We start from the raw sequence: 52,600 nt of genomic DNA on the forward strand, positions 1-52,600 counted from the left end.
GTATTCTGTTTCTCTCTCTCTCTCTCTCTCTCTCTCTCTCTCTCTCTCTCTCTCTCCCTTTCCCCTCCCTCTCTTTCTTTCCCTCTCCCTCTCCCTCTTCCTCTCTCTCTCTTTCTTTCAACATGGTCATCACCAAATATACCTGTATGACTAATCAGAGATCCTCAGAGAGCCTATATGTCTCCCCGCCTCCCACCTCCGGGGTTACAATCATAAACCAATAGAATGCTTTTTTTCTTTAAGACAAGGTCTCATATAGCCCAGGGCATCGTGGACGATGACCCTTACTCCAGATCCTCCTGCTTCTGCCTACCTGGTGCTGGGATTACACTGAGCACAGTACCTCGGAACAGGTTTCATGCAGTGCTAAGGATGATGCCCAGGGTTTCCTGCGTGATAGACATTCTACCAGCTGAGCTAGATCTCTGTCCGGTACCCCTCTTCCATGTGATTAGGATCCAATGTTTAAAACTTATCACCTCGGGCTGGAGAGACAGCTCAGTGGTAAAGAGCACTGACTGCTTTTACAGAGATCCTGAGTCCAATTCCCAGCAACCACATGGTGGCTCACAACCATCTGTAATGGGATCTGATGTCCTCTTCTGGTGTGTCTGAAGACAGCAACACTGTACTCATTCGTAAAATAAATTACAAAGTGAATTAGCAAAGGTAATTCTAATGTCGAGTACTTTGTTGTGTGTTCCTTTATAAAGATATTGTTCAATATAATTCAGTTTAAAATAAGTGTAATATTCCTTTAAAATTGTTTTATTTTTTGTTTTTTGTTTTTTGTTTTTTTTTTTTAAATTTTATTAGTTTTCATGTATATAAGTAACTGTAGCTATCTTCAGGCACACCAGAAGAGGGCACCAGATCTCATTACAGATGGTTGTGAGCCACCATGTGGTTGCTGGGAATTGAACTCAGGACCTCTGGAAGAGCAATCAGTGCTGTTAACCGCTGAGCCACCTCTCCAGCCCTAAAATTGTTTTATTTTATGAGATAGAGGCTCACGCTCCAGTCCCGGCTAGCCTGGAACTCGCTGTGTAGACCTGACTTAGAACTTGTGGCAATCCTCTTGTTTCTCAGAATGCTGTGATTAAAATGTACGTGTATCAAACTCAGCTGATTCCATAAATTTCTAATTGCCAACCCACATTCAAATTTCTCAAACTGTTCCCAGTGTCTTTGACAACTGTTTTTTCAGTCGGGATTTGATGAAGGACCACGTGTTGTAGTGGGCTGCAGAGCTGAAGTGTGGCCTACAAATTTAGTCTGGTGGCATTGGGACAGAGCACCTTCCCACCAGTGGTGAAGGGTTAAAGTTAGCAACGTCATCTCCTCGAGGCGAGGAGATTTATGGGAAGTGTAGTCTGGAATGAGCCAAACTTAACCCCACCCCCAAACCCCCAAAGCTGCACTCCTGGACTGGGTTTCCTGGGCTCCATCTACACTGTCCAAAGCTGTGGTAGAGTGTTAGCGACCTGGAGGATGCGTAGCCGGGGTGGTATGGAGTCCGGGGACAGTTTCTTTGAAACTTGGCAGAATCCATAGTGACCTACAGGGCGGAAGAAGGAAGCCTGGGGGTCCAGCTCCAGCCCCCTAGTGTGGGAGCGCTGGAGTGGTGGGTGGGAATGAGTGCTCAGGCAGTGGGTGCAGCTAGGTATGCGGGACCCAAAACCTACCCAAGGTCCGTGCTAGGGCTCGCGGGCGTGGGTCGGCCGGGAGACCTTGAGCTCCAGAGCCATAAACTCCCCCCAAATTCTATCTCTGCACTAGGTAAGAATCCACTGGCCAGCTGAACACGAGGATTTTAATCATTATTGACCGCGCGGCCTTGTTTTAAAACTTGTGATCACAAACAACCTTGTTCAGATTCCTAAATCCTGATTGACAGCTGCTCCTCCGTTTAGAAAAACACGCTGTTGTTTGCACTAGCCGTCTTACATAAACTGCATAGCACTGTGAGGTCAGCGTAGCCTTCCTCATTAAGAATAACAAGCTCCGCTCCAGTGGGTGGAGGGATGTGCTCAGCCTACAAGCTGGTGTGGAGGAAGTGCTGATTCAAGGGTAGGTATGATTCGTTTCCTGTCTCTGGCCCTAATTCTGCACCTGCCTAAAGCATCCTTGTCTTCACAGTGACCTGTCAGGTTGTAGGTACTTATATTAGACGCTTTCTAAGAATTATGGTATGTCCTGTCAGATCTAGCCAGTACCTTGCAAGCCTGCATTTGTGATTCTCAAATCAGTTTCCAGGTTTTAGCTTCTGATAACCACTGTCGTTTGAGAATAGTGAGCTGTGAATTAGGAAGCAGGGAGCCACCGGGATCAGACTTTTCTCCAGAAGTCCTGGGATTAAAGGTGTATGCCACCAAGCCTTTTCAAGTCTTAATAATATCTTCTTCAGAATAAGAGATGTTATATGAATCACGTTTTCATCATTTTTTATATCTTTTATGAGTATGTTAGTCTGCTCAGGTTGCCATAACAGAATACCACAGACAGATGACCTAAACAACAAACACTTCCATTCTTAGTTTTGGAAGCTGGAAATTCAGAATTGAAGTTTTACAGAATTGGTTTCCAGTGGCCTCTCCTGGCTGACGTTCAGACTGCTGCCTCTCCCTGTGCCCTCCCATGACTCTCTATTCACAGGGAGTGGAGGAGGAGAACAGAGAAAAGGGGAGAAGTCTATGGTGTCTTTCTCTTATAAAGACACTGGTCCATTCAGCCTTATGGCCTCATTAGCCTCATTAGCCTTAATTACTCACACTCAGAAGCCTATCTGCAAACAGAGCCACCCAAGGGATAAGGGCTTCAAATTTTAAGTCTTATGAACACCTGGAATAACAACCCATTCAAAAATAGGCAAGAGTTTTACATTGTCATTTCTGTAAAGAAGAAACACAAATGACGAATCAGCTCATTTAAAAATGCTCAGAACTGCTAACCTTAAAGAAATAGAACCCACACCACACTGAGATGCCACCTTGTGTCCATTCGGATTGCTTGTATGAGAAGCAAATTTAAAACGACAGCTGCTGTGGGCACCCTGAGGCAGCGCCTATGTTAAAGGAAGCCTTCTACACAGCAGCCCCACTCCTAAGTACAGATGGTCTCCACCTTAGCAGTTCTAATTACATGTTGAAAACTTTTGTAGAGCTTCAAAAGTGGTGCACATTCAAAAGGAGCTATAACTTGTATGTAGTGGCGTGTATGTGTGTGTGTGTGTGTTTGTGTGTGTGCATGTGCACATGTTTGTGTGAGTGCATGCATGCAGTAACCAGAGATTGATGTCAGCATTGGGACACCTATCTTTATTATTTTTTTTAAAGATTTATTTATTTACTATATATATGAGTGCACTGCTGCTGTCTTCAGACACACCAGAAGAAGGCATCGGACCCCATTACAGGTGGTTGTGAGCCACCATGTGGTTGCTGAGAATTGGATTCAGGACCACTGGGAGAACAGTCAGTGCTCTTAACCACTGAGCCATCTCTCCAGCCTCTGTTTATATACTTTTTAGTAGGTCTTAATACGTACGTGTTATGCACTTTATTTACTGAGCCATCTTTCCTGCCACAGAAGCTATACTTTGAATTTAATTTGGTTCTTGTCCTGGGCTAAACGTCCATATGTGAACTGTGCTAAATAATACTCTCTTGTGATGCCGGGAGAAGGCAGAAAGCTGTATCCCTAGGAAGCCAGAGAATCATGAAGATAAGCAACAATCACTATCCTCTACAGTGGAATGCCTCTAATAAATTATCCGAGACATTTGTCACCTTGCTATACTTTGTTTGCATTTGATTATTTTACTTGTCTGTCAGCATATCCACTTATTCTGGAGGATATTTCACATAGGCTAGACCCAGGAGATGGCTCAGCCAATAAGAGCACTTGCTGCTGAGACTGATTGACTGAGTTCTAGACCCATATGATAGAAAGAGAAAACTGGTTCCTGCAAATTGGCCTCTAACCTCCATATTCATGCTGCGGTATGCACATGTGCACACAAATATACAGATACACACAATAATAAGTGTAGCTTGTTTAAAGGTAATATTAATGTGGGCTAGACTAAGCTATGTATGATGTTTGCTGGGTCGCAAGTATTACGTCGGATTTTGACATACACTATTTCAACTTATGCTGGGGTTTTTAGGATGTAACCATAAGTCAGTGAGCATCTGTATGTACCAAAGGAACTGAAAGCAAGGGTTAAAATAGTTACTTCTGCCCCATGCCCACAACCGAAATGTCTTGTTTCTGATTGTGATATGGTTCGGCCCATACTTAGTACATATCTTTAATCCCAAACAATGAAGGTAAGGTTAGTTTGTAGAAGAAAGCACCCATGTTTGAAAGTGCTGTTTTTGAAAGTCCATGAATGACTATAAAGGTTTCTTGAGTCAGGTAAAATTTATAAACCTTAAGCTTCTCACATAGGTAATAAAAAAATTACTTTGATATTTGAAATTGAGTGGCAGACAGTGACAAATCAGAGATAGATTTGACAGGATAGAATTTGCCCAACTCTCAGGGGAAGAGAGACGAGAGGGAAGCTACTTAAGAGAGAGGAGAAGGAAGCAGATTATATCGGGAGAGTTTTACATAATCTTGTAGCAGAGAAAGAACAAACCAGACACAGGTAAAGACAAAAATAAGCCAGAGAATGAGAAGGAACCAGAAAATTAGAACATACTGTTAGAGTTAGTTTGAGGTCACACAAAACAATTCAGGATGGGCTGGAGAGATGGCTCAGCGGTTAAGGGCACTGACTGCTCTTCCAGAGATCCTGAGTTCAAATCCCAGCAACCACATGGTGGCTCACAACCATCTGTAATGAGACCTGATGCCCTTTTCTGGTGTGTCTGAAGACAGCTATAATAAATAAATAAATAAATAAATAAATAAATAAATAAATAAATAAATAAATAAATCTGTCTTAAAAATTTTTTTTCAGAAGAGGCCCAGAGAGAGAGAAGCCATATTAATCAGTCAGTTTAGAGAGAAGTTTGAGCAGGAAAATCTCAGTTGAACCAGCCAGCCAGCCGGAGATAAAAACAAAAACTAGGAAGTGGTAAGCCTATTCAGCAGCAAATCTCAGAGACTGAAAACATTCTAAGTCTAGATAAGATTGTACAGAAGCTAGAAACTTCCTGGAGTAAGCCTGGGTTAGCAGACAGAGGCAGTAAGCCTCTGAGACGATAATTACTACAGGAGAATAAAAGCTACTTTTACAGACACATTCTACAACTCTGAAAGCATTGTAAGTGAAATAAGCCAGATGTAAACAAACAAGCATTGTATGATTCATTGATATGAAGTGTCTGAGTCATGCAAATATACAGTCAAAAGGAATAGAGAGGTCATAAAGGCCACAGGAAGAGGTCATGGGGAATTATTGTTTATATATAACTAGAGAGACATCTCAGTAATTAAGAACACTGGCTGCTCTTCCAGAGGACCTAGGTTCAATTTCCAGCACCCACATGGTAACTCACAACTACCCCTAACTCCAGTTCCAGGAGGTTCCTATACCTTCTCCTGGCCTCCATACACACCAGGTACTCAGATGGTGCATATACATTCGTGCTATCAAACACACACATCAAAATAATAAACAAACCTTTAAAAAAAATTAGAATCTGACCTAGAACCTGGATCTATGCACAGGAGAATTAAAGCAGACTCACAAAGAGAGCACTGTGTGCCCATATTCACAGCAGTGTTGTGGCTGGAAGGTGGAAACAATGTCTTTGGGTGAACAGATAAACACAATGTGTGTAGATGGACACTAGAATGTGACTCAACTTCTAAAAGGAAAGAGATTCTGAGGAGCTTTGAGAACCTCCCTGCAGATGAGATGAGCCAGTCACAGAAGAATCCTGTGTGGTTACGCTAACATGATCTTGCCACATTCAGAGTCAAGAAAGCTGAAGAGTGGTTGGCAGGACCTTGGGAGAAAAGATCAAGAGATAATAATTGTAGATGGTAATCTTGTGCCATTTCAGAGAATTACCACCGTATTTACTCTTTGCGTGTTGGCAAATCTGCTTCAAGTTGAGGACCAGCTTAAATTTTTAGCACAGGCCTGACATTCTTCATGGACTGCAAGAAAAGTTGTAATCACACAATTTTTTTTTTCTTTTGAGACAAGGTCTTAGGTGTCCTAGGCTGTTCTTGAACTTGTTGCATAGCCAAGGAGAAGTTTCAACTTCTGAGCCTTACAGTTCCACACCAACAGATAATGCATTTAATACCTGGTTCTTGTGGTTTAGGACATGGAACCCAGGCTTTCATACAAGCCAGACAAGTACTGAGCTGCCTCCACAGCCCTGGATATAAGATTTTTATGATGAATGCCTATAAAGGGTTTCTTGAGCAGGATAAAATTTATAAACCTTAAGCTTCTCACATAGATAATAAGAAATTATATGCAATGAAATATAGGAATGACTGTGGATTAGACGGAAGCCAGGTGGCTTTGGGAAAATGAATAAGCACACTAAAAATACGGAAACAAGCTAGGCATGGTGACACGCATCTTTTGTCCCAGCACTCAAGAGGCAGAGGCAGGTGGATCTCTGAGTTTGAGGTTAGCCTGGTCTACACAGAGAAAGTTTGTCTTTTTTTGTTTGTTTGTTTGTTTGTTTGTTTTGGTTTTTTTTGTTTTGTTTTTTTTTTTTTTTCGGAGCTGGGGACCGAACCCAGGACCTTGCACTGAGCTAAATCCCCAACCCCCACACCCCGTTGGTTTCTTAAGACAAACTTTCAGGGTTGGGGATTTAGCTCAGTGGTAGAGCACTTGCCTAGCAAGTGCAAGGTCCTGGGTTTGGTCCCCAGCTCCAAAAAAAAGAAAAGAAAAGAAAAGAAACCAAGGGGGAAGAAAAAGAAAACCAAACTAACCAACCAAACAACAACAACAACAACAAAACCCAAAACCTGAGGCAAGAGAATTGACATGAACTTAAAAGGCCAGCATGGAATACATAGAGAAACCCTGTCACAAAAGAAACAAACAGGGGATTAAAAAGATAGCTCAAAGATTAAGAGCCCATACTATTCTTACAAAGGACCCAATTTCGGTTTCTAGAACTCACAGCATGCGGCTCACAACTAGTAATTCCAGCTGTACCAGATCTGACTCTGATGCCTCTGGCATTTGCAGGTACCTTCACGCAGACACAGACACACAGACACACAGATAGACAGACGTACACACAAATACACACACACACACACACACACACAAATTTTAATAAAAAGTAAAAATCCAAAAAATAGCAAGAGAATAAAAAAAGGTTGAGACTATAGCTCTGTAATACAGCACTTCCTAGCACACAATAGGTTATAAATTTAATTCCCAATATTAAAAAAAAAAAAAAGCCAGGCACACGGTGATAGCACGAACCTTTAATTCCAGTACTCAAGAGACAAAGGCAGGCAGATCTCTGAGTTCGTGGCTGTCTACAGGACAACCAGGGAGACACAGAGAAACATTGTCTTGAAGATCATTTGTCTGCAATGCACAGGAACATCACCTCACTTGAACTTTGCATCAACAGAGCACTTGAGACAAGATTAATTATGGAGCTGTTGAGATGACTTGGCAGATGAAGGCTCCTGCCATTTTCTAGCCTGATGCTGTAAATTCCATCCCAGCTACTCACGTGGCAGAACCAGGTCCCACAAGCTGTCCTCTGACCTCCACGTTAATTCTATGGTACACACATTCATGACAAATAATAAATAAAATAAAATAAAATAGAAATTAAAACCTAAGTAAAATGTAATAAAATATTTTTTAGAGGCAGTCAAATATAATCTTCAATTTCTACAAGACATTCCTGAGTTTAACCCAGGACTCAGTAACACATTATTTCGCACGTGCAGAAATTTTACTAGCACTTTCTCATGACTATAATGACTTCTAGTTGAACTTCAAGTACATAGAATCATCATGGCCCCAAATGTGATGTGCCTCGATGATGGAATCTGACAAACGGTGCAGTTTCTTTCCTCTTTTTTCCTGGACGGTATTAGATGGAGTCCGTTGTCCTCCCTGCTTGTGAGTTTGTATAACTTTTGTACAAGCTTGTGGTTCTGGAAAAGGAAAATTTTAAAATGAGCCATCATTTCGAAAGTGCCTAAATGTCTGTACTGTAGCAGTTCTGAGGATGAAAATAGGAACTGTTAAGCAGCCTGACCCAGACCCAGTGGCTCTCACATTCTTAGCTGTTCATGACCCAAATGCAGGGGACAGGCATGAGGGGAGTAGAGGGGCGTACATATATTGTAGTAAAAAATGCGGCACGACCAGTTCCTGCCCTTCTCTCCCGGGCTCTCTGACCTGGGCAGTTGCTCTCTCACTAGTTCCAGCTCCAGCTCAGGCCATAGGAACCAGCGCTAATTTACCTCAGCGGCTCCACGCTGCCCCCAAGTATTCTCTGACCCAGGCGGTCCTCAGGCCATTCCAGCGTGGCATCTTGCAACGCTGGTCTCTAGAGTTAGTTCTGGCACCCGTGGGGACAAATGGAGCTAGCCATAATTTATCTCCGATTAGTATCTCTCCTGGCGGCTCTCTGCTAGCCACAAACTCTCTGGTTTCAGCTACCAGGTAAAATCAGGGCTCTAGAAGTCCAGCAGGGGCTGGCCTATCACAGCTCCCTGCCACTGATCGCACTCCCAATAGCCCAGTGAAATCATGACTCAATAAACTGTAACTTATCAATCAGATTTATATGTTAAATTCCCAATCCACAATACATCCTCACAGTGAACTCACAACCAATTGATAAGGATATAAACCGTCCACTTAGATAAGATAAATTTACCTACAGAGAAATCCATCCCCACTACCTGGGCAATTCAAGACCACCCGGATCTGGGTCATCCTTCTCCATCTCCATCTTGATTCTCCTCCCCCTTCTCTCCTGCTTCTACCTCTCCTTCTAAAACCTCTGTTCCTGCCTCCCTTCCTTATCGTCCAATGATAGGCCTTGTTTTTTATCTTGTCTGCCTTCACCTGCATAATAACGTCAACCTACATACATATCGGAGTCTGACTTCATGCCCGACAGGCTCAGATCTTCGATTTGATAGGATCCTCTCTATCTTCCGTAGGAGAAGGAGGGATGATCCCAGGCTGCAGAGTTGAGACCCTGTACCAAGTAAATAGGGTTCGCGGGTGATTTGGCTGTGATATGTCTCTGCATTAATAGCTAGGCTGATTAGGCGGGTGTCCTCCTGTGCCTCCCTCTAGAAGCTGCACTCAGTGGAAGAGTTCCGCCTTCCCTGAATAGAGAAGGACTTATCTTCAGCCAAGGGCATGCAAGTAATTACTCTCCCCTGCTTCAAACATGCTATCAGGTAAATAAACAAATGATCAAACAAAACCAAACACCCCCACCTTTCTTATGTAACTTCAACTTTCATGTACTTCCCAATACAATGGTAATTTTTCCAGTTGTTTTCAAAGTCCTGTGTCAGAAAATGCTCAGGACCGGATCAAGAGATTCCTTTGTTTTTGGTGTCTGAGTTCAAGTTCAATTACTCAACCTTCTATACAGATTTTCAGGAACTTTATCCTGGAGCAATCCTAAAAGTGAAAACTGCTGGAGTGGGAGCAGAGGCTTAGGGGAAATGTAGTTTTGAATCATTGGAAGTTTTGTTGTTGTTGTTGTGTTTGTTGTGTTTATTATTGTTGTTGTTTTGCCTCCTCCCCACCATGTCGCTCCCCGGACCTCCATTCCCCCAGACTTCCTAAGCCTGGAGTCAGACCTCTTCTTGTGCATGTGCAGTCATAGCAAGAGCTACATACTGAGACCCTGTCTCAAAACAAAGCAAAATAATTAGTTAATTAATTAATAAAGAAATCATGGTCCTTTTCAGCTAACATATTTAACGTTTTCATTAGGGTCATCATTAAGATTATATTCAACTCAACTGCACTAGCTGGTAAGAATAATTGGTTCTTTTCTTGCTAATTGAAACTTACTCTCTCACTAACATATAAAACACCAGTCATTAAAATAACCAAAGTGCATGTCTGCTTGTGTGTGTGAATGATGAGGTTGTCATCAGATTTGCTCAGAGGTTTGCACTGCATTGCACTGAAGTTCCGTGGAAACTTCAGAAGGTGCATGTGGAAGAGGTCAACAGCTTCCAAAAAGACACAATGTGCAGTTAGTGTTCTTACTTGAGTTTGAGCATGCTTTCAGGAGTTTTGTTTTGTTTTATTTTGGTTTTGGTTTTGGTTTTTGTCTTAGTCTTTTTACTACTCCTACTACTACTCCTACTACTCCTACTACTACTCCTACTACTACTACTACTATTACTACAAATAGCTTTTTTTTCCCCCTTAGACAGGGTTTCTCTGTGAAGCCCTATCTGTTCTGGAATTCCCTCTGTAGACCAGGCTGGCCTTCAACTCACAGAGACCCACCTGTCTCTGCCTCCTAAACGGTGGGACTAAAGGTATGGGTCCTCACCGCCCAGCTTTAAAAAGCTTTTATTGGGGGCTGGAGAGATGGCTCAGTGGTTAAGAGCACTGACTGCTCTTCCAGAAGTCCTGAGTTCAAATCCCAGCAACCACATGGTGGCTCACAACCATCTGTAAAGAGATCTGATGCCCTCTTCTGGTGTGTCTGAAGACAGCTACAGTGTACTTATATATAATAAATGAATAAATCTTAAAAAAAAAAAAGCTTTTATTGTTTTTCCAGAGGCAGGATCACAGGCATTATTTTTTTTAAGATTTTATTTATTTCATGTATGTGAGTACACTGTCACTGTCTTCAGACACATCAGAAGAAGGCATCAGATCCCATTACAGATGGTTGTGAGCCACCATGTGATTGCTGGGAATTGAACTCAGGACCCCTGGAAGAGCAGTCAGTGCTCTTAACCGCTAAGCCATCTCTCCAGCCCTAAATTTTGTTTCAATGTACAATTTTGTTCACAATACTGTTCATCTGTGTCTTCTCTTGGCCACTCTGAATTCAAGAGCACTTAGGAAACTTGTTGCCTGACTTAGCAGAGAGAAGGGCTCCGGCCACAGTCCAAAAGAGGGATTTGGTTCAAGTCTAGTTTGACGAATCAATACATTTAGCACCTGACTTGTTGAAGAACCCCCTCACACCGGTATGGGTGGCAGCTCACGAAAGCTGGCATTCCTGGTGCAACATGCAAATAGAGACAGAATAGCCTTCCTTCCTCAAACAATTTTTACTCCTAAGTTTTGTCAGTCTCTTGAGTCTGAAAGAATCTGGAAGGATCAACTATGCAACAAAATGATAGTTCAGACTTGTCCCTGCACAAGCGTCATATGAAAATATTTTGGCGAGGGCCAGCAAGATGGGGCAAGATTGCCTCAGAAGGTAAAGTATTTGCTGTCAACCCTAGATGTCCTGAGTTTGATTGAAGGGCCCACATAGAAGAGGGAGAGAACCCATTACTAACCTCCACCAGCACACACACACACACACACACACACGCACGCACACAAGTAGATGCTTTACAGTTTTCTTCCTATAAAATGTGGAAAGCATGAAAAATACAGAGATTCAATAGGTAGATGTGTATAATGAAATATCCCTAGCCCTATTGGTCTACTTGAAATACTTTAATATACATCGCTAAAATGGTGACTCCAGTTACCTACAAAATCCCAGTACAGTTACAAGCAATAGGAGTCACTATAACGTTTTAAAATATAAATGTGATATCCAGTCCATAGACAAGCTTTGCTTGTTGATCCTGGATGCATTTTCAGCTTGGTCCCTGCAACCAAGATGCTATCCAGGACACACATTGCATTTGCTCTTGTGTTATAAGATCTAAACCATAGGGGTTGGGGATTTAGCTCAGTGGTAGAGCATTTGCCTAGCAAGCTCAAGGCCCTGGGTTCGGTCCCCAGCTCCGAAAAAAAGAAAAGATCTAAACCATATTCTCTGGTGCTAGCCAGAGCTTGGGTTTCAGGTATCAAGATAGACTTTCCATAGCACGGTATTGTTCCCTAAACCTTCCAAAAACAATCACCAGGATGAGCGGACTGAGGAGAGATGGAGCATTCTGGGAGATGTAGTCTGAGACGGCTAAGGTTGCTGCGTAGCCTTCTGGGAACTGCATCCTCACTTAGCTTTGCACAGGTGCAGGTGGCACCAGGCCTTCTGTCCTGCAGTGGAGCTGAGAGCGCTGGAGGCCGGGTCAGGCCAGCTTGGTCACTGGAGGACTGGTCCAGGTGGGAAGATGCTCCCCCGCGCCCGAGGGTGGGAGGCAGATACTGTGGACCCCGATCACACAGCTCTCACATGTTCTCTGTCAACAGTTCTGCATTTCTTCCAAACCAGAAGTGACAAGAAGCACCTTGGCTCTCGGAGGAGAAATTCTCAAACTACTGTTCCCCCAGGTGAGCTGCTAAGCACCAATAAACAGAACTTGCTTATAGAGGCAAATTTTTGTAAGGCTTGTGTGAAAACGCTAAAAACACCAAAAGTCCAAATAATGAAAATTTATTGCTGAACTTGACTCCATCGAAAATTTAAATTTTGTAATGCTGGCCGTGATAACACACACCTGAAGTCTCATCTACTTGGAAGACTGAGCTGGGAGAATTGCTTTTAAGTACAAGAGTTCAAAGCCATCCTGGGCAACATAGCAAGACCCTGGGTCAAACAAAACAAAAGAAAACAAACAAAACAAAAACAAAAAACAAAAGTTTTCAAATTAATTTGAAATAGGATCTCACTACATAGCTTTGCCTGGCACTGTATTACCCAGACTTTGAACTCACAAAGATCCACTGGCCTCTGCTTCCTCAGTGTTAGGATTAAAAGCATGCACTCTACCACATCTGACCAAAATAATTTTTATATAAGATAAGATTGAAGCTTTGCAGTGAAAAGGTATGGCTCCTATAGAGAATAGGCATGTGTCTGAATGCTTGACTCATAGGGAGTGGCACTCTTAGGAGGTGTGGCCTTGTTGGAATGGAGATAGCCTTGCTGGAGGAACTGTGTCACTGTGGGCTTTGAGATCTCGTATGCTCAAGCTAGGCTTAATATGACAGCCTCTCCCTGCAGCTTGTGTATATCAAGATGAGAACCCTCAGCTCCTTCTCCAGCACCACGTCTGCCTGCAGTCTGCTGTGCTGCTCGCCATGATCGAAATGGATTAAACCTCTGAACTGTAAGCCAGCCCCAGTTGAATATTTTCTTTTATAAAAGTGGCCATGGTCATGCTGTCTCATCACAGTAATAAAATCCTAACTAAGACGCGATTTTCTTGGGGGTTTCTATTGCTGTGATAAAATACCATGACCAAAAGCAAATTGGAGGGGAAAGGGTTTATCTGGTTTACACTTCCACATTAGTAGTCCATCCTTGAAGGAAGTCAAAACAGGCAGGAACCTAGAGGCAGCAGCTGATGCAGAGGTCACAGAGGTGTGCTACATACTGGCTTGCTCCCCATGGCTTACCCGGCCTGCCCTCCTATAGAACCCAGGACCACCAGCCAAGGGATAGCTCCACCTGTAATAAGCTGGCCCCTTCCCTGTTAATCACAAAACAACAAAATGCCCCACAGGTTTGCCTACAGCTTGATCTTATGGAAGTATTTCTACAATTGAGGTACCCTCCTTCCAGATGACCTCAGCTTGTGTCAAGTTGACATAAAAACAATCCAGCACAGGCTTGGGAAATGACTCATTGGTTAGAGCATTTGCCACACATGCACGAAGATCTGCATAAGAATCCCCAGCACCCAGCATTACATAGCTAGGCATGACCGCATGTGCCTGTAACCCTTACACTGGAGAAATGCAGATGCTAGGAGTTCCTGTTCAGCCAGCCTAGTCAAGATGATTAGTTTCAGGCTCAATTAAGAGATCCTGTCCCAAAGGAATAAACATTGATTAAGGAAGACACCTATATATAATATATACCCCTGACCTCTGCATGTATTTGTACATACCTGTGCACAAACCACACACAACAAATATAAAGTAAAAATAGTAATAAAAATAACATTAAAGGGACACAAAAAAAAAAAGCCAGAGTTACAGGACAGGTGTATAGAGCAAGTGGTGTAGAAGAGATCAGTTTACTACAGATACTGGGAAAGGCAGGCACGGTAACTGAAAAGTGAGTAAAAGACTGTGAACAGAAGCTTCCAAAATGGCAAGTAAGTCTAAAACTGCACTGAATTTCGTTCATTTTTGTGGAACACTAGATTAAAATATACAGTGATAGGTAAGTTGGACTAAGAGAAAAGATCAGGCAAGAGAAGCAAATGTGCCAGTTAAATCCTAGTAAGGATATGGAATACCAAGGACCGATCTCCACACACAGAAGTATAAACTCAAAACCACTGTGAAATCAGGACACTGTCCAGTAGAGTAGTGTGACATAACTGCGTGCTCCATTTGCTAGCCTTGCACACTACAAAGGTGTAGCCATGCTCTTTAGAATGTAAAGTAGACTAGAAATGGGAATGTTGATCTATAGCTGGGAAACATTTGGCTAATTAGTGGTAGACCAGAGAAATAGTTATATTCTTTATTTTTTAAATATTTATTTATTTTTATGTATATGAATACACTGTAGCTGTCTTCAGACACACCAGAAGAGGGCATCGGATCCCATTACAGATGGTTGTGAGCCACCATGTGGTTGCCGGGAATTGAACTCAGGACCTCTGAAAGAGCAGTCAGTGCTCTTAACCACTGAGCCATCTCTCCAGCCCCAGTTATATTCTTTGAAAAGGAGTTATAGAGCCACATAAAATTTGTACAATAATTACGAACATATTAAAACTGTAACCAAGGCTGAGAGTGGTGGCACACACTTTTCATCTCAGTGCTCGGAAGGCAGAAATAGGGAGATGTCTGAAAGTTAGAGGCCAGCCCCATTTATAGCTACTGAGTTCCACTTCACCCAACGCTACATAGAATGAGATCCTATCTCAAGAGAGATTTAAAAAGTAAGATAGAAAAGAATTAAGTAGAATCAAACTATAAAGAAACATGTGTGGTTACATTTATATAAAGTTTATAAACAGGCAAAACTCAACTATATTTTTAGAAACTTATATATTAGCATACTCATAAAGAATTTTTTTAAAAAAGCAAGCTGTAAGTATGTATGCCTTTAATCCCAGCATCTGAGAGGCAGAAGCAGGCAGATCTCTGAGTTCAAGGCCAACCTGGTCTACAGAGTGAGTTCCAAGACATCCAGGACTATACAGAGAAACCCTGTCTCCAAACAAAACAAAACAAAACCCAAAGCAAACAAGCAGGGTAAAAATTAGCATTTAGATTACATGGAGAATTCAGACCTTTCTTCTTCTTATTTTATTTATGTGTATGTGTGTGCACCTGCGTGGGTTTATGTGCACATGTGTGTTGAGCTGCCTACCGAGAACAAAGTGCATTGGATCTCCTGCAACTGGAATACAGGTAAACTGCCTAGATAGGTCCTGAGAACCAAGCATGGGCCTTCTGCAAGAACAGCAAGTTCTCTGGGGCACTGAGCTATCTCTCTAGCTCCTGATTCAGACCTTTCGTAAATGTGTCATATTGCACAAGGCCTTCCATGATGTGCCATTGATAACTACACCTCTCGCGTCATGTTGAAGGTAGCTACTAAGGATGATATGGTCAGATTCACCTTCTTTTTAGTTCTTTTAAAATAAATCAGAGATGACAGAGTGGAGTTACAGATCACATGGAGTTATAAAGATGGGTCTTTTTAAAAATGTATTTACCCTTTATTTTTTGTGCATGGCATTTTGCCTGCATGCATGTCTATGTGGGCATGTCAGATCTTGGAGTTACAGAACAATTGTGAGCTGCCATGTGGGTGCTGGGATTTGAACTCCATTCCTCTGGAAGAGCAGTCAGTGCCCTTAACTGCTGAGCCATCTCTCCAGTTCCCCAAAATATAATTTATTTATTTTTACTTTATGTGCATTGGTGTTTTGCCTGTGTGTATGTCTGTGTGAGGGTGTCAGACCCCCTAGAACTGGTGTTACAGTCAGTTGTGAGCTGCCATGTGGGTGCTGAGAATTGAACCTGAGTTCTCTGGAAGAGCGGCCAGTGCTCTTAACCACTGAGCCATCTCTCCAGCCCAAGGTGGGCTTTCTTTTCATCAGAATCTACTGTACATTTTTATTTCTGTGAATCACAGCTCAAAGATAAGGAAGAGGTTAAGCAGGAACTTCCTCCTATCAACAGAGGAAAGTTGTTGCTGTTAGATACTTGTTAATGAATAGTCCATGCAAATGAAATAGATCAAGGGCTGGAGAGATGGCTCAGCAGTTAAGAGCACTGACTGGTGGGGCTGGAGAGATGGCTCAGCGGTTAAGAGCACCTGACTGCTCTTCCAGAGGTCCTGAGTTCAATTCCCAGCAACCACAAGGTGGCTCACAACCATCTGTAAAGAGATCTGATTCCCTCTTCCGGTGTATCTGAAGACAGCTACCAGCTACAGTGTACTTATATATAATAAATGAATAAATAAATCTTTAAAACAAAAAGAAGGGGTTGGGGATTTAGCTCAGTGGTAGAGCGCTTGCATAGCAAATTCAAGGCCCTGGGGTCGGGCCCCCTCCCCAAAAAAAAAAAGAAAAAAAAAAAAAAGCACTGACTGCTCTTCCAGAGGTCATGAGTTCAAATCCCAGCAACCACATGGTGGCTCACAACCATCTGTAACAAGATCTGATGCCTTCTTCTGGTGTGCCTGAAGACAGTGACAATGTACTCATCATATATAAAATGAATAAATAAAATCTTTAAAAAAATTAATTTTGAAATAGATCAAATTGGAAGAATGTCAACAATTTAGTGTTTGAATGATATCATAAAGATAATACCTGGGCCTGTTCTATGATTTTTTTTCTTTTTTTTTTTTTTTTTTTTTTTCCGGAGCTGGGGATCGAACCCAGGGCCTTGCGCTTCCTAGGCAAGCGCTCTACCACTGAGCTAAATCCCCAACCCCATGATTTCTTTTTTCAAAACAAAAGTCTTTCTGTACTGGGCCTATTTATTTCTTATCTTTATCTTTATTTTTTTTTATCTTCATTTCTATCTATCTATCTAGCTATCTAGCTAGCTAGCTAGCTAGCTAGCTATTGAAACTGCTTCTCTCTATGTAATCCTGGCTATCCTGAAATTCACAGAGATCTTTCAAGAGCTTTCAAGTGCTGGGATTAAAGGTCTATTCCACCACACCCAAATGTACTGGGCCTATTTTGTTAATAATATAATCTCTAATCTTTTTCTTATCATTCTAAGGTTTATAGTTTGTGTAATTTTCATTCTTTTCTCTACTTCCCTTCTACCTAAAATAACCACCCCACATACAACTTCTATGTCCTTTTCTCTTGCCCACCCTCATGTCGTCTATGGTGCTTATTATATGCCATTGCTTACCTAAGGCGTTCTTCACTCGTTTCCTCTCTTTTATATTTATATTTATATTCAATTTATATCAACACTATTTGCTTCAATAAATTCTAGGTTCGCAGGGGGCTGGGGAGATGACTCAGAGGTTAAAAGTATTGGCTGCTCTTCTAGAGGTCCTGAGTTCAGTTCCTAGCAACTACATGGTGGCTCACAACCATCTATAATGAGATCTGGTGCCCTCTTCTGATGCGCTGGGACACATGTAGGCGGGACACTGTAAATAAATCTCTTTAAAAAAAAATCTAGGTTCACAGTACAACATAAACTATAAGACTTTAAGCCCCATCAATAAGAGTGATAAGTTCATAAAATATTTTTAACTTTTCTCAGTTTGGAGTTGTGGTGACCGAATTCAGAGGAAAAATAAAATCAAGAATACAGAGAATGGGTTATACTCATCTGTAATATAGCACTGAGTAGAGAAAATGAGAAAAAAAATATTTATTATCCATACCACTCCATTTTGTTCAACAGAGGTTTCCTGCAAATGTGACTCACAGGCAGTGAGCTTGCAAAGTTCTTCTGAATCTGCCATTAATAATAAAACTCTTCAATGCGGGGGGGGGGAGCGAGTTACCACAATGGATGTGAGAAATTGCCTCTTACAATTAGGTCTGATAGAACTCCTGCAGGAGAGAGCTATGAGGAATGTAACAAAAGCATGAAAACCCTCAGCTATAAGGAGAATCTTCCTGAGCTCCCAAAGTTTCAAATATCAGAACAAAATTTCAGTAGTAATGGAACTGGAAAAAAAATCTGTGTTCAGTCTGTGTCACACTTAAGTGTTCTCATGCAGAAGAGGAACCCTTCGAAGACAATGAGTATAGGAAAAACTGGCACGACAACTTTCTCTGACCACAGAAGAATTATCGCAGAGAAACACCCTTGTCTTTATCAGTGTGGAAAATCCTCTAAGCTGTCAGATCCGGAGGGAGACAATGAATTTATTAATCTGAAACACTCTGAATATAATGCGTGTAGGAATAGCTGCAGGCAGTCACTGTTCCTTTGACCTTAGAAAACTGCCGCAGGAGAGAATCTGTCAGAACTGAACGATGGGACTCAGAGGATAAGTCATCTAGATGTCATGAAAATAGGCCATAACACACAATATACAAAACACACCAAAGAACTCACATTGAGATAAAACCCTACAACTGTAATGAACATGGGAAATCCTCCTGTCAGAAAGGCAATCCTCAACATCACAGAACTCACACAGGCAAGAAACCATCTGCATCTAATGATTGTGGAAAGCCTTTCTCCCAGAAGTCAGTACACAGCAGAGAATGCACACAGCAGAGAAGCCGTGTAAATGAAACAGATGTGAGCAAACATTTGTCCAGAAGTCAGCTCTCAGAGGACATCACACAGGAGAGAAACCACATGAATGGAGTGGCTACCGGAAGCCGTTTGTCCAAAAGTCAAACTTCTGAGGACATTAGGGAATCCACACAGGAGCAAAAGCCTCTCAGTGTACTGTATGTAGAAAATTCTGGTCAGAAATCAAACTGAAGAATACATCAAAGAACTTAAGGTGGGAGAAAGAAAAAACTTACCCATGTAATGAATGGGAGAAATCCTTTTGGCAGAAGGATCATCTCCTTCAACATCAAAGAATTCACACAGGAGAGAAGCTGTTCAAATGTCATGACTGTGGAAAAAAGTTTGCCCCGACAGCAACACTCAGGGCACACCAAAGACTCCACAATGGAAAGAAATCGATTTAAGTGTAATCCCCCACATTGGTGGGGAAACATTTATAGGAAATCCTTAGTGACCCTAAGAGAATTCATACGGGGAGAAATCCTTCCAATGTAATGAATGTGGGGAAACTTTTAGCCAGTTAGCTGAAGACTTAAACTCTTAGTTAAACCTTAGAATTTGTCAGAGAATTCACTGTAGGAAGAAGTCTCATGAACTCAGTGAATATTAAGGTCAGCTTTAAATATAGACCAGAGAATTCAGGGAGAGAGGATGTCCTGAGGATAAATCTTTCTGACAAAAGAATCATCCATTTGACCTATGAAGATTTTGACAGGAAAAAGCTCTTCAAAGTCTGTGAGAAAACAGTTCTTGGTGTCAGTCCGTGTACAGAAAAACAAGATTCTGCAGGAGAAACCGTATTACTGATTATGAATATTTGAAAACTTTGTTCCAAGGCTACCTGCAGGATATATCAAAGAATTCACAGAGACTTCTGTCTCTTTCTATGAAAACTCCATCCCTATGAAACCGTATCTTGTTAGATAAGCCTCACAAATCACAGAGTCTGGTATTCTGTTCACAAGTCATCATTTCATTTCCCTCCAAGCAGTATCCCCTCTAGAATTTCCAGTCTCATGTACGCCTCACTTTGTGACTGACTGCTAGAACAGGGTGCCTATGATTTATGGCATAACAAATACAAGATTTCCTTGAGATAAGACAGGGCCCTTCGGAATAAAATGAGTGTGAGCACCCCAAGAAAGGCTTATAAGAAGGACTTAAAACACAAGCCTAATAGCCTGAGTTAGGTTTCTTGAAACCTCATTGAATGAAGAATATGTTGGTAAGTATCTGTAATCCCAGCAGCCCCCAATGTGAAATGGGAGCTGGATAAAGAGAAATCATCTAAAAGCTCCTGGGTCAGCTACCCTTGTGTACATGACCAGGGGGAAAAGCAATACTCTGTCTCAAACTACGTGGAAGAAGTGCCCTCTGACCTCCACGTGTAGCAAAGGGTACCTCCAACTCTACCCCTCCCTCATACTAAATAAACGAAAAATAATAAAATGAATCCGGCGTCTAGGTCAACCTAGGATGTCATGTTTCAATGCCATTTTTTAAAGACAGTAAGAAGGAAAAGTGCCTGAATAAATTCTGGAAGTAAAGGTCTCCACATTTTATGAACAAAGTAGTCAAACCTTCATATCTCATTGTTTTGATCTGTTTGTCCCTGTGGTTAGTTTAAATGTTTCTCTGCTAAGAGGCTGAAGACTGCTGTCAATATGTCAGCCAGATTGCACGAACTTAGTCGGGAGGTGAGTGGGTTAAGGAGTCGCTCAAAGGTCATCAGAAAATTCATACAGAGGATATCTGAAGTAGAAACCTCTGGTTTCTTTGGAGTCTTGGTTGTGTCATGTGATGTTTTTCTGGAAACTGTCTTACGAGAGGGTGTTTTGCTGAAGCAGGCACTTGTGGGGGAGGGGAGGATGTTTTGCTGAGAACGAGAACAGACACGTGGTGTTTTTCTGGAAGCTTCCTGGAAAACCGCACGTGATGTTTTGCTAGAGCGGAAGCTTGCAAGGACAGGTGATGTTTGGAAAGGATATAAATATGGCCCAGCAGACAGTGGATGATGCTGCACAGACATTGGTTCACCTGGCCTTCTTTGTTGATCATAGTTTGTTGTGACTTCGTAAAGAGAAATGCACCCAAGAATTTCTTGTGATATTCCAGTGACTTCTTGCCGGGTCTGTGTGGACTCAGGCTGATTGGCAGAGCCTCACGGTTTCTTCCACAGAGAGCTACTGCTGCGATTCGTGTGAACTGAGCTGCTGATATCCTGACAATGAAGATTGGAATCGTCCCAAAGAACTATTTCTAAACAGGTCTACATCTTCCTTTGCTCTATTAACCTTTCCTTTCCACGACCTCTGGTGGGAGATGGGCTAGGAGGGAGGTTAAAGCATTTAAGAACCCTTATTAAAGTAGGTTTCGAAAAATCTAAGCCTACAGATACCCTTTTGATGTAATGAAGTAGATGGTACCAACAGATGCAGGACTTTGGATGAACCTAAAATGTTGGAAATAGATTTAGCCCATTTATTTAGTTGAATGATGAACAGCCTGTTTGTACAGTGGTCCTATACTTTCAGTGAAGTAATTTTCCGGAACCACTCCTTTCTCAGGCTCCTAGCACTTTCTTATAACCAGCCACAGCTTCTTTAAAAATACAAATTTCAGCTGGGTGTGACGACACAAACCTTTAATCCCAGCACTTGGAAGGCAGAGGTAAGTGGATCTCTGAGTTTGAGGTCAGCCTATTCTACAAATTGAGTCTAGGACAGCCAGAGCTCGGAGAAACCCTGTCTCAAAAAACCAAAACCAAATAAAACAAACCCATGTCTAGAGAGAAAAAAGTGGCCCTTAGCGCTAACGTGAACATTCTGTGTTGGACAGGAACTGAAATGTTTATGATTATTTTGGACCCAAGCACCCAAATAACATTTCCACAGTTTTTGCAGAAGTAGTGAGCACCTAAATTTAGGTCTTTGGGCTGGGCAGGGTTTCCTGAGGATTAGGGAAACATGGAAACATTCCAATGGGGCGTTTTAGGCCAATACGTGATAGTGCGACTTTCATATGTGAATGTAGTGTGAAAATTTATATGAGAGCTGACAAGATAGCTTTGCAGGTGAAGGCCTACTGTGCAAACTCAATGACTGAGTTCAATTCCCAGTTCCAGGTGGTTAAAGGAGACCAAAGACTCCCACCGGTTGTCCTCTTGATCTCCATACATGCACTGGGATAGGGCATACATATCCATACATATGCAAATAAGTAAATAAATGTGTTTACCCATAAAGTTCTCCCTGACTGCTTTTTTTTTAAAAAAAAATATTATTTTATGGGCTGGAGAGATGGCTCAGTGGTTAAGAGCACTGACTGTTCTTCCAGAGGACCTGAGTTCAATTCCCAGCAACCACATGGTGGCTCACGACCATCTTTAATGAGATCTCACGCCCTCTTCTGGTGTGTCTGAAGACAGCTACAATGTACTTATATATAATAAATAAATCTTTAAAAAAATATTATTTTATGTATGTGAATACACCATAGCTGTCTTCAGACACATCAGAAAAGGGCATCAGATCCCATTACAGATGGTTGTGAGCCACCATGTGGTGGCTGAGATCTGAACTCAGGACCTCTGGAAGAGCAGTCAGTGCTCCTAGCCGCTGAGCTATCTCTCCAGCCCCTCCCTGGCTTGTTAACATTCATCTATTAGATTGGTCTCAGTGGGTCAGAGACTGAGACCGTACAGAGAAGTGGTTTATCTCTGCTCTTCTGTTCCCCTGGCTCCAAGAGGGTTTAAAGCAGTGGTTCTCAACCACCCTAATGTCACCACCCTTTAATACAGTTCCTCATCTGTAGTGACCCCCAACCATAAAATTTCTTTCATTGCTACTTCATAACTGTAATTTTGCTACTGTTTTGAATCGTAATATCTGTGTTTCCCAGTGGTCTTAGGTGACCCCCATGAAAGGGTCCTTTTACCCCCAAAGGGTTATGACCTACAAGTTGATAATTGCTGATCTAAACTTATCTGAAGACTAGAGCAGGGCAGAGGCTCGCCTTCCTGGAAGCTTGCTCAGTTATCTGGCAAGGTGCCTCCTCCACTTGGCTGCTCCCCACACCACAGGGTGTTAATGAACCCTCAACATGGAAGTAGATTTCTACTGAGAAGTGATCCAAGTGGAAACCACTCTTCTGACCTGTTGAAAGCCCAACCCAAAAAAAGCCCAGCTACACGGGGATTAGAGGAATGGCTCAGTGGGCTAAAGTGCTGGCCAGTAAGCCTGATGAGTGGAGCTCAGTCCTTGAGACTCTCCTGAAGAAGGGACAGCAACCTAAAGTTGTCTTCTAACCTCCACACGAGTACCACTGTACAAACGCTGTCCCCCTGCACAGAGTAATTAATCAATTACAAAAGTAAACTTGGGACTAGAATGATGATTCAGAGGTTAAGAGCACTTGACGAAGAACTAGAATTCAACGTCTAGCTCTCACATGGTGGCTCACAACTCCATAACTCCCTCCATAATTCCAGTTCCAGAGGATCTGAAACCCTTTTTTAACCTCCAAGGGCACCAGGCATGTGTGTGGTGCACAGACATACACACACAGGCAAAACACTTATACACAAATACATCTTGAAAAACATTATTAAAAAAATTTTTAGCCAGGCATGGTGGTGCATTTTTTTTTTATGGTGCGTGTTTTTAATCCCAGCACTAAGGCAGATGGATGTCTGAGTTCAAGGCCAGCCTGGTCTACATAGCAAGTTCCAAGACAGCCAGGATGTCTAGGACTACAAAGAGAGACCCTGTCCAAAAAAAAAAAAGTTCATTTTGGTGGCTGGAGGTGATAGCATTTTTGTGTATATCCCCAATCTGCCTTGAACTTTCTGGCCTATAATTCAAGAAGGATCCTCCTGCCACTGTCCTTCAAGGGCTGGGATTACAGATATGCACCACCACACCTGGTCTTATGTGGTACAAGAGATTGACCACTTCACCAATGGAGCTGTATCCCCAGCCCCTCCTCTTCCTCCTCCTCCTCTTCATTTATTTTATGTGTAGGAGTACATTGTAGCTGTCTTCAGATTCACCAGAAGAGGGCATCAGATCCCATTACAGATGGTTGTGAGCCACCATGTGGATACTGGGGATTGAACTCATGACCTCTGGAAGAGCAGTCAGTGCTCTTAACCGCTGAGCCATCTCTCCAGCCCCAAGAATATATTCTTTATAAAAATTTCTTTCAGGAGTTGGGGAGATAGTTCAGTTGATAGAGTTTGCCACACTAGCACGAAGACTTGAGTTTAACCTCTAGAACCTGTGTAAGAAGATAGATACATTCATATAATCAGAGTGTTAGGGGCTCACTGGCTGGCCAATGTAGCCTTCCTGGTGAGCTTCAGACCCCAGAAAGAGAGAGAGAGAGAGAGAGAGCGCGCAAATAAAATAAATCTTTGATAACAAGTCTGTTCTGTAGATCTCTTTGTTCCTTGTGGTTCATTGTCCCAGCACAGGTTCTAACCTTGCTTCCTAAGTGGAAAGGGTAGAATGTATTTGTTTGTCTTGATGTTTGTTTAACAAGAGCCCGCGATGCCCATTATGTGCCAACCTGTATTTTAGGTGCAGTGGGAGGCAGAGCAGTGACTGAAATAAGTCCCGCCAGAAAAGTGTCATATTTTACTGGAGACAGAAATGAATTGGTAAATTATACAGTGTGGTAGGTGGTGATGGGTGCTAAGAAGATAGCAGTGCCTAGGTAGTCCAGGGGATTCACTGAGAAATACCTGAACCAAATCTTAAGGAGGATGACATCAGCATCTGGCCAACGCCTTCCAGAAGGCTCTGAGGAGGAGCAAGCAGGAGAAATTAAACAAGTCAGAGGTCAGCTGGCAAGGAAAACAGGAGATGATGTCAGGGGTGACAAGACTAGAGACCATAAGTTCCAAGGAGTGACCTATCTGGATACCAGAAATGTAGAAAGGAATGCTCCCGACCAGAAGCAAAACAGTAGAGGAGCTGCCCTGGTCCCACCAAAATGTAAATGAACAAGTAAATGTGCATGCCTAGGTTTTCCACTTACAAATGTAAACAGTGCCATCTAGTGGTATTGTCTCTAGCAACGCCAATAAATTTCTTTGTAAAACACTCTATTAGTACCACCACCCCCCCACACACACACACACACACACACACACACACACACACACACACACACTAACACAGCACATGTGTAGAGGTCAGACGACGACTTCTGGGAGTTGGTTTTCCCCTCCCATTTGAGTCTTTATCAGCTCAGACATCTCGTCAGCCCCTTTGTAAAATATTGCATTTGGCAGTTGTATGTAGAAACTGGTTTTTCATACAAGGTTGACTTTTATCTTTTTATTAAGTGAACCACTCTTATGTATGTGAAATAGAATGAGAATTCTTGTAAAAGTACAGAGTTTTTCTATGCCCTCCTTTGTTTTGAATAATGACACAGAGACCTGGCATATTTATCAAAAGCTTCAGGCACTAAGCTGGGTATATTTTGAGCTATTCTAACCCAACTATGCTGGCCTGGCCTACTTCGGAGCCACGTAGCCCATCCTAGTCTAATTCTAGTACCTCCTTCTTCATTTGTGTTCTGATGGCAACTCCCCTCCTTCCACCTGAGACCCTGTCCCTATATCTGTCCAGGCACAGAAATCCCGCCTTATCTTATCCTACCCAGCTATAGGCTAGTCAGATCTTTATTTAACCAATCAGGAGGTGATAAAGTACAATGTTTTACAAAATACTGAGTTATTCCAATGTCTGGACTGCACCCAAATCTCTGGGTACAGAAATGAGCACATGAGCACACAGTGCACATAAATCACAGTGCACATGAGCACACAGTGCACATGAGTACACAGTGCACATGAATCACAGTGCACATGAATCACAGTGCACATGAATCACAGTGCACATGAATTGAATCACAGTGCACATGAATTGAATCACAGTGCACATGAATCACAGTGCACATGACCACACAGTGCACATGAGTACACAGTGCACATGAGTACACAGTGCACATGAGTACACAGTGCACATGAATCACAGTGCACATGAGCACACAGTGCACATGAATCACAGTGCACATGAATCACAGTGCATATGAGCACACAGTGCACATGAATCACAGTGCACACGAGCACACAGTGCACATGAGTACACAGTGCACGTGAATCACAGTGCACATGAGCACACAGTGCACAAAAGTACTCCCAACAAATTCTGATCCAGGACGTTTTTCTACCATGCTGGATTAATTCACATAAATTCATATACTATTATATTTTGTTTGACTTCTGAACAATGAGTTGTGATTTCATTTTGTCCTAACATGCCAGCTATCTTTGGGAAGACTTCACGATTTGGGGTTATAGCAAACATCATGCAGGTCAATGTCTCCTTCAGAGTTAGTGCCACAAAGACAGCACCCAGAGTCCAGACAGTTTCTATTATTACTGTGTTCTTTTCTACCTGAACCCCAGTTCCAGAATAACGACTCAGAGGCTTATTTATTTATTTAAAAAAAATGCTAGGCTTGTTCCCCAGCTATCTCATAACTCAGTTTTCCAGTTTAGACTATTCTATGGCTGTCACCTGGCTGGTTACCTCTCCTTGGTTTTATATGTGTGACTTTCTCCATGTCCAAGTAGTGAATCTCCTGCACCTGACTCTTTCCCAGAGTTCCTCTCTCTTTCCGCTAGATGTCCCACCTTCTAATCCTGCCTCAGCTTATCAGTCATCAGCTTTTTATTGGCAGGTGATTCTTCCACACAGTACATGAGATTATCCCTCCGTCCCACATTTAAAGTGCTTTGTTTATTGGGAAGAAACTGGGTCAGGATATAGCTCTGCTCATCTGCTGCCAAGCCTCATAACCTGGATGCAATTCCTTGTGCCCCACGCGATGGAAGGACAGAACAAGTTGTCTCCTGATCTCTACACATTCAGTGTCACGATGTGCCCAGTATGTGTGCACTTATTGTATGTGTGCAATACAAATTTTAAACAGAGGAATGCAGGACTGACTGAAGTAAAAATGCAAAGTGTGTTACCAAGATCAAAAGTCGACTCATAGAACCCGCCTGCGGGATAGAAGCCTTAACAGTGTTAGGAGTTCTTTCTTTTTTGCACTCTTCCTGTGTGCTTTCTTTCTGTGGTCTCCTTTGAAGCAACAGGCATAGAAGGGACTTACTGCTCTGCCTACGACGACTGGTCCCAATTTCGGAGGAAAACAGGGGTATAAAGAAGTGTCTGGAAAACAGGCTGTCCCATGGAGTGTTTAAGGTCAGTGGAAATTACTTTGGTCCCTCTGTCAGGTGAAGACCCACAACCAGCTGAAGTGGCTTCTGTGGGAAAAGGGAATTAGAATGGGAAATGGAAGGTGGTGATTACAAAACCAGGTGCTGGACCTGGGGGATGATGGCACTGTAGATAAATGCACTTGCCACCAAGCCTAATGACCTCAGTTCAATATTTGAGATCCACATGATGGAAACAGAGGTCAGCCAACTTCCAAAAGCCCTCTGACCTCCACACGCAAGAGGAGGTTTGTTTATACCCACACACGAACACCACACACACGAACACAAAGTAAAATATAATTTAAGTTTTATTTGTTATTTTTGTTTTTATCAAGATAGGGTTTCTCTGTGTAGTCCTGGCTGTCCTAGAACTCACTCGTAGACCAGGCTGACCTCAAACGCACTGATCTGCCTGCTTCTGTCTCCCAAGTGCTGGAATTAAAGCGTGCACCACCACCATCCAGCTATTACTCTAAAAATTTTAATGAACTGTTATTTTTAATTTCTTCCTTCCCACCCACTCTTCCCGTCTCACTTTCTCTCCCTCCCTCTGACACTCTCTCTGTGATGAGCGCGGATGATGTCAGAGTTACAAGCCGTTTACGAACACCTGATGTGGGAACTGAGAATCTAACTTGAGTCCTCTTTAAGAGCAGTAGGCACTCTGAACGGTGTCTGTGGAAACCGGAATAGGGTATCAGATACCCTGGGACTAGGGTTAAGAACTGTGAGCTGCTATGTGGATGCTGGAAACCGAACCCAGGTTCTCCATAAGATAAGCAAGTACTGTTAACCGCTGATCTCTTTCCAGCCCTTCTTCAACATTTCTTGTGTTACGTCTGTAAAGAATAGGTTTTTAGTTGGAAAGTTTTGTAGGCAGTAGAAAGGGGGCGTGGCCCTGCCTCACCTCCTCTAGCACTGTCCCCTCCCTTGGTACTCAAACTGGGAGAAAGAATGATTTGGAGTGCGTCGCTTGCCACGCCTCCCAAGGATCATCCCGCGTGGCCCCACCTTTCCAGCCTCAGCCCCGCCCTTTCCTTTTGGCCCCGCCTCCCGCGGATTTTGGCTGACCAGAGCGGTCGCCCTCCTCCGCGATGGCCGCGCCGGTGACGCGGCAGGTCAGCGGCTGCGCAGGCCGGGTCCCGAGCCCAACTGGCTCGGACACAGAGCGCGGGCAGCCGCTAGCGGCCGCCGTAGCGGAGCTGCCGGTGCTGGACGCGTCTGGGAGACGGGTGACGTTCGGAGCGCTGTTCCGAGAGAGGCGAGCCGTGGTGGTGTTCGTGAGGGTGAGCACGGGTAGGGCGGGAGGGGAAGGGCCTCTGGTTGGGCCGCGGCGGGTGCAGCACCTCGCCTGGAACCGAGCGCCTGGACCTTCTGGAACCTAGCTGCTACCTTGTTGACGTGCTGTTCTGCCTTGTTGCCTTTCAGCATTTCTTGTGTTACGTCTGTAAAGAATATGTCGAAGATCTGGCCAAAATCCCCAAGAGCGTCCTCCAAGTAAGTTTCCCGAGTGAGCAGCAGTGGCCGGTGCAGTGGGGTGAGCTGTGCATGGGTGTCCCCTCCTCCATCCTCCCGGGTTGCTGAGACCCAGGATGGTCTATTTCTGTCCTAATGAGCTCCTTTGCGCCCTCTTGAGAACGGACTATCATAATTTTACCAGGTAAACTGCCTGCGTCCAAATGTTGCGTAAGAATGCAAAAATCAAAACACAGGCAGCAACTGATGTTTTGGACCCTTTCATTTTACAATAGTTATTCATTATAGGAAAATGTAACATATATTAAAAGTGCGGCTTTGTATTTACCAGTAAGATGCAAGCACCATGCCCCTGTTTTCCTTCAGTCCCCAGAGGAGCTTTGTAACTGAAGACAATGGGCATTTGATACATGAGAAAAAAATTTAAAACTTCTGCCTGCCCTTCTATTCCTTTTGTTTCTAATATTCTGAAGCACCTTTAATTATAAACAAACATTTTTAGTATTGCTGATATGAGTTACTCAGCATACAGCGAAATGGGTCTCGCTGTGATATTTTCATCTATGCATACTCGGTTCTTATTTGTGGTCACCCCTTCTTGCTGCTCCCCTCTTCCAGAGCCTCATTGGTCTAATTTTTTTTTTTCTTTCTTTCTTTTTTTTTTTTTTTTTTTTTGGAGCTAGGGGACCGAACCCTAGGGCCTTGGGCTTGCTAGGGTGCGTTCTACCACTGAGCTAAATCCCCAACCCCCTAATTTGTTTTCTGATATTCCTTTACCCTCTCATTCATTCCTTCACGCCCCTAGACCTCACCCTCACAACCCCCTTTCTACTTTCATACTCCACATAAAGATGTGCATATAAATTTAAGCCTAGATTCTGCATGTGAGAGAAAACAATACCATATTTGTCTGTCTGTGGCTTGTTTGACTTGGCATATGAAGTCCATTTCCACTCATTTCCTGCAGTTCATAATCATTACCTCACATTCTTTACGGATGATTGCATTTCCATCCCGCGAGCGTGTGTGTGTGTGTGTGTGTGTGTGTGTGTGTGTGTGTGTGTGTGTGTGTGTAAGAGGGGGCATTGTTGTTGTCAGGTTGTTTTGTTTTTTGTACAAGCATTTGCTGGCAGATAGGGTCTACATTGTGAATAGTGGGGCAATAAACATGAGGTGCATGTGCTTGCAAAGAATGTTTAAGGATTGATTGATTGGGATTGATTTTATATGAGTACACTGACATTGTCTTCAGACACACCAGAAGAGGGCATCAGATCCCATTACAGATGGTTGTGAGCCACCATGTGGTTGCTGGGATTTGAACTCAGGACCTCTGGAAGAGCAATCAGTGCTCTTAACCACTGAGCTATCTCTCCAGCCCAAGAATTATTTCACACAGCTTCTGACTATTTATATGTCTCCTGTCTGTTGAGAACCGTCTAAGTCTTAACTCTTCGTTGCTAGAGGTCAAATCCAGAGCCTGCCCATACTAGACAAGTCCTCATCCCTACCCCATTTTTGTCCATTTTTAAAGACTGGACCATCTTCTTGCTGTATTTGAGTTCCTAACCTAGATTTCATACGTCTCCTGACAAGTGCGCACTTTGCCTAGATTTCCTTAGTCCGGTCAGTGGGTTGTGTCTTTTCTCTGCTGTTTCCTTTGCTGTATAGAGTACACAACCTTCTTGGTGTGTTTTTCTTTCGTTACTGTGTTTTTACTGACTTTTATGTGCATGAGTGGAGGTCAGACAGCTTGCAGAAGTCAGTTCTCTCCTACCATGTGGGTCCCTGAGATAGAACTCGGGCCATCAGACATAGCAGCACCTTTACTCCCTGAGCCAAACCGTTGCCTAGACAATGTTACTGAAGTCCCCTCTGCATTTCCTTCTAGTAGTTTTATGTTTGGTTCTTAGGTCTTGAAATCCTTACATAGAGAAAACAAATCATCTCAATTATTCAAATGTCCGAGTACGAATTCTTTCTACTCGTGCGACTTTGTTTTCTATTCTCCTCGAAGCCTATAGGTGGCATTAGAACAAAGCAAAAGAATTGCTTTAGGGAAAGTCCTTAAGTCTTACTTTCTAACAATATGTGCTTGTTCCTCTTTCTCTCAAAGGAAGCAGATGTCACCCTCATAGTGATTGGACAGTCCTCATACCATCATATTGAGGTAACTATCTAGCAAATCGAGAAGCCATATTGAATAGGTTCCAGATAGAGAATTACATTTGTTGAGCCCTAGGTGTAGGCCTGTTGGCAGAAACTCATTTGTTCTCATGGGAAATTCCAATTTTTTTGTTCTCTTTTTAGCCTTTCTGCAAACTGACTGGATATTCTCATGAAATCTATGTTGATCCTGAGAGAGAAATTTATAGGAGATTGGGAATGAAAAGAGGTGAAGAAATTTCCTCCTCCGGTAAGACATGTTTCACTTAATGGTGCGATTCTCTCAGGCACGTGTGTCTTCTCGCACTAGGATTTGTACAGAGCAAAGCTTTGTTCAGTACTTTTTCTGTTGCTGTGACAAAATTGGTGTATTCAAGGGGCCAGCGAGTTGGCTTAGTGGCAACTATTTCAGAGGACCTAGGTTCAGGTCCCAGCCCCTACATAGTGGCTTACAACAACCTGTAACTCCAGTTCTGAGGAATATGACATCCTGACATCCTCTTCTGGTGTCCAAGGGCTCCTGTACATATGAGCACATACATATACACCTATATATGTTTTTAAATAATAATAATAATAATAATAATAATAATGATAAATAAATCTTAAAAATAGTTCTTGGCAAAGGGAATTTAAGGTGGTAGCACTGTTTAGAAACCCAAAGGCTTTTCTGAGACTCAGGTTTTGAACTGTGAGCTCCCTGTAAAATAAATTATTATTTTTTAAAGTTTGCACACTTTCAATATACAATGGTGCAGAATAAACACTTTCATTCGAGAAAGAAAGGAAAGATAAAAGGTGCCTTAGGGTTTCTACTGTGGTGATAAACCCATCACCAAAAGTAGCTTGGTGAGGAAAGGGTTTACTTCATCTTATACTTACACATCACTGTCTGTCACTGAAGGAAGTCAGGGTATGAACTCAAGGCAGGGACCTGAAGGCAGGTAGTGAAGCAAGAGCTATAGAGGAACACTGCTCACTGGCTTGTCCCTATGGCCTGGTCAGCCTGCTTTCTTGGACAGCCTAGGACCACCCACCCAGGAGTGGTCCCACCCACAGTGAGGTAGACTTTTCCCACACCAATCACCTATTAAGAAAATGCCCCATAGACTTGCCTACAACACGGTCTTATTGAAGGCATTTCCTCAGTCAAGATTCCCTCTTCTCAGATATGTCTAAGTTTGTGTCAGGTTGACAAAAACTAACCAGGACAGCAAGGAAAGACAAAAATACACCATGTGGTTTCATACACCATGTGCTTGCAAAGAATGTTTAAGGATTGATTGATTGAGATTGATTTTATATGAGTACACTGTCATTGTCTTCAGACACACCAGAAGAGGGCATCAGATCTCATTACAGATGGTTGTGAGCTACCATGTGGTTGCTAGGATTTGAACTCAGGACCTCTGGAAGAGCAGTCAGTGCTCTTAACCGCTGAGCCATCTCTCCAGCCCGTGGGGGACTTTCTTTAGCAGATGTCCCACAGTCCTAGCATCTTAAGTATCCTGGGATTCCCATTGCAATGTAAGCTTCACAACTCCATGTGGTGGCATCTCAAGCTACTTGCAGGGAATGTGACACTGTTACACATTGCCTGGCTCCAGCGTATCTGTGGAACATTGGTGCAAGCTGTCATGGCCCCATAGCTTCTGCATTTCTCATGTCTACAACCCCCATAGGCAATGCTGCCCAGTTCTGCCAGCTCAAGCTGCAGACTGACCCCCTTCTACAGTAATGATAATGACCTGAGTCTTGGTGCTTGAATCTGGGGCCCTAAGCAGTTATTTTTGGGCAGAGAACCCCTCAGTAGTCCTGTCATGTCAGACTCTTCTTCAGATGGATTTACATTTTTCTCAAGCCCGAGGCTCTAGTCCTGGGGTCCTGTCTTCCAAGCAGCTTTCTTCCTGTCTGTGAAGAGTCAGGGGTTCTATTTAGTGACCCCAGTCTCCTTAACAATCACAGCTTCCTTATCTGCACAGGCCTTGTCTGTAGATCTTACTCACATCCTCTTTTTCGCCATATCATATCTCTGCCCTCCCTCTCAGACTGCACGGCTGACAGGGAATCATGAACTGTAACCATGCACAGCCTGTACTAACGTTACCTGTCATGAGATGGCTTCTGTGAGACAGCCTCACCCACTGCTTTTGAGTCCAGCCTCATTTTTTTTTCTTTAGGACGTGGGCATAGTGTAGCCAGATTCTTTGTCAGAGTGTGACACTAATGGTCTGTAGCCCTGTTCCCACCTACGTCCTGTTCTCCTTTGTGCCTCGTGAGCCAGACCTCCACAGTCTGTTTCTCCTGGCATTCCGGTCTTCCTGTTAAGTTCCGATTCTCACAGTCTGAAGCTTCTGTAGGAAGATCCTTATAACCCACAGCAGATTACATGGGGGATATTGAATGAACGAGAGCAGACAGGGGAAAAGCTCTCTTTAGTCCCACTTTTGTGAAGACAAAAACAATTTCCATAAAGCCCTCCAGTATTCATTCTTCTGTTTAAGGAAAGGGGTTTTAGAAGATATTACAGTATTTACCTCAAAGTTGAAGTGAGAATATTGGCATTTTGGAGGAGCCTTGTATATGGTAAGCAAGCTGTCTACCACCAAGAGGCACCCTAGCCAACCTTTGTACTTTTCATGAGGGCATCTCCCTTCCACGATTAATATAAAAATGTGATGAGTTTACATGCCTTTGTGACTCAACACCATGTCACTGGATATTAAACCCAGCTTCCTAACAGTTCAAGCAGAAAGAGAAAGCCTCTCTTTCTCTCCTGGGACTCTAGCGATCCCTTGGGGCTCACTGTATGCTCATTGTACCGTGTAGTTAGAGAGTTTCGAGTTATTCAACTTTGTGTCATCCACATTCCCTATTCTTGCTATAACTTCAGTGTGCTTTAGTAGACCTTAGGAAGCATTAGCTATATTTTTATTTATTTTGAGATTGGGTCTGACCATGTAGCCCCAGTCTGGCCTTGAACTTGTGTGGTTCACAAGTGGTTCACAGCATTATACCCAGCTGAGTTGACCTGTTTGTCTTTTGTAGGCTGACCTTGGTTTCTGAATACTAGATACGAGGATCCCGTTGTGGAGTTTTCTGGGGACCCGCTTGAGGTTTAATAATAAAGATGGGGAGACATCTGTATAGCATAAGGCAGTCTCTCAGCTAGCCTCTGACTCACCCCTATTTCCCTACAATTGCGTCCCACCGTGTGACTCTCTCTCTTCATCTCTGCTTTGTTCCTGTCCTCGCTTTTGTCTTCTGCTGCTATCTTTCTACTTGGTCTTCTGCTCCAGCTCCAGCCAGCCACCAGCTCTTTATTTAACAAAAGCTATTACCATAGTGGGAGCAGTTCCACAACTTAGTCATTCTGAGCCAAACAGCAGCAGGACTACAAAGAGTCCGTATCTTAGTGAGGCTTTTGGCTAGGTAGAGGGCAACATGACCATCATGACTTTCCCCATGGCTGCTTGCTTTTTCCTCTTTTGGGGCAGATGAGAAGGTGACAAACATTTACATATAGAAAGCAGGTAATGGGCTGAAGAGATGGCTCAGTGGTTAAGAGAACTGACTGCTCTTTCAGTGGTCCTGAGTTCAAATCCCAGCAACCACATGGTGGCTCACAACCATCTGTAATGGGATTTGATGCACTCTTCTGATGTGTCTGAATACAGTGACAGTGTACTCACATACATAAAATAAATAAATCTTTTAAAAAAAAAGAAAGAAAGCAGTTAATGGCCTATAGAAATGACAATACCAAATATCCTGCTACCACTTGGCACTGCCAGCACAATTAGCCATGTGATACAATTTGTATGGGTGTAGGTGGTCCCAACAGAACTCACACTCCAGTCAGGCATTCTCATCAGTTACTGAGTTCTTATCTGTGATGCTCAGAGTGTAGGATGCTTCTTGAGAGGCAGCCTCTGCCTTCCAGAGATTTCAGTGCAGCTCAGTGGCCCCTCATGCAGGAGAAGTGAAAGGGTCAACTGCCTGTTTTGAGGATGTGGGAGAGAGGCAATTGACTTTGGAGATGAAGACCCAGTTCACCATGAAAGTTACTGGTGGCGTGAGAAAAGGGGTGCTCTAGATGAAGGCAGATGTACAGAGGCTTTGGGAAACGCCACTCACTTGAAGACAGGCAGGTACGAGCTGAACTGATACAAGTCGTTGGATAGGCTGGGCTGGTTCACACCTAATTCAGGTTGACTCAGAGTTTGGCTTTATTCTTGGGGCATCCTCAAGTGTTTTGTGGCAGCTGAGTGAAGGAGTCACAGTGCTGTGGAGAAGGAATCAGACCTGGGCAAGCTGAGGCCAGTGATGGTGGCCATCAGCCAAGGAGGTCTCACTGAGATGGGGCTGGGGGCTGCTTGTGAGGTAGACGTGCCATGACCTTTTCATTGCTTTTATGTGTATGAGCATTTTACCTGAAATTTCCTCTTGCTCTGCCTCCCTGGTTCTGGGATTAAAGGCGTGCACCACCACCACCACCCAGCAGGACTTTATAAAGTAATTTTTAAAGATTTATTTTTATTTTCTCTGTATGAATATTTGCATGCATATATATATATATATATATATATATATATATATGTGCCTGTGGGACATGGACCATGCCACCAGACAGAAGAACTAGTAAGAAGAGGCAAAAGTTCAGAACCCCAACTCCTAATTGAGAACAGTAGGATTTCACTAGCTCCTGACTAGATCCTGTCTTGAAGCAGGTGACTATGACACCTTACTAAGAGGACAACTGGTCAGGAAGCATAGAAACCCAGAGTTCTCCATGCTAATGAGATGTTTAAATAGACCATGAAGGCTTAACCAATAAGCTTCCCTTCCCGGGCATCCTTCCTGCAAAAGGTATTTAATCTCTAGTTCACCCTGAGTAAGTCGTATGCATCCTGCCCCGCCATGATTAAAATGTTTGGACAAGCAGTACTGTCTCTCATCAAGGAGTGCCTAAGTCTCCTGAAGAAGGCCTCTCCCCACCCCGGCACTTACTCTGAGCTAAGCTGCGCTGCACCCAGCCCTTCTCAGCCTCCCTCCCCCTTTTTCAACTTCATGGTTCCCAGCAGTGTCTGGGTACCCAGGAATTTAAGAACCACAGCCTCACCCCAGGCCCCACTGTTTCTCACCCGGAGAAACATGGGCTAGGGCCCCTATCTTAGGCTACATTTTGTCTTGTCTCCCCTGAGCGTCGTATTGGCACCCACGAGCACACAGTGACCCGCACCCCAGTGGTAAAGCAACGTTCAGAACCACATGTGCCATGCGCAGAGTCCATAAAGATGGACGAGGGAGTTGGATCCCTGGAGCTAGAGTTTCACACTGTTGTGAACGACTTAGGGTTCAGGGAACTAAGTCGCCAGCTTCACAAAATACTTTTTTTTTTTCTTTCTTTTTTTTCGGAGCTGCACAAAATACTTTTTAAAGATCCCTCCTTGTAAGACAAGCGTAACTCTGAGAGTCATTCTTAGGATCCTGACTTAAAAATTAAACCACTGACTGCTTTCTAAGGGACATGGTGTCTCAAACTGTTTATAATCTGGTTCTGGGGACCTGATGGATGGATGCCTTGTGGGCACAGCATGCATGTGGTGCACAGATGTACATGCAAGCAAAATGCCCATACAAGTAAAATAGGATTAAACATTTTTAAAGTTTGGGGCTGGAGATACAGCTCAGCAGTTGGAAACACTGACTGCTATTCCAGAAGACCCAGGTTCAAATCCCAGCACCCATATGATAGCCCACAACTGTCTGTAATGCCCAGATCTGACACCCTCACACAGACATTCATGCAGGCAAAATATCAATGCACATAAAATAAAATAAAAACACAAGGCACAAAAACAACAATTTTTTTTATTTTCAAAAGTTAAAGCACTTAGATATGTTGTTATGCTAAGTGTTCAGTGATTATGTCATGCCATGGTTTCATGTCTGTTGCTGTGATAAACAACCTGTGAAATGCAGCTTGAAGGAGAAATTTTACTTGGCTCACAATTCTAGGTTACAGGCCATCACTACAGGAACTCAAGGCAGCAGGAACTTTATATATGTAATGTATGTATGTATGTATGTAATATCTGGTCACATTACATCCTCAATCAAGAGCAGAAGGCCTTGATTTAACACATGCATGCTTATGCTAGGCCTCCTTTCTCTACATAATACAGAATTCCCTAACCAGAGGATGGTGCCACCCACAGTGGGTACACTAATCATGATAATATCCTGCAAACATGTCTTCAGGCCAATTTAACATAGACTAGTTCCTCACTGAGACTCCCTTCCTAGATGATTCTAGAAATTTAATTCAACTTAATTGAAAGTTAAAATTAACCATCATAGACTTGCTTGAATTCTATAAGCCACTCAAGAAAATTCATTGTATCCCAAAAGGGCTTATGGGAATCCCACTTTATAGCCAGTCTTCTATACAGACACACATGCAGACAAAACACTCATCTACAAAATATAAATAAATATGTGTTAAAATTAAACGACCCAGGCTTGTGATTAGTGTCTGCATTAAGTAGGGCTCCATCTTGAGACTTAGCCTCCTGGCTGCCTGACCTGGTGTTATCTTCTGGGAGACTGTGTCACCATCGAGTCACTGCTTAATTGGCATGTGGAGAAATGCACCCACAAGTAGCTGGAGTCAAACTGATCTGCGTCAGAGGGCTGCAGTAGGGGAAGGTAAGTTTGAGTCTGAGTGCTTTTCTCTACAGTCACCAGTGTTTAAAGCTTAAAGTCTGGCATAAACAAGGCAAGAATAAGAGATAAAATAGTTGTAAAGTGAGCAGATACTGGGTTTCTCCGCTCAAAAGGAGCAGAAGCATCAGTCATTGTGAAAACAGAGTAGAAGATGACAGGCATCAAGCAGCACTTCTGAGGCCCATGCCCTGCCCTCCTGTCATTTCCAATCCAAGCTTTCTAAGAACTTGAAGGGAGGCTTTGGGAGCTTGTCCTGGAAGCAGCCACTTCACTCACTAGCTAGAACATCACCAAGGCTACTGTGAGGGAAACTGGAAGGAACAACCGAGTCATGGGCCCAGGAGGAGGAGAAGGTGTTGACCATCATTGTCAGCCTGTGCAGAGTATGTCCTGGTGAGGAGCATGAGGTGGGAAACTAGCAGTATACATGGGAAGTTAAGGAGTACAATCTGAGAAATGGGTTGTTGGAGTTTTCTATGGCAGATGGGTCTGTTGCCACTTCTTCCCTTTAAGACAGTGTCCTCAGCAGGGGCACTACCCCCTCCCAGCATGTTTGTCCTGGAGGTATTTTTGGTTGTGACTGGCATTTAGTTGGTATAAAAAGCAAGATGTTGCCAAATGCCTTACGGTGCAATAGAAAAGGACTGCCTGAGGCAGTGTCCGTGACAGGTTACTCCACTGCTTCAAAGAAGAAGAGTCAAGTGCTGTGGTTTCCATTGCAGAGAAGGAAAGGGGCACAACAGAGAATGTCTGTGGGGCTGGAGAGGTGATGGCACCACCATTAAGCGCTCACACTGTTCTTGCAAAGGACCCACGTTCAGTTGCCAGTGCTCATCCTGGGCGACTCACAAGGGCCGGTAACTCCACCTCCAGGAGATTCGGTGCCCTCTTCTGGCCTCCAGTGGGCACAGCATGCACATGCACAACCCCACACAAATACAGACATAAACACATAATTTAAATATTTTGAAAGAATGTTTTATACAAGCACTGGCATCATATCTTACTGGAATATAATATGATAACACCTAAAGACAGTTTTCGATATTTCAGGACAGAGCCCCCACATAAAGTCCAACCTGCTCTCGGGAAGCCTTCAGAGCCTGTGGCGGGCAGTCACTGGCCCGCTTTTTGATTTCCAAGGAGACCCAGCTCAGCAAGGAGGAACCCTCATTTTAGGTCCAGGTGAGCATCAAGGGCAGGCCACTTTCCAGTGCCCTCTACAAGTCTAAGAAGCACCCACTTGTCTTACATCCTAGAACACCATGAAACGGGAGTCTTGGGCCAATGAGGTGGCATGCTTTGGTAAGGAGCATCTCTCATCTTCAGAGGCTTCTGTGTGTTGATGTTTGTATTTGGTGAGGATCCCCATAGCTCCTGAGTGAGGGCAGGGATTTGAGACACAGAAAGTAAGCTATGAGTTGCTAATTGATACATGACTGTTATAGTCTTTTAAAAGTTCAACACGGTTAGAGAGATTGCTCAGTATTTACAAACACTGGACAAGGGCCCTACATTTAGTTCCCACACCTATATCATGTGACTCACAACCACATGTACCTTTTACTCCTGGGGATGACTGCCTCTTCTGGCCTCCTTGGGCACCTACCTGTACTCATGTGTACAAACCTCCCCCTCACACACACACAAACACACAAAAATACACCTAATTAAAAATAAAATAGGGCTGGAGAGATGGCTCAGTGTTTAAGAGCACTGACTGCTCTTCCGGAGGTCCTGAGTTCAAATCCCAGCAACCAGTGGCTCACAACCATCTGTAATGGGATCCAATGCCTTCTTCTGGTATGTCTGAAGAGAGGAACTGTGTACTCATATACATGAAATAAATAAATCTTTAAAAAAAGAATAAAATGCTCACTTTGACAACACGTATTCTAATTGGAATGATATAAAGATTAGCATGGTCCCTGCACCAAGATGGCATATAATTCACAAAGGATTCCATATTTTTCCTTGGGCGATGAAAGAAATCTGGAAATCTCCCATGAAGGAGATGGGGAATCCATATGTGCATAGCGATTCCAGGCTCAACAAAGCCATCTGGCCCGAGAGAATAGGAGTGCTCAAGAGCGGAGAGCAGATCGCTGTACATTTGTCCAGAAAGCGCTACGAGGGTGAAGATTCACCAAACAAGCTTCGCATGTTGATAACCAGTGTCTCTGTTACCACATTCAAAAGTCTTCAGATAAAAACAGATAAAAAAAGCCAGACAGTGCTGGCAGCTCACGCCTTTAGTTCCAGCACTTCAGAGGCAGAGGCAGGTGGATCTCTGAGTTTGAGGCCTGCCTGGCCCACAGAATAAGTTCCAGGACAGCAAAAACTAAAAAGCTAAAAGAATAATAAGTAAATAAATCTACAGACGGCGTAGATGAGAATATGGAATAAAGTTACGGCGTTCGATGGGGCCAGCTAGATAGCGTCCCAGGAAAGGGCACTTGCTGCTCTCGCTTGAACCCCAACCCTAACCCTGTTAGAAATGAGAGAGTCTTTATTTTACTAACCAAACAAGGAGAACCACAGTTTTGGAAAGCAAGCTGTGGCAGTGTGGGCCCTTTCCGAAATGAGAATCGTCACATGCCACGGACGTCAGTAACTGCATTGACCGTATCTCGGCCAGAGATGTCTGTCTCCATCCTGGTCAGTGTGGGACAGCTAGCTATCTCCACATTCAAGTTCTGCTGGGCAGATTTTTCTTCATTCTTCAGTCTCTTTAAAGTCGTACCTGCTAGTGAGCATGCCTTCCAAGAATTATTAAGTCAGCACTTCTTTAAGTCCTGGAAGGACTGGAAGTGCTGGAAGGAGAGGTCTGACTGAGCGGTTTAGTTCTTTACAGCAGGCATGCTTATAGCCGTCTCATTCAGATCAGATTAATTTAGAAAGAAGCCCTTTGGAGCTGGAGTTGTATCTCAGTGGCAGGTACATGCTTCTGGGCTCAGCACCAATAAGTCAGTAAATAAATGAGCCCACTTTATGAGTCCTGTAAATTTACCCACTGAACCACTTGGAAGCTTGTTTTTGGTGCTGGGAATTGAGCCCACTAGGGCAAGGCTGTGTGTCCACACCACACCCTCAGTTCAGAATTCCTTCCCTTCCCTTCCCTTGTTTGTTTGTTTATTCATTCATTTATTTCTCCCTATGTATCCATTGCTGTTCTAGAACTCACTATGTGGACCAGATTGGCCTCAAACTCAGGGATCACCTGCCTCTGCCTTTTTGAAATAGATTTTTTTTTTTTTTTTTTGCTTTGTTTTGCAACAAGTTCTTACTGAACTGTAACTGGCTCTTCCAAGCAGACCAGCCACAAACTCACAGATCTTCCTGTCTTTGCCTCCTGAACACTGCCATCAATCATTTTGCCTGTCTTTGTTTATTTAGTATGCATATGGGTGAGCATATATGGGGCAGGACACGTGTGCCTTGGTACATAGGAAAGCCAGAGAACAACTTGTTCTGTCCTTCCATGATGTGGGTCCTGGGGATCAAACTCAGGCTGTCAGACTTAGAGGCAAACACCTTTACCCCCTGAGACATCTCATCAGCCCATGTTCTTTTCATTCTCTGTGGTGCTGGTATCCTGCTGGGGCCTGTGCACGCTGTGCGGGTGCTTCTAACACTGAGCTACAGCCCATCTTCCAGAGTCATAGTTTTCAGTAACTAGTTTGCATTCCCAGACCTGGAAGGGGTGTTGGGTTTTTTGTTTTTGTTTTTGTTTTTGGGTTTTTTTTTTTCCCCTGTGTCTGATCTCATGTCACTGAGTCACTTGGCTGTTGTCTTCGTTAGGGTTCTATTACTGTGAAGAGACACCATGACCACTGCAACTCTTAGACAGAAAAACATTTAATTGGGGGCTGGCTTATAATTCAGAGGTTTATTGGCATGGCAGGAAGCATAACAGGCAGGCAGATATGGTACTGAAGACACAGCTGAGAGTTCTACATCTGGATGGGCAAGAAGAGTCACTCGGCCTGGTTCTGAAACCTCAAAGCCCACCCCCATTGACACACTTCCTTCAACAAGGCCACATGTCCTAATCCTTTCAAATAATCCCACTCCCTATGAATCTAAGGGGGCCATTTTCATTGAAACCACCACAGCCAGGTCTTCAGGGGATGAAGAATTAAACCTGTTACTGTAGGTCTGGCCAGTGGATGTAATGCTAGACACAATGCCATTTGATCTAAGGTTTCAAGCTAAATTCTTGTTTTGAGAATATGGTGGCACACATCTTTAATCCCAACACTTTGGAGGCAAAGACAGGAGGATCTTTGTGAAGTCAAGGCCAGCCTGGTCTACAGTGAGTTCCAGCCTGCTAGGGATATATAACAGAAGGAGCCTGTCTCAAAACAAACAGAAACTCTGGTCTTGTGTTTAAAATGGAATTAACAGGAATTAGATGATAAATTATAACTTAATTGAGTGGATGTAGGAGGATTGTGGGTGTCTAGGTATTCTGTAGCTAATTGTTTTCTCCTAGGCTTTCTCCTAGGTTAGTTATAAAATATCTGGATGACCCAGATCCTCATGAGTGAGGTAGCCCCTAGCCCAGGAGTAAATTTTTTGAAGCAAGCAAAATTTTTGAAGTGAGGTTTATTAGTACATGTGCTTAGAAAATAGATGCAATTTCCCAGCTGATGCGTGTATTAGTCCCAGATTCCACCTGTCTGGTTGGATGTTTTATTTAATTATACTTGATGAAACTGAATAGGAGGTTAAATTTAGGATGGTGTCCCTCGGAACTCATAACATATTAAGTAACACTCTTATTCAGCCATTGCCTTGTCGTGGTTAATTGCCGTGATGCAGAATTACGGTGGCATTACATAGGGAATATAAGGGACTCCAGGTAATTAGTTTTCCCTCTGGACTAATTAGGAGTTGAAATGCTTCCTTGATCCTGATAAGCAGTGACTCTAAAGACTAGAATGATGTCTGCCCTCAGCGGTCTGTCCTTGCTCTCTTCTAGGTAACAACATCCACTTTGTGCACCGAGACAGGAATAGGCTGGATCACAAACCCATAAACTCTGTCTTACAGCTTGTGGGGGTTCAACCGGTGAACTTCTTGAGCAGACCTGCAGTCATCCACGTGTGACTTCACGTGGGACCTTCCACTTGTGAATGGGCCCTTGAGACATGAACCAAAATGCCAGGCACCACGGCTGCACGGGGTTATGAAACGCAGAGCTTATGTGCCTAGAGAACTACCTGCTGAGGGCATCAGCTGTCAGGAATGGAATAGACATTTTACATTTTATAGCTTCTATAATTTTATACAAAATATACTAAAGAGTCAAATGTTATAAAACTATTACTACCATTGTTAATATCATTTTATGAATATCCAGTCAATAAAAGACTTTTGGCAACTAAAATATAAGAAGGGAGTGCTGGGAAGATCACTCAGTGGTTAAGAGTGCCTGCTTCTCTTGCAGAAGACCCAGGACCCAGGTTTGGTCCCCACATGGTAACTCACAATTGTCTGTAACTCCAGTTCCATGGGATCTAACACCTATGGCCTTGGGTACCAGGTACACATGTGGTACACATGCATACATGTAGACAACACTCATACACATAAAACAATAAATAAATCTTTTAAGAAATACATAGGTGTGTGTGTAGGGGAGGGAAGTGAAGAAGGGGCTAGATATGATGGCATAGGCTTGTAATCCTAGTCCTGAGAAATGGAGACAGGGGTGCAGCCTGAGCTGCATAGAGAGAGCCTCTCTGAGAAAAATGGTCAGTTAACGGAAGGAGGAATGCATAAAGAAAAACAAAAGCAACTCAAGAAAGTTGCATACATAAGTATAACCACATATGTACATGTACTTTTTTTTTTGAATGCTTGGAGAAAAAATGGTAAACACAGAACAGCACTGCCAATAGGCCTGTGTGTGTCTGTGGTGAAAGTATGGATATTTCTGTTTGCTTTTCAAGCTCTGTATCTCCCGTGCTCTCTCACGATCTTGGCTGAGTTGGGGGTGGGTCAGGAAAGAATCTTTAAACATTAAAGTGAAAATGCCTGCCTATGTTAAACTCCTTGCAGGTGCAGGTGATTTCTTGCACAGAGGTTGCCTCCCAAGTGAGGATTTGTTGAACCTCTTACCGACAACAGAATGCCTGGTCAGCACACGCCCACTACCTGTTACCCTAGGATTGTTTTAGTGGAATAAGTTTGGTTTGGGGGCCATGCTGGGAATAAAAACCAAAGTTTTTATGCATCTGAGCACATTCTGTTATCACTGAGCTACATCCCCATCCCTGATCATATTTTAAATATCTAGGACAAAGGGCGCCTAGAATGTATATAACTCTAGATTCTTTTCCTAGCAGTGCTTGCACACACACACACACACACACGCACACACACACACACACACACACACACACAAATGCTTTTTAAAAGGCAATATTATGATTTTTGAAAAAAAAACCTTTGTAATGAAAATGCATTCTATGTGATAGTATGTTAGTCCACACTTAGGATCTCAGCACAGGCAGAGGAGGCAGTGAGACTGGAGTAGATACTATGAGTTCCCGGCCAGTCTGGATTATGTATGATGAAATTGTATTTCAAAAATAACAAAAAGAAGTGAGCAGCTAGATATGGTGATGCGTGAGGAGGCAGAGGTAGGAGGGTCTCTGTGAGTTCCAAGACAGCCAGGGCTACATAGAGACCCTGTCTCAAAAAAGCTAAACATTTAAAGACAAGTGTGCACTGGGTTAGGTCATACATTTGTAGACATCTGCTTTTTCTCACCCCCAAATCTGTCTTATTTGGAAAACTATTTTCATATTTTACCTTTCAAGAATCTTAGTTTTGTCCCAGAAATTCCCATGAAATGTATCATAAGATCAAACCACTGGTAATCCTTAGTAACTGTAGTACTACTAGGGCCTTATACTTTTATATAAAACATATTAAGTCACAAAACTGTTTCAATGTATTTTTACACGAGTATATACAGTCATGTTTTTAAATCAATAAAAAGTGAGTATTTGCAGAACTTAAAATTAAATTTTTTTGTTTGGATTGTTTTATTTGTTTGGGGGTTATTTGGGGTAAGAGAAAACAGTGTCCATGGAGAGAGGGCTCAGATATTAAAGAGCACATGCTCCTCTTATAGAGGTCCTAAGTTCTTTCTTTGGCACCCATATCAGGCCCCTCACAAATGCCTAAAACTAAAGTTCCAGAGTATCTGACCGCATCAGCACCTGCACACAGTGTACATATTTGTACTCTGATACATTCACATAAAACATAATGAGTAAATGTTAAAGCAACAGCAACTACAAACCTTTCTAAGGTAGGCTGGCCTTGAACTCTCACGCCTCTGTTCCTAGCTCTCTAAGTGCTGGGATTATAGGCATGTGCTGTCACACCCAGCCTGTTCCTTTTTGAACACAAAAGAAGGAGTAATAACCAGATTCCTTTCTGCCAGTTCTAGGTAAAATTTATTCCAAGGTCCAGCCTCGGCTTGGAGAGGGGTTCCTGAGAGATGGGGTTGTGTGGGAGCGGCAGCTAAACAAATGACTGGAAGTCAAATCGTGGGTTTCAAGCTGCCAGCCTATGTTCTGTTTGAACAGTTTTCAGACTGCGTTCTGCTTTCTCTGGAGATTGCCAGACAGCTCTCTGCTTGAGATGGCTTTTTTACAATTCTAAAAAATTTTCTGTATTGCACATCTCTTGCAGACCAAAAGCCCAGTCTTTTATTTTGCATATCAATTCAGTCATTACTCCAGGTTCTCTTTAGTATCCTGTGAATCAGCATCCCATGACCCCAGCTCCTTGATTCTTAGAGACAGCAAGCACAAACATAGACAATAAGTTAGCTGGTTCCCCACACACACCCACCACCCAACTGACTTTCCTACAAGGCTGGGGCCTGGACCTAAACTCCCTCGGTCCCAGGCTGACCTTGAACTCAGGAATCTGTCTGCTTTTGTAAGCATAAACAAAAATCTTAGCTGGGTGAGATCTTGCCCTGGGATCACTACTCCCTAAATCTCTTTATCCTTCCTCAGTATTCTTCTGGCAAGCTGTCTCGTAGTGCAGCTGCCTCTATTCCTTAGATCTGTGATACCCCTTATACAATTCATATTGTATCCTTATATTTTTACATAGTTCAGAAATTATATATTTTTCAAACTTATGTTTTTAGCTTTCTTTCCCACAGCCTTAAGGGCTGTCTGAAGGTCACAGCGTTCTGCTATTTTGCTGAGACATAGACACAGCCATGCTTCCTGGACTCAGTGCTGTCTCTGATTATCATGGAGTCATTAATCTTGGCAGAGAGGTCTTTCTTCGAAGGAGGAATGTGAAAATATCTACACTATTATACAAACCTATATTCAGAACGACCATCAACATTCATGAAGGTCCACGCCCTGCTGGCTGTGTTCCAGGGGTCGGGAGCACGTCATTCCATCCCTTCCATGGCCATGCTGGACTCATCAAATGTGTGTATTTGAAAATCTAAGTGTTCTTTGTGTGGGTTTAGGGAGGTGCAGTTCCATGACTGTGCAGGTGACTGCCACCCAAACAAATACACGTAATACCAAGGCACCAGCCCCCTGCGCAAGGATGACACATACATTTATAACACATTTCATATTTTTGGTAGATATGCACTAAGTGCTAAAAAAGGCATTTGATTGAGTTTTTACTTTGAGTTTGAGATGCTAAGGGGATTAGCATCATGGTGAGGAGCATGGTGGCACATAGACAAGGGTTGGAGCTGAGATCTGTAGATCCTGGTCTGCAGGCAGAGAGATGAAACCTCAGAGTCCATCCCCCAGTGACCCAGTTCCTCTAACAAGACCACAGCTCCTAACCCATCTAATTCTTTCAAACATTTCCATCCCCTGGTGACTAAGCATTCAAATACATGAGCCTAAGGGAGCCATTCTTATTCATACTACCATAGGTAGCATGCACCTGTTGTCCCAGTTACTTGGGAGACAGTTCATTCATGGGAGCTCAGGACTAGCCTGGGCGTGTGTGTGTGTGTGTGTGTGTGTGTGTGTGTTCGTGTGTACCTGTATTATAAAATTAACTGTAATGCACTAATGCACACTAAACTTCCCAGGTCCAAGTCATGACTATACGAGAATTTAAATCCTGAAACCCTTTCTGTGAAAAACATAGAAATTGTACATAAAAACAACAATATAATATTGGTGAGGGGTGGGGGTGGGATTGGCTCAGTGTTTGCCTACTATGTTCAAGGCACTGGGTTCATACCCAGTGTCACCAAATAAAACAAGTGTAAGCTTGAAGTGAGTCTTAGCTACCAGGAGACCCCCCCCAAGTGAGACACGAGAACGCAGTTTGATGCAAGCAAGAGGTTTATTTTTCTGGTGCATCGGGGTTGACCTTTAATCGGTCCCTCATGGCGAGTGACTAGAAGGTGACCCCAAATGGCTCTAACAGTTTTTATACTTTTTAGGGGTACAGGTTACATCAGCAAGGTCACAGTTTAAACTTATTGGCTGAGCACATTGACCTTTGAATCTATTGGCTAGCAAGCATATGACATGCATTTGAACTCTGTCTGGGACCAGAGGGTCAGGTGACTATGTCAGTACATTCTTTGGCTTTTCAAGAATGTCCCTGCTCCTCCCAGGAACTGTGGGTGGAGAATGGAACTTGGTCTAGCCTTGACCCAAGGCGGTGGGTGTAAGGCTGGCAAAAGCCCCTAAGGTCCTTCACAGGAATCCCATAACCTTCCTACTTTCTACCAGGCCAAGCTTTTTTTTTTTTTTTTTTTTTTTTTTTGGTTCTTTTTTTCGGAGCTGGGGACCAACCCAGGGCCTTGGCGCTTCCTAGGTAAGCGCCTACCACTGAGCTAAATCCCCAGCCCCAGGCCAAGCTTCTTAATAGCTCTTACACTTCAGTAAGAACTAGGGTCCTTCACAAGAATGCATTTTGTGGTGCTCTATCTCACCAGATCTTACCCATACAGTCTGCACACTCTGTGGAATTACTATTATAACCATTATCAACAACACACATTTCACAGGGAACATTTCTTACAAGAAATTCCAGAAGGGCCACAAACAACCAGAAAGCACGCTGATGACAGTGTATACAGAAAGCTACAGGCACACGGGAAGCAGGAATTCATCCCCGGCTTATAAGAAAGCTGTCCTTTAGCCAGTTCAAACACCTGAGACGGTAGAGTTAGAACTACGACCTGGGGCCTGAGACTCATGGGCTGCAGCCTTCTTAGAACAGTCAGGTCTCTCCATGGGTCTTGACCCCATGAGGGAATTCACCAGGAACTTTCTGCAGTGAACCGCTGTGGAAAGGAAAAAAAACCTCCATGACACGGCAGCAAGTTTTGAAAAGCATTGCGGAAAGCAAGAACATCATGGTTGCTGCAGTTCCTGCTACTCAGGGAGCTGAGGCGAGATCATCTCTTGAGCCCACAGGTTGCAGAGCATCCCTGGCGACAGCAGATCTCAGCGAATAAAGGAAAACAAAATGAATCAGGTTGGTCTATAGTATAAATCGTAGCTCAGTGGTACTACCAGCCTTGATGGTTTATATTCCCGGATGAAAAACACACACACACACACACACACACACACACACACACACACAGCCTTTATATTTATATCTTTTAAAGATTTATTTATTTTATTTATATGTTATTACACTGTAGTTCTCTTCAGAAGAGAGCATCCCATTACAGATGGTTGTGAGCCACCATGTGGTTGCTGGGAATTGAACTCAGGACCTCTGGAAGAGCAGACAATGCTCTTAACCGCTGAGCCATCTCTCCAGCCCTTATATTTATATCTTAATATGCCTTAAGCAGCACAAGAACTGGGCAACTGCCTAACCTCAGTGCTGTTAGAATCTACCTCCCACTGATAACTCCGAGTCACTACTTACTAATTTATGTTCCGTCTTGGCTGCTCTTAACTCCAATTAGTCAGCCCTCTGGGCCACATTTTCTTGGCCCAGAGTCCCAAGGCGCTTTCCCTGTTTCTCTACCCCATGGCAGCTCTAGTCTCTGCCCTTACTCCCAAGGTAGGCTGACTCCCTTTATCTCCAGCTTCCTCAAGGTCTCAAGCCCTGGAACCCCAAATCTTGCCTATCTCCCTTCTCCCCAGCTATTGGCTGATGGCATCTTTATTTACCAATCAGAATCAACTGTGGGCGGGTTCCCAGAAGCTACGGGCAAACCCTATTAGCATTAGAATGCAAACAGCCACACTGGTCTGTAACTCAGTAAGTTTTCGTCTAGCACATGTGAAGCCCTAGGTTCTTTCCTTACCACTGGGGGGAAAAAAATCAGGCTCAGATTTTTGTTTTAGGGGATGGGTGGGTGGCTTCATGGTAGAATGCTTGCCGAGCATGTACAACATCCCCGAGTTCCATTCTTAGAAGCAAAGTAAATTAAGAATAAAGGAATGGCTGCCACGGAGACTTGGGACAGACTGGTAATCCACAAACACTGGCTCCTTAACTTCTACCACACAGCTGAGGGAGACTCTGACTATGTAGGTCTGGGGGAGAAAATTTCTAAGGATGCGTCATGTCTATTTCAAAATCAAGTTATTTTCAGCCGTGTGTTCCAGGACTGGGATGTGACTCAGTGGTGGATGCTTGCCTGGCATGAATGGATGGATAGATCATTTAAGACATTCACTTGGCGTGCGTACATCTTGTAAAAGATAGTTTTCAAATTAGGTTAAAGAATTTGGGCTGGAAAGATGGCTCAGTGGCTAAGAGCACTGACTGCTCTTCCAGAGGTCCTGAGTTCAATTCCCAGCAACCACATGGTGGCTCACAACCATCTGTAATGAGATCTGATGCCCTCTTCTGGTCTGTCTGAAGACAGCTACAGTGTACTCATATATATAATAAATAAATAAAATATTTAAAAAAATTCATCTTAGCTAGGCCTGGTCACACACACCTTTAATACCAGCATGCAGGAGGCAGAGGCAGCTAGATTTCTCTGAGTTTAAAGCCAGGCTACTCTACATAGTGAGTTTCAGGACACCTAGGTTACATAGTGAGACCATGAGTCACTATGAAAACAAAACAAAACAAAACAAAATGGAAAAAAAAAACAAACAAACCAAACCAAAAGATGACAATTACAAAAACAAAACAAAACAAAACAAAACAAAAAAAACACTAAACTAAACAATCCAAATCCCCCACAATTCCTAAGGAGCTGGTAAAATGACTCAGTAAGGGAAACAAGCTAGTCACCAAACCTGAAAACCTGGTTTCAGTACCTGTGCCTGACATGGTAGAAAGGGGGAATCAACTCCTGCAAGTTGTCTCTAACCACACATGCACTGTGGTGTGTACAAGCACTTATGTAAACACATGCACATACATACCCTAAGTATTTTTTTTTAATTACAAAAAAACCAAAAATGATTCTTAGAAAAATATCAGTGGCGTTTTGATTTTAGGCACAGGTTCAGACAAAAGGAAACAGACTAAATGATAAAAATGTTTAAGCGTAATTCCTGCTTATTCTTAGCTAAGAATTTGTCAATATTAAGAGCACTCACCGATCTTCAGAGGACCCATACCCAGTTCCCAAACCTATGTCAGGCAACTCACAAAGGTAACTGCAGCTCCAGAGGAGCCTCTTAAGGGCTCCTCAGGAACTCCATGTATATGTGCATACGTATATGTGCGCACGTAAATAATTTTAAATAAAATCCCAATAATAAACCAGACATGGGGGTACACACCTGTAATACCAGCACTGTGTATGTTTTCAGAGTCTACCTCACACAGAAGCCAGACAAGAGGCTGGAGATGGCAACGGCTACACTGTCACAGCTGTGAACTGGGGATGACCCAAATGTCCAGCACTAGGAAAATGGATGAGGACGTCGTGAGTTATCATATACACCCATGAAGAATAAACAAGAGGTGTGCATATCTGAGAGGCTGTGTCTTAGTTACTTTTCTCTTGCTGTGAGGAAAATCATGGCCAAGGGAACTTATGAGGAAAGCATTTAATATGGATTATGGTTTCAGATCCTCCAACAGTCGTGGTAGGGAGCATGGCGGTAGGCACATGCATGGTGATATTGGAGCAGTAGCTGAGAGGTCACATGTAAAACAATGAGGCAGAGAGCCAACTGGAATGGTATGGACTTTTGAAACCTCAAAACCCTCCCTTAGGGACATACCTCCTCCAATAAGGCCATACCTTCTTCAGTAAGGCCACACCTTCTAATCCTTCCAAAACAGTTCCACCAATTGGGGACTAAGTATTCAAATATATGAGCTTTTGGGGGCCACGACCACAATCCCAGAAAGCAAAGCAGTTGCAGAAAAAAAAATATATATATATAATGCACACACACATATACACAACACATATATTTATATATAAACTTCTATGTGTGTGTGTATGTGTGTATTGATTTTTTTTCTTTTTTGTCTTGTTTTGTGAGACAGGATCTCACTATGTAGCCCTGGCTGGCCTGGAGCTTACTATGTGGATTAGACTGATTTAAAATTCACAGAGATCTACCTACCTGTTTCCCAAGTGCTAAGATTAAATCCCTATGAACTGAGTTCAGTCCCTAGTACCCATGTGTTGGATTGTGAGAATTGAATAATGGAAATTTTTCTCTGGCAGTCTCTCAATGCCCGTGTGTACACACACACACACACACACACACACACACACACACACACACACACACACGCTGTGTCAATGCATGTAATTACACGCAGATATATACTCACACACAAAAACAGATAAATGTAATTTTAAAATTGAGGGCTAGAGAATGCAGCTCAGCTGGTGGAGTAGTTAACATAGTTAACATCCATCAAGCTCAGATCCCCAGTGCCGTATACGGCCACACAGGGTGCAAATCTCTGTAGTGCAAACCCTCGGCAGATGGAGGCAGGGGGATCAGAAGCTCAAAGTGTGAGACAAGGCTGGGCTACATGAGACCCTGACTCAGAAAGTATGAAAAAGACAACAAAAGCACAAGTTCTCCTTTACATGGTGTAGACTGTTCCACGGGAACTGGGACTGTAGCCAGTTGAGGCACTCCAAAAGGTTTGCTCTGAAGTGCTTCAAAGCAGCTCCCGGAAGCCACAGTGTGATTAGCTTTGTTCACCACAATGATGAAATGATGAAATGATGAAATGATGAAATGATGAAGAATGAAATGATGAAAGCATTTATGGAAGTCAAACGTGTTTCTAGAAAAGAGTTTCAAATATTATGCCAAATCTTCGTACAGTGACGCAAGAATATAAGCAGCTAGTCAGCGTGCTGTAAAAGATCCTTTAGTGATCATTACAACTTGCTGTTAGTTTTACTCAAGTAGCAGTCTGGAACCCATGAGTCACTGACATTTTCAGATCTCAACCCGTCAGGACTTAAAATGCCATACAGGAACACGTTTACTGACTTAGTGTAAATAGGGAATAGCTTTTTATCTCCAAGTGCTATGTGGGAACATAGGCCTGCACTCTCTTCTGTATAGAAGATAAGGCAGGAGGATGTCAGGCTCAAGACCAGACTGTGCCACTTATTGTCTTAAAACTGACAAAGAGGGCTAGTATTGTACCTCAGTGGTTGAGCTCTTGCCTAGCTTGCTGGTGACCGTAGATTTGGTCCCCCAGCACCTCAAATGCATCTACCCACACAAACGATCCACATTTGTTAGGACTTTAGGAGATTAACTTGAGCTCCAGACACCACCTGGCATGGAGATCTATCACCACATTTAAACATAGGCATCTGACACTTTTGCAGGAGAGGGGGAAAAAATGCATCACTTCCCTACACTGAGAACTGAGTTTGTGGATGGAGAACCCCAGGCATTCAATCAAATCACACAAAATCCACTAAAATCCCAGCACTTGGGGCAGAAGCAAACAGAGCTCTATGGAGTACCAGGCCATCCAGGGTTGCAGTGATTATTGTCTCAAGCAAAACAACATACCTCAAAATCTAGTAGGAATGGGGATATAAGTTAGTGGTGGAACATTTAGAACATGGGATCAGCTCCTAGTGTTAGTAATCCCCCAATAGTATGTATCAAGTATGTGTATGTGTATATATATATATATATATATATATATATATATATATATATGTA

The 52,600-nt window shown here is 43.1% G+C and overlaps 1 protein-coding gene and 1 pseudogene across 2 annotated transcripts; both read left to right on the forward strand.

The window, feature by feature from the left end:
- The first annotated feature begins 28,139 nt into the window (after positions 1 to 28,139).
- Prxl2c (peroxiredoxin like 2C) lies at positions 28,140 to 50,413 on the forward strand. Of its 2 annotated transcripts, none has more exons than XM_032884214.1 (6): positions 28,140 to 28,381; positions 28,524 to 28,592; positions 30,688 to 30,741; positions 30,882 to 30,987; positions 38,520 to 38,651; positions 50,246 to 50,413. In XM_032884214.1, the coding sequence occupies exons 1-6, from the start codon at positions 28,190 to 28,192 to the stop codon at positions 50,383 to 50,385; spliced, it is 693 nt and encodes a 230-aa protein (XP_032740105.1). In that variant the 5' UTR covers positions 28,140 to 28,189; the 3' UTR covers positions 50,386 to 50,413. The 2 variants fall into 2 exon arrangements, with proteins under 2 accessions (XP_032740105.1, XP_032740106.1); XM_032884215.1 differs by lacking the exon at positions 50,246 to 50,413 and adding an exon at positions 42,451 to 44,505.
- LOC116884128 lies at positions 39,340 to 39,438 on the forward strand (annotated as a pseudogene).
- Positions 50,414 to 52,600: the final 2,187 nt, after the last annotated feature.

This window comes from Rattus rattus, chromosome 14 (assembly GCF_011064425.1).
Source record: "Rattus rattus isolate New Zealand chromosome 14, Rrattus_CSIRO_v1, whole genome shotgun sequence".
Taxonomy (NCBI): domain Eukaryota; kingdom Metazoa; phylum Chordata; class Mammalia; order Rodentia; family Muridae; genus Rattus; species Rattus rattus.

What these genes read in the sequence shown, in the direction of transcription:
- Prxl2c (XM_032884214.1), top strand. Translation starts at nt 28,190, where the DNA reads ATGGCCGCGCCGGTGACGCGGCAGGTCAGCGGCTGCGCAGGCCGGGTC. An exon ending in TCCCCAAGAGCGTCCTCCAA is followed by an intron (nt 28,593 to 30,687) that starts GTAAGTTTCCCG and finishes TTTCTCTCAAAG; the next exon opens with GAAGCAGATGTCACCCTCAT. An exon ending in CCTCATACCATCATATTGAG is followed by an intron (nt 30,742 to 30,881) that starts GTAACTATCTAG and finishes TTCTCTTTTTAG; the next exon opens with CCTTTCTGCAAACTGACTGG.